This window comes from Ovis aries, chromosome 15, assembly GCF_016772045.2.
Source record: "Ovis aries strain OAR_USU_Benz2616 breed Rambouillet chromosome 15, ARS-UI_Ramb_v3.0, whole genome shotgun sequence".
NCBI lineage: Eukaryota > Metazoa > Chordata > Mammalia > Artiodactyla > Bovidae > Ovis > Ovis aries.
The window spans coordinates 53,097,174-53,167,712 of NC_056068.1; the positions used below are offsets into that span (position 1 = coordinate 53,097,174).

General features: G+C 50.3%; 1 protein-coding gene and 1 long non-coding RNA gene across 33 annotated transcripts; one reads left to right on the forward strand and one right to left on the reverse strand.

Moving 5' to 3' along the window:
- Positions 1-1,671: 1,671 nt before the first annotated feature.
- On the forward strand, positions 1,672-52,313 carry SLCO2B1 (solute carrier organic anion transporter family member 2B1). Of its 32 annotated transcripts, none has more exons than XM_060399427.1 (15): positions 9,665-9,854; positions 11,301-11,405; positions 14,745-14,875; positions 15,725-16,048; positions 18,419-18,581; positions 21,631-21,864; positions 22,098-22,196; positions 24,874-25,064; positions 35,956-36,058; positions 40,174-40,531; positions 42,736-42,901; positions 47,640-47,803; positions 48,951-49,015; positions 49,361-49,481; positions 50,489-52,313. In XM_060399427.1, the coding sequence occupies exons 2-15, from the start codon at positions 11,381-11,383 to the stop codon at positions 50,667-50,669; spliced, it is 2,325 nt and encodes a 774-aa protein (XP_060255410.1). In that variant the 5' UTR covers positions 9,665-9,854; positions 11,301-11,380; the 3' UTR covers positions 50,670-52,313. The 32 variants fall into 32 exon arrangements, with proteins under 32 accessions (XP_011951449.2, XP_060255412.1, XP_042089171.1 ...); XM_060399428.1 differs by having other exon boundaries at positions 21,634-21,864; XM_060399433.1 differs by having other exon boundaries at positions 15,911-16,048.
- On the reverse strand, positions 23,067-35,568 carry LOC121816701 (uncharacterized). Its single transcript, XR_006056378.2, has 2 exons — positions 28,025-35,568; positions 23,067-23,519 (listed from the first exon to the last, which is right to left on the reverse strand). It is a non-coding gene; the product is annotated as an uncharacterized LOC121816701 (long non-coding RNA).
- Positions 52,314-70,539: the final 18,226 nt, after the last annotated feature.

Sequence of the window (70,539 nt, forward strand, 5' to 3'; positions counted from 1 at the left end):
GAATGATGCTAAAGCTGAAACTCCAGTACTTTGGCCACCTCATGTGAAGAGTTGAATCATTGGAAAAAACTCTGATGCTGGGAGGGATTAGGGGCGGGAGGAGAAGGGGATGTCAGGGGATGAGATGGCTGGATGGCATCACCGACTCGATGGATATGAGTTTGAGTAAACTCTGGGAGTTGGTGATGGACAGGGAGGCCTGGCGTGCTGCGATTCATGGGGTCGCAAAGAGTCGGACACGACTGAGCGACTGAACTGAACTGAACTTCCTATCAACTGTGCCAGTTGTTGACCTCTCCCTGGGTGGTGGTCCTGCATTCCCATTTCTGATCTCTCAGAGACTCACTCACACTACGAGTATCTGTCAAGGGTCTACTGTGCGCCAGGCTGCTGTGATTGTTTCAGATACTCCCCACTTCCTTCTAGCATCCCTTATGCCACTAGGAACCAAGTGGGGCTCATGTGCATCTCTCTGTTGTTGCACTCCAAAAGCTGGACTCCAATCCACATCCTTGTAACATGCAAAGACTCTATTCTTGGAACTGGGTCGGGTTCACTTCTGTATCTTGTATTTGGGGGTCTCACAGAGTCAGACACGACTGAAGCGACTTAGCAGCAGCAGCAGCAGCAGCAGCAGAGGTCTTTCTCAGAAAATGCAGCTTGGGCGGAGGAAAAAGCCTGGTTCCTAGTATCAGAGGTTCAAGGCAAGACCCCACCACCTCCTAGCCAGGTGGTTACTGAGACTCAATGCCTCATCTGTAAAATGGGGGAATATGTTCCTGGCCCGAAAGGTCATTAGGAGGGGCCGGGGGGCCTCACATGTGAAAGTGCTGAGCAAGGCAGAAGAGGCCAACCAGGTTCACTTTCCCTTTCCCTGCCCTGTTCTGAGTCCCTCCTCTGCCACTCCCTTCTCTGAGCTCTGGGCCTCAGGCTTCGGTTCTTTCCTGCACTGACTTTGCACAGTGGCCCTGTGAGTGAGGACTATCAGCCCCTCTTTATAGAGGAGGCAGCTGACTCTCAGAGAGGTGCAGGGACTTGCCTAGAGTCACTTGACCATGGAATGACAAAGCTGAGATAGGACTCAGGTCTGTCTGGCTCCAAGGCCTCCATCTTCAGTCTTCAATGCAAAAAACTCTGGGGATCTCTTATATGCTCGTCTGCTCTCCAACCCCACCCTCCACTGAGAGGGCCATACTTTATGGAGCTGCTGCCATGATTCCCCATCTCCCAAGGGCTGGCCACTGTGATTCCCGGTGGATGGGGTTCCTCCTTGCTCTGGATCTGTGGAGCTCAGAGAAGAGATAGGGGTTCAGTGAGAGGGGAAGAGAGCTTGAGGGAGACAGAGGTTCAGTGAAGGAGGACGGTGGGAGAAACGGGCTTATATGGGGCTCACGAAGGGTGAAAAAAGTTCTGTAACTGAGACAAGAGTTTGATGAGGGAGGAGGCTCAGAGTGAGTGCTGAGAGCAAACTGGAAAATCAGGACTGAATGACCCCAAGGCTGGGAGGGGCCGTCCACATTCCCTCCACCCCCCAATCTCTCCACCACTAGTAGGAGAAAATATCCTAGGGAAATGCCACACCAAGAAGCTGGGAAGGAACAGGCTGAGGGAAGGCTGTCAGCAGCCTCCTCCCACCAGTGGGGCTGTATCTAAACAAACCCAGCCTCCTTCACAACTCTGGTCCTGGGCTGCCCCAGCCAGAAATCGCAGGGATTCAGAGAAAGAGACAGAGAGTAAGAACAAGTGACTAAAGGAGATAGGCCCTTGGGGGCAGGGTCAAGTCTGAGCAGGACTTCCTTACCCACCTGGAAGAGGGGGCTGCTGTCCAGTGTGGCCCGAGAAGCATCAGTCGACCCAGTGGCTGGAATCCGCACACTGGCGCGTCCCCACTGTGGCTCCCCAGCTGCTGTCTCCAGGAGCTCCCCTAAGCTCTCACTGCCTCTCTCCTGCTAAAATCCAGTCCTGTGATTGGAATAGGGGCTGACACTCACCGCCCCACTTCAGAAGTCATGGCACCCAGGATAGGTAAGTCTGGACAAAGCAAGAAAGGGGCACTGGTAGGGAGTCTGGGGGCCACGTTCCCGTGGTGAAGGGGGAGGCTGTAGAGCTAACATATGTGCTCTGGGGTCAGGGGAGTAGGGGCTCCCAGTTCCCTACATAGAGCCAGGCATATGGCCAGATCTAGTGAGGGTGTGTTGAATGAATGAGTGAAGGACCAGAGAGGTAAGAAGGGTTGCTGTTTACTCAGCTGGAGACCGGGCAGCCAGCTTAACCTCCCTGCTGAGACAGAGAGACCAAAAGAGCAATGGAAGGCAGGCCTCCTGTTCCTCTCCACGTCCTGTTCCCTCTCTGAAGCAGGCAAAGCTAGAGACAGACAAAGCAGACAAAAATAGAGGCAGAAGTATACAGTCAGAGAGCCGGCAAGTCCAGAGACACTCAGAGTCGGACAAAGGCAGAGACAGAGGCCAGAGATGGCAGAAGACAAAGATCAACAGGTGTCAGCTGCAGCGTATGGAAGACAGGGACTCCGGAGGAAACCGGAGAAGTAAAGAGAGGCAGAGACAGAGAGAGGGAAAACTGACAGCAGAGATCAGGGGAGAGCAGACTGCGTCGGAAAGCCGAGAAGTGGAATCAGAGAGAGACCTGCAGAGACCTTGAGCGTTGGGGTGTGGAGGAGGCAGGTGGGAAGGTGTCTTGAAACCTTGAGAAGAGAAGCTGAGACCAGAGGGTGACAGAAGCACTGTTTGGAGAGGGCAGTGGTTCTGGGAACAGGAGCGCCCAGTTTCTGGGGCAGGAAGAAGGAGGTGGAAGAAACAAAGGACCTTCAGACAGGGTTGCTCTTGGGCTGGACACCATGTGGTGATCACCTCTGGCCTCCCTGCAGCTGTCTGTGTGCCTCTCACCCGCTCAGACAAGGCCTGACTTGCGTCCAGAGGGAGGAGACGTGCGGACTTCCTGGGTCGAGCGGGCAGATGCGGCTGTGTTGCAGCCCCGACTTGGGGACTGTGGTGTGGAAGGAAGGGTGGGGATGGATGCTTCCTCTGAGGGCCTCACAGGAGAAATGACAACGAGGTCAGATTCAGGTGAGTTGGTTTGGAGATGGGCCACCAACAAACCAAATTCCCAGTCAGCCTTGGCAAGCTGTGGGATCCTGGTGATCCTATGGAAAAGGGAAAAAGCTAGAGACTTTGGTTGTACTGCACCTGTCCCTCAATTGTTATTCTGATGCCAGCAGGGCTTGGTTCTGGAATGTTCTCTAGCTGGTCCTCCACTTCCCACACATACAGCTGGAGGGAGGCTGACCCCAGCATCTGCCCACTGAGCCACCAGAAGCCATCTCTGGCCTCCCTTCCTGAGCCCTAATCTGAGCTGAGGCCAGGCTTCCCGCATGCCCTCTTTCTGGTCTGAGGGTTGCGGGCAGGACAAAAAGCCTGGGAAAAGACCCACACCCAGCTCGCCCGAGGGAGAGGGCCAGCAGTCCCTGCCAGGGGCAGACAGCAGAGAGAGGAACCGGGGTCAGAACTGGGCCTCAGTGAAGCCTCACCACCAACTCACCATGTGCTTTTAGATAACAGGCAGAGCGTCCCAGTCTGTGGGAGAGGTGCTTGAGAAAAATTATCTCCCCAGGCCATTCCTATTTTTGTGATTCAGAGAAGCCACTTTCCCTTCTCTGCACCTTTGCTCAGCTTTCCCTCTACCCAAAGGAAGGCACGTGCCCACATTCCATTCTGGTGAAATCTGCCTTGTTTTCTAATTCTTCCAAATGCCACCTCTTCCAGGAAGCTTCCCTGACTGATCCTCCCAGTTGAAAGTAACCTCTCTCCCATATGCTGTTTGACCTTCCCTTTGCAGGGAGGTTCCTGGTGGTGTTTCTGTTGTTCTCTTCAGTCCTAGGTTCACATGTGGGCCAGGGTAGGAGGTAGGGCAAGGGAAGGAACCAGGTTCACACGGCAGCTCTGCATTACTGATCTGATGAGAATGCACATTCTCACCCTTTTTTTAATATGTGAGGAAACACATGTTCACAGAGGGTAAGTGACATGGCCAAGGTCACCCAGCAAGCAAGCAGCAGAGAGGGGGCCCAGAACCAGATCAGCTGGACGCCAAAGCCCTTTCCCTTCTGCCTCCTTGCCTTTGGGGTTTCCTCTTCCCTCCACATACCCCACACTGCCGAGTCTCCACCCACCTTGGGCACTTCTCCACTGGCTCCAGACAAAGCAAGCTCTTGTCTGGGAGCTAGTGACTGCAGAGGGGGCAGGAGAGTTATTCCTCCCAGGCTGGGCTGTGTCTTCTGGGCCAGATCTCAGGCAGCTGGGAAACACATGGCGAGCTTGCTTAGACCCCACAATTGGGTGCCAGGTATCTACTCCCCAGTCTGTGTCTGTCTCTCTCTGGGATTCACTTTCTCCGTCTGTGCAGTTGATGGTAGGGGTTGGCTGAGGTGGTCACTTGGTCCCTTCCACTGCTGAGACGCTCAGCTTTCTGTCTCTGGAGGGAAGAGGCCTCTTATATGGGGCAGGGGCTTGGCTATCTCCAGGGTGCAAGTCTGGGCCCATCCATACCCTGGGGGTAGAGAGGAGATAAACTTGGCTCCTGCTACCCCTTCTGGGCTCCAGTCCAGAACCCTAAGTGCTAATGTTTGGAGTGATGGAGAACAAGGCCCACCTCCCCAGCCTGGGAGCTCCCTGGGAATGGGGTCTGACTTGATCCATTCCTGAGGCCCCAGAACTCTGCACAGGCTGGGCAGAGGTCAGGTATTGGGGAAGATGCAGCCTCCTGGAAGCTTCCTCATGCTTCCACCCCCACCTCCATGACATTCCTTCCCTCCTCCAACCTGCTTTGAAAGCCTACTCTTGTTGAGGACTGGAGATTCATGATAAGGAGTGAGATGGGGCTACAGTGAGGTGCTAGAGAGTAAATGTAAACACAGAGAGAGATGAACCAGAACTTGTGGTTGGTGGACAGGGTGTGGCCTGAGCCAATGCCCATGTGTCTCTGAGCCTCAGGCTCTGTATTTTAGGTCTAAGGAGGCCGGCCTGGATTCCCTGCAGGCTCAGGGCTCACCCTCCCTTCTCTGTGCCTTCATCTCTATTTTTTAGGGTCATCTTGGGTCTAGATGAGGTAGTCGGGGTCAGAATTGGGAATAGAAAGTCCCAGCGCAGGGTCTGTGACCCAGCTTGGAAACCACCAGAAAAAAGTAACAGCTGGAGGCCTGCAGCATGTTATTGTCTTTCCAACAGACCACCCAAGGGTCCTGCTAGGAGGAATTTCCCAAAGAGGAAAGCCAAGGCCAAAGCCTGAGACCTGACCCTGCTTCCTGTCTTTGATTATAACCTCCCCCCGCCCCCACTGTGCAGAAGCCCCATGGGGTCACATGGGGCACTGAAGCCCCTTGGAGCCCCAAGCTCCTCGACCCTAACCCCGGCCTGCCGCAGCCCCTGCTGCCCCAGACCCCCCACACTCCAGCTTTCTCTTCTTCCTCCTTCAGTTTGGCTCAATTCAACAATCATGTTTTTAAACTGAGCCCTTGCAAGATGAGAAGTGGTTTTCTGAGAAGGTAGGACACCTTGGGAAGCCAGGCTGAGGGTATAACATGTGCGAAGGCAGAAAGGTGGAAAAGAACAGGATGAATTTGGGGAATGGCCGGCATCTACTGGAGTTACAGAAGAATGTTCACTAGGGTGGCTTTGATCTTCTGGATGCTGAGGCGTCTGGACTCACGTGCTGCCGATGGGGTGGAAGGGTGGTTAACCATTGTTGAGGACCACAGTGTACCAGGCAGGATGGTCTTCTTTAATCCTACCAAAAATGCTGTGTGCCCAGAGAGGGTAGCTGAGGCTTAGAGAGGCTAAATAAACTGCCCAAGGTCATACAATGTAGCAAACAAATATTTGAACTCAAAGGTTCTGATCCAGAGGGTTTCAACAGGGCCCTGCTATACCCAGGAAAGGAGAGCCTGTGCCTGGGGGTAGTTCACTGGCATATCAGGCAGATAGGAGGGGCACGTAAATGATGCAAGTGGGTGACCAGCCTGGTATCCCAGAGAAAGGGCTGAGGGAACTGAACCAGGAGGGGGAGGGGAGGGGGAGGGAGAAGGAGCTGGCATGGGCTGCAGGAGCTAGGCGGTGGAGCCAGCAGGCTGAGGGAGCCCAGGGAAATCTAGGAGGTAGGAAGGGCTGGAGGTGGGGTTGTCCATGAGGCTGGCCTCCTCCTATCCCAACACTTCCGGAGGGAGGTACCTGCTGTCACTGTGACAGATGCATCACCCAGTGTCTGCTGCTGTGAATATTTGCCACCCCAGGCTCAGGCTATGGGTGTGTGAGTGCTGGAGGTTGGTAGGTTTTCCAGAAACATCCAGACTTCTTTGTGACACTGCTCTATCACCTTAACCTTGGCATCTGAACATGGTTCCAGGATGGGTTCCTCCTTTTGCTCTGTAGGGCATATATGCAATGGATCTTCTCACTTTACAAGCCAAGTTTGCCCACGTGTGGCTTTTCTTTCCTTCTCTCCACACGTGCCTTCCAGACGAAGAGCCAGAGGACTGGCTTTGGCCCATGTCTTCTCATGGGCTCTCCTGGAGCCCATGGCCCCCTAGGCCTCTTCCTCTGGGAGCTCCCCTACCAGCCCAGACTCACACATGGCTGAGCTCACCATTACCTTGCAATCCCACCTTCCATGGCAATACTCCCAGACCAAAAGCTGTATCTCTCCCCACTCCCCACTCCCCTGCCCCCAGGGTTCCTCGGCTTCCTGCACTCCCCACCCACCTGCTTTTCCAGCAAATCCTGTCCATTCCACCTCCCATCTGTGGTTCATCAGCTCATTACTCAGCATCCCTGCAGCCCCTACCTGGCCCAGGCCCCACGACCATCTGCTCCACTTCTCCTTACTCCTGCCTTCTCCCTGGTCCCAGCCCACAGCCTGACCTCTCCACTCTCATCCAAACGGCACAGAGGTCTTCATAGGAAACCAAATTAGACCTCATGCCTGAGCCCAGGATGAAGCCCAGCCCTCCAGCCTGGCATTCAAGGGCAGTCATAGACTGGCCACTCTAGCCTCACCTCCCCACCTTGACCCCAGAGCTCCTGTCTTCCTGGACTATTTGCTTCCTGAGCAGTCTTTGCACTTTCGTACTTCTTCCCTTTACTCTGATGTTTCTTCCCTGAGGAAGCCTTCCAGAACCTTCCAGCGTAGGTTAGAGCTTCTTCACTATGTTTCTAAAGCCTTGGAACTCCTTCTGTCACATAGTGAGCACTTGCTGTGGTTCTGTGTTAGATGTTTGCCCTGTCACCACACACACACATACACACACACACATAGCTCATAGCTCCCTGAGAGCAGGGACCTAGGTTGCTTGCTTCCAAAACCCCGGCCACCTGTCTTGTGGAGCTGTTAGCACGTGTGAAACCTTCATTCTTACTCCTAGAAGCAGCAAAGACCAGCTGTGTCCCCCACCGTGGTGACCCTGGGCAAGTCCTGGCCTTTTCTGGTCTTGTTGCCTCACCCTTCAAAGGGTTCACCGAGCCCTGGCTTCCTGTCCTGCAGCACTCTGCAGTTCCCAGGGGTGCTGTGGGTCACAGACAGGGAAACCCATAGGCAAGTGTAAAGGGTCCTGGAGCAAGCCAGATGAGCTCAAAGAGGCTCTCACAGGGCAAATTGCCACATGAAAGGCCAACATCTTAGACCAGCTGTTTCCATATGGGAAAGTAGGCCCAATGTGGCCAGATCTGCTAATCTTTCAAGAAAAAACAAAAAGTGGGAGTTTTGTGTGAAATTTCCTGACTTTTAAATGCTGGCAACTAGCTTAAAAACACTCAGTGAGCCAGCATTGTTGCATTGTTCAAGCCAAATGAAAATGGCTAGGAGTCAGATGCGGCTCCAGGCAGGACTGCCATCCACTGCACAACTCCAGAGGGCACCCTTCACCTCACGGCGCACAGCTCACGCAGCTGCACAGAGGGCCTTTGTCCAGGGCCTCCGTGTTGTGACCATTGCCCTGTATTATCTCTCTGCCAGTTCCTCTGACGGCCCAGGCAAAGTGTGTGTGGTGGCAGGTTTCCAGGAGAGGCCTTACCTTCTCTCTTTTTGGAATTTAAGATATTTATTTTCTTGGCTGTGCTGGATCTTAGTTGCGGCATGTGGGAAATCTCTGATCTTCATTGTAGCGTTCAAGATCTTTAGTTGCAGCATACAAACCTTTAGCTGGAGGCGTGCGGAATTTAGCTTCCCCGAGGTCATGGAATGGAATGCAGCAGGTGATTATGGAGCACTGCGGGAAGACCAGGAGACAGCAGAGGGAGGCTTCCTGAGGGGTCTGTGTCTCTTCAGGGGCCAGTGGGAGGTGAGAGAGTAATACCGAGGATGGGTGCCCCCCTGGAGGACAGTAAGTTCTGAGGCCTGGTGACCAGGCCTAGAGATAGCTCCCAGGTGAGAGCTCCCAGGTGAGAGCTCCCAGGTGAGTTTGGGGCAAACGCGGACAAAACTGACACTGTGTATCATCCTGCAGTTGACAAAGGGTGCTGCCTCTGGGGCCCTCATACAGGCTTAAGAGGCAAGGCTCGTTATTTCTATTTTGCAGAGGCTCACAGAGCTGCTGGCCCAAGGCCACACTGGGTCTGAGTGACCCTAGGTCGCGGTCTCTCTGCTGAGGGACAGGCTGGAATATTCTGGAGAGAAAGTGCCCTTTTCTTGTCCTTCCTTAGTCCAAGCCCTCCTGCTCCATCCTCAGGATGTGAGAACCCTCCCAGCTCTCTCGGCATTCCTCAGCTCGTCCCTCCTCAAAGTTCAAATCTGGGCCTTTTTGCAAGTCCCGAGCTTTCACCACACGCAGATCCCCTATACTAGGAGGTGTGTCCTTCTCACCACATTTCTCTGTCCAGCCTTGAACTGACCAATGAACTGACTAAGTGACTGATAAGCTAAAAAATCAGCTGGTAGAACTGTCCCCATTGCAACCACCTTTGGCAATTCACTGGAGGGAAGCCAGGCCAGAATCAGAAATGGCTACAGGGGGAGTATTTTTCATAGGTTCTAAGGCCATCATTGGTAGCCACCATTTCATGGCTGCTATTAGGGGCCCAAGAGTCAAACAGGTCTGAGCTCCAGTCTAGGCTTTGCTGTTTACCAGCCCCAGGACCTGGACAGGCCCCCTCCCCTCTCTGTGCTTCAGTTTCCTCATTCATGGAGTCACAGCATCTGCCTCAATGGTTTGCCAAGCAGATGGGTGAGTGTGCCCAGCGCAGCACATAGGGTAGCCTCAAGGGGAGACAGTGAGCCTCTTCCATCAGCGGGTGGCGGTGAGCCAGAGAGCTGGGTCTCCAGCCCCCATTTCCGTGGCCCTCCTGGGTGGACGTTTCTCCTGGTTCCCAGGTTCTAGAGGCAGCAATGCTCTTGCTGTCCCAAAGCAGTTATGGAGGCAGGCAGGGTGTTTGTACCTGACAGCGAAGAAAACAATGCTAACTGAGCATCTACTTTGTGTCGTGTCTGTGCTGGCTCTCCTACCTTAGTGACACAACCTGTTGATAAGACAAAGTCCGCTTTTTACCAAGATAAGGGCCAACGCACCTCTTGAAGTTTTGGCAGTGTCTCAGAATAGGGAGGAAAGATCAATAGCATTGAGCAAGAATCATGATACAACAGTCCAGGGTTTGTTGGCAGAAACATCAGGGTGAGGATTTCGTGGGTAGCGATTCAAAGAATCAGAGGTGCTGACAGTTTTTCTTGAACAGTTGCTCCGTCTTTCTGGAAGTTTCTGTAAAGAAAAATCAAGCAATTTGCTGGAAAAGTAAGAAAAGTAAGAAGAAAATTGCTAATGAAGACGGTAGAGTAGCAAAGTCAAGTTAATGTCATTGGTAAGGTGTGGTTTGGGGCTTTAAGGGTCCTCGCTGAATGTGGAGGGAAGGTTCAGGTTCTCAGTGGGCGCTCTTGGCAGTGGGAAGTAGGGGTTGCTGTCCCTGCGTTGAGGATGAGGATCCCAGCCGGAGGACTGAAACCTGTGCAACTGCCTGCGTGGCTATGAGTGTGCACAACAGGAAGGAACCTAGGTCCTCTGGTCTTGTGGTTGACTGGGGCTTGGACGGGAGGGAGAGAGAGAATCCAGAGATGGATGATGGCACTGTCAGAGGAAGAGGTTCACGTGGAGGAGCCAGCTGTGTATGGAAGGGTTCAGCTGGGCCTGTAGCCTCAGAGGTGCTTGAAGATTTCAGGGGAGGGGAAGATTGGCCCTAGGGGGCCTATGGTGTGCCAGGTCTGAGCCAGGTGCCCAAGATGCCTTACCTCCCTGAGTAGAGGCTATATCCTCACTTTACAGAGGAGACAAGCTAATCAAGGGCGCATCCATGCTCCACAGAGGACCAGTGGCTGGGCTGGGGTTCAGACCCCGTCTGGGGACTTTGCAACCTTTGTGTATGTGCGTGCTAGGTCACTTCATTCGAGTCCAGTGCTTTGTGACCCCCATGGACTGTAGCCCATCAGGTTCCTCTGTCCATGGGGTTCTCCAGGCAAGAATACTGGAGGGGATTTGCCATGCCCTTCTCCAGGGGATCTCCCCAACCCGGGGATGGAACAGGCGTCTCTTACATCTCCTGCACTGGCAGGCAGGTTCTTTACCACTAGCACCACTTGGGAAGCCCCTTGAAACATATACTCAGTCCCATATCTGCCTTAGATTTGCTGTTTATAGCTGGAAGGTGGCTGGAGGAGGCAGATCCTTGAGTCTTTAAGGAAAACAGAACAGGCAGAGAAAAGTGGCCCTTCCTGTCAGGCTGCTCTCTGAATCTCAGCCCTCATCTCCCAGACTCAAATTCCTGGCCCTGGAGGGGGTTTGGCCGTGGCCGGTACACTCTGCCTCGTAGACATCTGGAGTGTCTGAACTGAAGGTCTCTGGTTGACAGAATTTCAGGGCAACTGAAACTGCCCTGAACTTCTGAGGGCAATTTCTGAATCAATCTCTGAACTGACTGACTTTCTGAGCAATTGCAGAACAGTAGGTTCTGCAGTTGTAGGTTCTGTTTAAGAACTGACAAACCTGAACAGATGAGTCTCCTAAAGGACAGCGGACGGGTAGCCCAGTGACTCACCAGCCGACAGACGTGAGTGTGCCTGTGTGCATGGCCAGACATGTGACCCACCGACAGGCACACAGACCCCTTGCCTGCCAGCTCTGGGGCTATAGGAGCTAGGCCTTGGAACCACCTGGCCTACCTGGGGCCCCCAAACCTGGCTGCCCAACTGGGAGAGGAAGGGGCTGTCATTTTCTCCTGGGGCCTGGCTCCCTGCCTCTCCCCTCATTCCTACAGGGCCCCCGGGCTCAGCTCAGGGGCACTCCCTCGGCTGCTCTCTCTCCTGCAGAGCTGGCCCTTGAAAAAGCCTTCACAGGATGGTAAGGACCTCCGAGTCAGCAGGTGAGGTGGACCTACAGGTCTGGACTCAGGACTTTGCTTCCAGGGGAAGCTCTACCCCTTATCGGGGCCTCAGACTCTCTGCTGCCAGCCCCTCTATAGAGGACTCCAGCCCACAGGAAGGGCTCAAAGGGGACTGACAGCCAGTCTGACCAGCCGTGTTTAGAGACCAACTGGCCATCCACACACTGACTGGCAGCTGCTCTCAGAACCCAGTGGAACGGGGCCAGGGCTTCCCCTTCTCCCCCCAGAGGCTCATACTATAGGCTGAGTCACAGGAGGGTGGAAAGTTCTGATCGGGTCCATTGACCTTTAGTTCCCTCTCTCACCCATGCCCTGGGCTTCTCTCAGAGCTGGGGATCCACGTTAGTGACTTCTGCCCTCCCAATCTCAGCTCCCACTCCATCATCTGGTTGGCCTGCCCCTCGGGAGGCAGGCGCTGCTGCCTTTCAGGTGGCCTGGCTAGGACTGGCTGGGCCAAGACAGAGAAGAATGTTGTGCTTCTACCCCTCATTAAATCTGTGCAAGTAGTGCAGAGCAGCATGAGGTTAACACCTGGGCTTGAGTTCCTGTACTAGTGTGAGCTAGCAGGGCTAGTTACCTGTGAACCTCGGTGTCCTCATCAGAAGCACAAAGCTCATGACTGCACCGAAGGCATGGAGCTGTGGAGAGGCTTCACAAGCACTTACCGTTTGGCCAAAAAGTTCATTCGGACTTGTCCATAAGTGGATGGGCCCGAGCGAACTTTTTGGCCAACGCACAGATTGTGCACGCAAGCCCTTACATACATGGAAAGCACGTAGCACAGTATTTATGTTATTACGGGTGACTGGGCTCTGCTTGTGAGAGGAGCTGGAGTTCGGAAATTGTCCTGTCAATCTCCTTAATTGATGCTTTTGAACTGTGGTGTTGGAGAAGACTCTTGAGAGTCCCTTGGACTGCAAGGAGATCCAACCAGTCCATTCTGAAGGAGATCAGCCCTGGGATTTCTTTGGAAGGAATGATGTTAAAGCTGAAGCTCCAGTACTTTGGCCACCTCGTGCGAAGAGTTGACTCATTGGAAAAGACTCTGATGCTGGGAGGGATTGGGGGCAGGAGGAGAAGGGGACAACCGAGGGTGAGATGGCTGGATGGCATCACGGACTCGATGGACGTGAGTCGGAGTGAACTCCGGGAGATGGTGATGGACAGGGAGGCCTGGCATGCTGCGATTCATGGGGTCACAAAGAGTCGGACACGACTGAGCGACTGAACTGAACTGAACTGAGTTTGCTGGGAACCCCCTTACTTTCTCTTCTTCAAAGTGATGTCCGTGGAGCATTACCTCCACTACCCCCACCTAGGCCAATCCCTCACCTCCTCCCTGTCAGGTGTCACTTTTACTTCAGTATCTCCTTGTTTCCTCTGAGTGTTCGTACCCATTAAAGGGACTCCTCCCCAGCCACACACGCTTCCATTTCCTCAGCCAAATTACTCAAGCTATTTGAATAGATAGTTTTCCAAAGATATGGCCAATAAGCAATGAAAAGATGCTCAACAGCATTAGTCATTAGGGAAATGCAAATCAAAACCACATGAGATATCATTTCACACCCATGAGAATGGTTGTAATCAAAGAGACAGACAATAAATATTAGTGAAAATGTGGAGAAATTGGAACCATGACCCAATGCTAGCAAGAGCAGGTGTTACATGGTGTTAGAAAACAGTTTGACAGTTCCTCCAGAAGTGAAACAGAGTTACCCTATGGATCAGGAATTCAACTCCTGGCTGTATACTCAAGAGAACTGAGCATGTGTATCTACACGAAAGTTGGTATATGAATGTTCACCGGACCTGAAACAACCCAAATGTCCATCAGCAGATAAATGGATAAACTAAATGTATGTATTTGTGTGTATACACATACACTGGAGTAGAATTTCAGTCATTAAAAGGAATGGAGCACAGATACAAGCTACAACATGGACAAGCCTTGAAATATTAGGCTAAGTAAAAGAAGCCAGTCACAAAATACCACATGTATGATTTCCTTTATGTGAATGCATTTGAAATATCCACAATAAGCAAACTCAGAGAATCAGAAAATAGATCATTCGTTGCCAGGAGCTGGAGGGATAGAAGAATGGGAAATGACTGCTCATGGGTATGGGATTTCTTACTGGGGTGGTGAAAGTATTCTGGAATTAGAGAGTGGTGATACTATATTACTAATTAGATAATATGTAACTAATTAGATAGTTGTGACTTTTTGAATATACTAAAACCATTGAATTATATACTCTGAAAGGATAGATTTTATGGTATATGAATTATATCTCAATTTTTAAAGATTCCTTAGGCTCCCAGGTACTTTGTGTGAGGAGCAGAAAACCCTCGCTGGTGGCGGCTGCAGGCTTCCTTATCCCTCTGGCTGAGCTGGTCTTCTAGGTCCAGAGATGTCCTGAGAGGGCCCACACCCCTTCCCTCGGTCAGGAGTGTCCTCAGGGCATCTTTCAGGCTCCATGAGGAGCTTGTTGAATGAGGGGAAATTCCTGCCAGGTTGAGAGACATTTGAGACAATGGAGAGGCTTCCGCGGGAAGCAGGGCCCCAGGAGGGGAGGAAAGTCCTAGAAGCCTGGGCTGCCTGAGGTTTTCCTCTAATGGAGAGGTGGAGTCTCCCAAGCCTGGGCTTCCAGGCTCCTCACTGAGATTAAACCTCAGGAAACCCTGAAAGATGCCTCCGAAAGGGCTGCAGTGAGTGGGAGACTGACAAGGTTACCATGGTTGCCGTGGGTCATGAGACCATGATTTGGGCATTGGACTGGTGAGTTCTGTGATTATATGCTGTGTAGTGCCCTGTGGAAGTATTGCTATCTATTCCAAACTACCCCTAGGAAAAACCTTTATGCCCTGACTTTGGACCAAGCCTTGACCATACACGGGGCCCTAGACCTCTGATCTTAGAATAAGCCAGACAAACCCTGACCCAGAGTTAGCCTCCAGGAACACTGGACATCTCACAGATACAGGCCCCAGGAGGGTAGGGCTATGCATTTCTGCGCTAGCACCACAGCTCAAAGGATGTGTGGCGGCATCTGCAGCTTCTCACTGGAAGGAAGCTTTATGCTAGGAATGGAATGAAGAGGTGGATAGGTGGTCTCAGTGGGATCTGGCAGCTTAGGCACATGGAGCACACACATACCTTCTGAGGAAGGGCTCCTTCAGCTCCTGAGATGCAGGAAAGCTGTCAGTGCTTTGACTCAGATTCTCACCAACCCAAGAAACACCTCAGGTTGCCTGGTCAGGGTCATCCTCTGAGATTCCATCTCCGCTCTCACTTCCTGGCTTTCTGTCCCACAGGGCCGATGGGTGAGGAGCTCCAGATGCCAGACAAGGATGCCAAGGCCATGATGGGCACCGAAGACACACCTGGAGGCAAAGCCAGCCCAAATCCTCAAAATTTGCGGCCAAGTGTGTTCCACAGCATCAAGGTACCTCTCGGGACCTGGCAGGAGAAGGGTCATCTGAGCCTGACAGAGCAGGCTATGCCACTTACAGGCTGTTAAATGCCAAGCAAGGTGCTGCCTTTCCCTGAGCCTCAGTTTCCTCATCTGTAGGATGGGTGATCGTGATCTCTAGAAGCACTTAGCTTGATTTCAGGCACACGCTCTCTCCTCCCAGAGAGGCTCTTCTGTGGGCACTGGGGGACCAGTCTTCTTGGCGCCAGTTTTTCTAGGGGGAAAGAGAAGGATTCTGAACCTGTGTGAATCCTGGGAGCGCTGGCTCAACCAAGGGCAGCCCTAAACAGCCAAATCTGTACCACCACCTGCACGGTGCCAGGCCCTGTGCCAGGGGCCACTCCACGCAGTCTTATTTAGCTCTCACAGTAACCTGGCGAAGCAGGGGTGTCATCCTTGTTACACAGATGAGGAAACCAAAACTCAGAACAAACATTCTATTTTTTAAGCTCCAGCATAAACACCCTATTTTTAATTCTGTGAGACACGTTTTTCTCTTAGGAATTCGACCAGGTTTTCAGGAGGGCTGCAGGCAGGCAGGGTGTTTGCATGGGGCTGAGTGAGGTGAGAGTGTAGCTGGGGGTTCGCTGTGTGCAGGTGGTCGCCCAGGGAAGTTCAGGCGAGGACTGGGTGGGGTGGGGTGAGGTGAGATCTGGGGAGCTTCCTGGGGACAGGAGGGGGTTCTAGTCCAACCTGGGAGACCTCTGAGGACAGAGGGGCTCCCACCATCCTTGGCCCCATGAAGACCCTACTCTCAGTCCTGTGGATTTCAAGTCTCCCCCAGACCTGCGGGGTACCCAGGACAGCTTTCCTATTTTTCAGGCCTGTGAGAATCCATGCACTACCCCGATAACACTTTCTCTCCTCTTGCCCTGGACTCTCCCTCCCCTCCCCTCCTCCTTCTGCTCCTCCTGCATGTCTGTCCCCTCTGACTCTCTTCCTCCCTTTCTCTGTCTCTGTCTCTGCATCCTCCTCCACGACCGTCTCCACCTGCGGCCCCTCCACCAGTTCTTCGTCCTGTGCCACAGCCTGCTGCAGCTGGCACAGCTCATGATCTCCGGCTACCTCAAGAGCTCCATCTCCACGGTGGAGAAGCGCTTCGGCCTCTCCAGTCAGACCTCGGGGCTGCTGGCCGCCTTCAATGAGGTACTGACCCCGGCAGCATAGCCACTGGGCAGGGGAGGTGGTGGGGAATTGAGGGAGATTCTCACCTCCACTCCCCCTCCCTCATGGCCCTAATGTAAACCCTTCCCCCAGTGCCACGTGCAACCCCATCACAGCTCCTTCCAATCGCACCCTTGGGGAGGGCCTTCTGCTGGGGTTCACGGAGGATTTTAGAGCTAGGCAGGGTCCCCATTACCCGCACCTCCCCACCATTCTCCTTTTGGTTCCTTCACCTTTTCAGGCACCCGACAATTGTCTGGCCCAGGAAGGAATCAGAGGAAGCCAACTCAACAGTAGGGAGAGGCTTAAATGAGATCAAAGGCAAAACTTTCAGACCTTAGGGCAGAGAAGGGAGCGGATGATACTAGGGCGTGGAGTTGCCGCAGGATCCACAGGCCTCTGGGCCTCTTGTCTGCCTCTGGGCAGCTCCTCTGGGTGGATTTGGAAATCAGAGTCCAGCTGTGCCCAGTCCCTCCCCCACCAGATGTTTTCCGCCTGGGAGAAGGCTGTTGTCCAGAGAACACTCTCTCCCCAGCCCTCAAGATTTCTGTGAAATTGTCTCTCCCTTGGGTGATATGACACATTCCTCCCAACCCAAGGCCCATGGTCTCCACTCAGTCCCCAGACTCTCCTTATCACCCCACTCCCAGATGTCAGAGATGGGGAAAGAATGTCATTACCGTCATTATGCAGTTGTGGGACCTCGGACAAGTCACTCCCTGACTCTAGGTCTCAGTGTCCCGTCTAAAAAATGGAGAGTGGCTGTCCCTCCCAGGAAGAGTCCTCCCAAGGCCCCTCTGCTGAAACTGCCCCACTCCATCAGCAAAGAACTGGGGTTCACAGATGAGTACCCCACCCACAGTCACAACCAAGAAGCAGTGGAGTGCAGCACACACACCCCAGCTTCTGACAGCAGAGCCCGCCCTGCCCTGACAGCCCTCCAGGCCCCTCCAGCACCCACATCCAAGGATTTTAATTCTAAGGCTTGAAATACCAGCCTTAGTCCTGTGGCTTTAGACTTTTTTTGTGCTTAGCTGCTCAGTCGTGTCTGACTCTTTGTGACCACATGGACTATAGCCTGCCAGGCTCCTCTATCCATGGGGATTCTCCGGGCAAGAATACTGGAGTGGGTTGCCATGCCCACCTCCATGGGATCTTCCCAACCCAGGGATCAAACCCAGGTCTCCCGCACTGCAGGAGGATTCTTTACCTTCTGAGCCACCAGGGAAGCACTAAACAAGACGGAAGTTCTGATTCTGGGTTTAGACACACGGGCAGATCTACTCTGTGCTGTGCTCAGTCGTGTCCAGCTCTTTGGACTGTAGCCCGCCGGGCAACTCTGTCCATGGAACTTTCCAGGCAAGAATACTGGAGTGGGTTGCCATTTGCTATTTTAAGGGATCTTCTTGACCTTGGGAATCGAACCAGGGTCTCCCATGTCTCCTGCATTGGTAGGCAGATTCTCTTCCACAGTGCCACTTGGGAGACCCAGACTTTGTTTATTTCCCATTCATGACATCCCAGAAGCTCAAATCCCTGTCCTTGACTGTCCTACTACCCGTGTTTTAACATGGGACCCAACCCGCATTCTAGAATGAAATTGAACTTCTGGCCCTGTCCACGCTGCTCTTATTTCCCTCATCTATTGGAGCAGTAAATAGAACACATCCTAGGAGGACCCAGAATCTGTGTTTTTAACAGGGACCCGAATGATTCTAATTCAACCATTCTGCAGAAGGGCTCTTCTTTCATGGGTCCTCTTGAGAGAGTCAGTTCCTAGGTAGGTTGATAAGAAGTCTAGGGGTCCCCAAGGAGAGAGGGGTCTGGAATTCTCAAGGAGGAAGAAAGGACAAACTTTTTTCTTCTCTCCATTCCTTAGGATTATATAACTACAATGTATTCTGCCTAAGGACAGTCTCTGGATTAAACCTTCTGGCTAATTGTGTCAATTATGGGAGTAGACCTGCTCTTTACTAGGATTATATACCAACAGTGTATTGTGCCTTAGGACAGTCTCTGGATTAAACCTTCTGGCTAATTCCGTTATCTTAAAATGTAAATTATGGGAGTAGGTCTGATGAGGTCTTTACAACCTCCAGACATTCTTTTGATTTACTGGAGAGTATATAACTCCATTGTTAACACTAGCAAGGGGGTACTCTTTCTACCCCCTTCTGATGCCTATGTCAGAAGCTTTCTCTATCTCCTTTATACTTTAATAAAACTTTATTACACAAAAGCTCTGAGTGATCAAGCCTCGTCTCTGGCCCCGGATTGAATTCTTCTCCTCCGGGGGCCAAGAATCCCGGCGTCGTGATTCAACAACAACCTTTCACTCTCATGCCTTTGCAGGTGGGGAACACAGCCCTGATCGTGTTTGTGAGCTATTTCGGCAGCCGAGTACATCGGCCCCGCCTGATCGGGTGTGGAGCCATCCTTGCAGCCCTGGCAGGCATACTAATGACTGTCCCGCACTTCATCTCAGAGCCATACCGCTATGACCACACCAGCCCTGGTAAGAACAGGAGGGTCTGGGCTGAGGGTTGATATGAGTTGCCACACTCATACACAGGGTCCACCCCCAGGCTTCCAGCGGTCAGGATGGGCCCAGCTCCCCAGAACACCTACTAGTCCCCCACACCCCACCCCACTGCCTCCTTCAGCTTCAGCCCAGATGAGTCCTTCTGGCAGCCCTGGGCAGTGGTGATGGTGGGGGGTGGGGGGGTAGTCCTGAGGCAGAAAGCTGAGGCCCTCTGGGTTTCTCTTGGTGAGGGTCTGCTTGTATGGTGCTGCGCTTTTTTTTTTTTTTTTTTTTTGAGGTGGAGGTGGATTTAGGCAGGCCCTGGTCTATATGGGTCCTCAATAAATATCTGTGGAATAATAATACCAGTATCACACACCACCTACTAGGTACCACTGTTCTAAGCACTTAATGTGTACTGATGCATTTAATTTACACAGGAAGTCAAAGCATGATGAAAGAATGGATGAATGAAAGAACAAACACAAACATGAAAGAATTTTAGACAGAATAGTGAAGCCCCTGTTTAGCCCAGTGGGATTTTGTTGAGAGTCAACTTGACAGATGGATGCCTATCCCTTGGAGAAGGACTCAAGCAACCCTCCTTGTCCCATCCATCTCTCCACCCATTCACTCATCTACCCATCCATCCACCTACCCATCCTATCCATCTACCCATCCACGTACATACCTATCCATTCATCAATTCATCCATCTACCTACCCACCTACCCATCCATCTGCCTACCCATCCACCTACATATCTACCCATCTATTCATCCACCCATCTACCTATCCATCCACCTACTTATCCTCCCCTCCATTACCCCTCCTACCCTCTCCGCCCATCTGTCCATCTGGTGGTCCACCCCAGAAAATATTCATGCTTCCTACTTTGTGCTGGACCCTCTTGAGGGACTCAGTCCTTGCCCTCTGGGAGCTCCCAGTCTGGGAGAGAAAACAGAAACAAACAATACCTCCCCTGCCCCCACCCAGTGTATCAACTGTGTGAGGAAGAGCTGGGCAGAAGATGCCCAGGGAAGGAGCCCCCAGCCCAGCCAGGCATCATGGAAGGCTTCCCAGGGGAGGAGAGCTATCAGAAAGCATCCTTTCTCCCTTGTCTTCCCATCAGCTCGGACCCCAGAGCTCCTACTCTGTGCCAGGCTGAGTGATGGAAAGATGGAGCAGATACCACCAGCCCTAAGAAGCTCTGAGGGAGCCTGGGTTGGTGAGAGCATGGGCAGCTCTGCTGCAGACAGAGAGTCCAGCACAGGACAGCCAGGGAGCAGGTAGAGACCCGAGTAGAGGATGGACCCTGGAGGCTGGAGGGAGCTGGAGGAGGCGGCGTCTGACTGTGATGTAGAAAGAAGGTAGAGGAAGCTGCTCAGGCAGTGGCTGGAAAGGGGGGAAGTCCCAGAAGACAGCCGAGAAGGAAATGGCAACCCACTCCGGTATTCTTGCCTGGAGAATCCCATGGACAGAGGAGCCTGGCAGCCGACAGTCCAGGAATCACAAAGAGTTGGACACGACTAAGGGACTAACACACACACACAAAACCTTCAAAAGATATCCTTGGGCTTCCCAGGTGGCGCTAGTTGGTAAGAATCCACTTGCCAATACAGGAGACTTAAGAGACACGGGTATGATCCCTGGGTCGGGAAGATCCCCTGGAGGAGGAAATGGCAACCCACTCCAATATTCTTGCTTGGAGAATCCCCATGGACAGAGGAGCCTGGTGGGCTATAGTCCATGGGGTTGCAAAGAGTCAGACATGACTGAAGCAACTTAGCATCCAGCACATTAATATTTATGTGCCAGGCCCTCTGCTGGGGACTCAGGGGTGGAAAAAAAGACAGATCCCTATAATCACTTTCACATCTAGTAAGCACTGTCACAGGCATCACTCACCACTCCTAACGCTTACAACCCTTAGAGCAGGTGTTATCATTATCCTATTTTATGAATAAGGAAACTGACTCTCAGAGAGGGAGGTACTTCCTCAAGGCCCACAACTAGTAGACATCCCCTGCTAGCCTGGCCCTAGAGCCTCTGCTCTGACCACTGAATTCTTCTGCGTGTAAGTTCCATATTTCTGTAGAACTTTCATTCTACAAGGCTTGTTTGACAGATGAGGAAACCGAGGCCAGAGAGGCTGAGGTCCTCTGCCAAAGTCTCACCGTCTTCAACCCAGGCAATCTGGTTGAGGGTCCAAGTCCTTGAACTTGGTTCACATGGCTTTTTCCAGCTCTAGAGAGTGTCTCACTGGGCTGGGTGGACATGGCTCAGAGACCCAGCTCCCAGAAAGGATTCGGCCAGCCGCAGAGAGGAGGCCACTTCTCTACCCACATTTGGGGTAATAATAGTAGGAGGGTCTTCTTAAGTTTGCTCACCAAATATTGGTGAGCTACAGGAAACAAATGTCTGGCACTAAATTAAGAAATTTCCCTTTATTGCACTCTACCCCTGCGTCCCGAGCTGACAGGAGCCCTTCCCAGAATGAAGGCCTAAGGGAACCATTGCTTCCACAGCCCAGACGCAGCACCCCTCCCTTGTTGGGCCCTGCCTTCAGCCCTGGCCTTGACCCTTACACTCTGTGAGCCAGCCATGCTGAACTTCTCAAGACCTTGGTTTTACATGTGCTGCGGCCTCTTTCTGGACCCCACCCCTGACCACCACCTTCCCGTTCTGGAAAATCCTGTTCGTTCTTTTCCACCCAGTTCAAACCACGTCTTTCAGCTGTCCTACCCCACCCTCACTCAAGACCCGCCGTTGCCATGGCACTTCCACGTACCTCTGCTCAGAGATGTGGCATAGGGCGGGTTAAGAGCACGGACTTAGAACCGGACTGCCTGGGTTTCAGTCCTGGCTCCACCCCTTGTTAGTTGCTGCCTGAGCATCAATTTTCTCATCTGCAAAATGGGAGTAATGAGAGTACCCATCCCCTGGGTTTGTTGTGGGGATCAGAGGGATTCAGAAGAGTACCTCCCATCAGTAAGTGCTATAGGAGTCTTAGCTATTGTCCTAATACTTTTATCATCTCTCAGCAGACATGTCACAAGACTTTGAGGCTTCCCTGTGCCTGCCAAGCAACAAGGCCCTATCTTCAGCCTCATCCAACAGCAGCTGCTCTAGCTACACAGAGGCTCGGCACCTGGCTGTGGTGGGGATCATGTTCACAGCCCAGACCCTGCTCGGTGTGGGTGGGGTGCCCATTCAGCCCTTTGGCATCTCCTACATCGATGACTTTTCCCACAACAGCAACTCGCCCCTCTACCTTGGTGAGGATCTGTCCCACACTTTGGGCTCTGAGGGAGGGCCAGGCTCCGGTCGGGCTAAGTACGAATCCCTGACCTCTGCCCTCTGTGGCCACTAGAGGCCCAGAGGAGCCCTGGAGAGCGTCCCAGGCCTGAGTCGGGGAGATGGGCTGCTCCTGCCCAGTGGAGGCTGAGCAGGCGCTGACCTATGGAAGGACGCTGGGCCAGAGGGCACTAACGCAGGCTTCCTATCGCAGGCGTGCTGTTCGCAGTAACCATGATGGGGCCAGGCATGGCCTACGGGCTGGGCAGCCTCATGTTGCGCCTTTACGTGGACATTGATCGAATGCCAGAAGGTGAGCTTCAGAGCACGCAGTTGTCCCCAGGGGCACACAGACACAGTTGATCAACTGCTGGTCTCATAGAGGACGCTGAACCAGAGGACCCAGCAACCCCACTGACCTGGGACATGCCTCTTAACCTCTCTGAGCCTCAGCTTCCCCATCTTTGAGATACTCTCTGCCCTGTCCACCTCCCAAAGCTGCAATCAGAATGCAGTGAGAATGTGGAGATAAGCCAGAAGTTGCCATCAGATGGAGAGTTGCAATTGTTGCTACTGTTGTTATGAGCCTTCACTTAGTTCCACCCTGACTTCCCCCGACCCCAGGCCCTCAGCCCTCTGCTCAGATACACTACAGGACAGACAGGGCCATGTATTCTCTTGGTCTCTGGGGTGCTCCCACCTTTATGGGGGACAGACTTCAGGACCCAGAGAAGACACTGACATGATGGAGAGAATTTTGGAGCAGGACTCAGTAACTTGGGCCATTTCAGAGGGGAAATTCAGGGTGACCTCTAAGCACTCTTCAAGTTCTGACCACCTCAAAGCTTGGCCATCTATGCTGAGGGCACCATTTGGGGAAAAGGGGTCTCTGATCCAGGTGGTGGTCAGGGTGGGCCAAGGTGTAGAACTGAAGTTGGTTCAAAGACAGTCAGGAAGGGGGAGTGTTGGGGGTCTCAGAGCTCTGGCGTTCTGTGGGGAGTGGGAGGGGATTGTTTCTAGAACAGGTCACTGTGGCGTCCCAGCTGCCTGCTGGTCACACCAAGCAGCTCCAAGCCCCCAGCTCTGCCTGCCGCATCCTGCTGCTCAGATGTCCCATCCCTCACTTGGAGATTTTCCAGCAACCCTGGAAGCCTCAGGGGGCACATGCACAAGAATACGGACAGGCAGATTCTGCTTCTCGTTATCCAGCTTTTGCCCAAGAGTGCCTCTAGTCAGGATAGGTCTGGGCAGCTCTGAACAGGAGTCACTAGGGGTGGCCCTGCCCCAACCCCCTTCCTTCTAGAAATCTGGGCCCAGGAGCCCAGCATGGTCTCTGGTTGTAATTCCATTCTCCGTTGATGAAACAGTCCTAAAAGTCAGGGCTCAGTTTCCCAGACACACCCCAGTTCAGGAGAAGGGAGTATGTTTCTGGCTCTCTTGACATCATCCTGGTGGCGCTGACACCTTCAGAGGCAGACATGGCATTCCTGTGGACTGTGAACCAAGGCGCTGTCTCTCTACTCCGTCTTTCTCTCTGGGGGATTTCACTGGTTGGGTGGGTCACATCCACTGCAAGCCCAGACCAGCATGTGAGAAGCGGAAGATCTGAGATGGGTGTGCGTGAATTCCCACCAGCCTGGAACAGAAGATGGGGGAACAATAAGCGGAGGAGGAAACTGCACAAAGCCAACCCCACCCCCGCTTTTCCAGATGCTTTTGCTGAGCGCTGACTGTGTCCTCTGGGCCCGCTTCCAGAGGCGCTCAGGACAAAGAATCTGGGAGCCAGCCCCACTCAGGGGGTTGATGTCGACATGCATCCGTACTGTTAGAAAGTGTTTACAGGTGCTGTGGCAGTTGAAGAAGGAGGTACCTAACTCAGCCTTGGGGTCAAGAGGTCTGATGGCAGAGATGGGCACTCCAGTAGGGAGGCGCATCTGGGACTGTTGTTTACTCGTTAGGTTATGCCCAATTCTTTTTCAATCCCATGGATTGTTGCCCGCCAGGCTCGCCTGTCCATGGGATTTCCCAGGCAAGAATACTGGAGTTGGTTGCCATTTCCTTCTCCAAGGGGATCTTCCTGACCCAGGGATCGAGCCTGCATCTCCTGTGCCTCCTGCATTGGCAGGCAGATTCTTCACCCCTGAGCCACCAGGGAAGCCCATATCTGAGTTAATCTTGTCCTGATTATACCTAGATGGGGCTCAAAATCACCTAGGGAACTTGTTAAAGTTATAGATTCCTTGGCCACCTTTCCACCCCATCCGGTGGCAGTTCTAAGTTGATCTTGGAAAAGGCTGAGTAGTTTTGATACACACCCCTTGTGATTTTAACCATCATGCAGGTCTGAGAACCCCAAGGATCATTCTAGCCATCAGTTTAATAACAATCTCAAAAGTAACAGTAAGTAAAGAGCAAACGCTGTCGACATTCTATGTGCCAACACTATTCTAAGTGGTCTACACGTATTAGTTCCTATGATTCTCACATCAGCCTTATGATGTAGGTACTACTAGCATCTACGCTTTACAGGGGAAGAAACCAAGGCACAAAGAGGTTAAGTAACTTGCCCAAGGTCACGCCATTTCCAAAGTCCATGACCTTAACCATGACACACACTGCCATAAAGCTGAGAAAGTCAAGGCCCAGGAAGGATCAGGGACGTGCCCAAGGTCACACAAGACACACCTGGCAGAGCCACAGCTGATACCCAGATCTCCCGACCCCGGCCCAGGTCACGTCCTACCTCAGAGGCTGGTCCGAGAGTGGTGGCCAAGAAGCTACAGCCCATTCTGTAGATTAGTAGATTGTGAAATGCTACAGCAGTGCTGAGAACTGGAAGGAGGTGGAGAGCTTACAGGAGGGTCTAGGAAGACTTCTCTGAGGAGAGGGGTAGTCCACTGGACTTTGAAGCCTGTGTGGAAGCGTGGCAAGGACAGGGAGGGCCATTCTAGGTGGGAAACAGCCTCTCTTCCTAACACGCTCTCTTCCAGGTGGCATCAACCTGACCTCAAAGGACCCCCGATGGGTGGGTGCCTGGTGGCTGGGCTTCCTCATCTCGGCTGGCGCAGTGGCCCTGGCCGCCATCCCCTACTTCTTCTTCCCCAAGGAGATGCCCAAGGAGAAGCAAGAGCTTCGCTTCCGGCGAAAGGGCTTGGAAGTTTCAGACCTACCTGTCAGCAAGGTAAGCCCCCTCCCTGCCCCACCCTAACCGAAGCTCCAGCCCCCACATGCTTGTCCTCCAGTATAACCTTCAACTCCATTCTCCTGGGCACAGCACGCCACAGCTTCCAAAGCCATCTCCATGCTGTTGCATTCCCCAGCATTCCTGCATGGTGCATCTCCCCAGCCCCTTCCGCAGCTGAGGGGATCGAGGGCCAGAGCCACAAGTGACCCACCCAAGGAGATCTGGGTATCAGCTGTGGCTCTGCCAGGTGTGTCTTGTGTGACCTTGGGCACGTCCCTGAACCTTCCTGGGCCTTGACTTTCTCAACTTTATGGCAGTGTGTGTCATGGTTAAGTACCGCTGGGAGCAGAACCCAAAGCCTGTCTGAGCCCATGCCCTTCGCTCTAACCACTACCCTACTGCCTCTGCTTGTCGCTGAACGTGCTTAGTAGATTGTGAAATGCTACAGCAGTGCTGAGAACTGGAAGGAGGTGGAGAGCTTACAGGAGGGTCTAGGAAGACTTCTCTGAGGAGAGGGGTAGTCCACTGGACTTTGAAGCCTGTGTGGAAGCGTGGCAAGGACGGGGAGGGCCATTCTAGGTGGGAAACAGCCTGGACAAAGGACTTGGCTGTAGAAATGACCAGGGCCTTTTCAGGGACAGTGAGGGGACAAACAGTTATTGAGTGCCTCACTGGGGACCAGGCATCAGGCTGGACCCCGGGGCTCAGCATGTGAGCCCCACCCTTAAAACAGGCATAGCCTAGTGAGGACAGAGGCTCTTAGATAAGTAACAACTGGCTGGGTGCTGCAAGGGGATTCGCTGAACCATTCTGCTCAGCTCCTGGGGCAGGTTGTCTCTCCTCAGAGGACCATCCTAAGACCCAGAAGGTGCAGGGATGTGCTCAAGGTCACACGTGACAGGAGAAGGCAGGACTGTGTGAGGCCACTGGACAGGAGAGAGGATTCTGGCCTAGGGTTCTCTACGTTTCCCAGGGGCCCACAAAAACACGAGGCCCGAGAAATAATACATTGGCTCTAAAATACAAAAGAAAAATGACAAAATGGAAGAGCCTTATAAAAGCTCAATTATACGTCATTAGAGTCAGCTTCATTCATTTTTCGTTAATGCTCATACACATTTCATTATATTCACCACTTATTATATTCTGAAAATTTGTGCGTTAGATTTTCTCTTTTCCCAAGTCTGGGTGTATAAAGACAAATACTATTTCACCTTTACATCTCACCTCCCACGCCCCCCACACAAACACATAAACAATACTTCAGTGACCAGATGTGTGGGGCTGTTCCCACACTGATCAATTCTCTGCAACATCCACTGGGTGTCCTACAACCTAACTCCATCCTGCCTCTGTCTACAGTATCAGATGTCACAGGGTAAGGCTCACTTCCACAAGACTGCCCCTGTTGCAGACAAGTAGGAGGCCCCCAAGTCACCTTCAACTTCTGTCTGACTTGGCTACAAGTCAGAGTTTCCCACAATGCCCTCCTTGGATTTGGTTATTTGCTGGAACTGCTAACAGAGCTCAGAGAAACACTTGTTTACCAGTTTATTACATAATAAAGTGAAAAAGTGAAGTCCCTCAATTGTGTCCAACCCTTTGCGACCCCATGGACTGTAGCCTACCAGGCTCCTCCATCCATGGGATTTTCCAGGCAAGAGTACTGGAGTAGGTTGCCATTTCCTTCTCCAGGGAATCTTCCTGACCCAGGGATTGAACCCAGGTCTCCCGCATTGCAAGCAGATGCTTTACCCTCTGAGCCACCAGGGAAGGTCTCCATTACATAATAAAGGATATGATAAATGATACAGATAAACAGCCGGATAAAGAGATGCCTAGGGCGAGGTCTAGGAGGGTGCTGAGCACAGGAGCGCTGTCCCTGTGGAGTTTGGGTGCTTTGCCTACCTGGCACGTGGCTGTGTTCACCAACCTGGAAACTCCCTGAACCCTATACTATTGGGATTTTTATAGAGGCTTCATCATGTCGGCGTGATTGATTATTAAGTCTATTTTTAGCTTCTCTCCCTTCTCTGCAGAATTAGGTTGCAGTGGTGGGCTGAAAGTTCCAAGCTTCCAATCATGGCTTGGTCTTTCTGGTGACCAGCCCTAACCTGGAGCCCAGTGGAGTCACCTCATTAAAACAAACGATGTTCTTATCACCAGGAAATGCCAAGGGATTTAGGGGCTCAGTGTCAGATGCTCTTACCACTCAGGAAATTACAAAGCTCTTAGGAGCTCTGGGTCAGGAACCAGGATCAAAGGCTGAATATTAGAACAAAAGATTTTCTTAGCACCCTTGTTTACAGGAGTTTTAGGATCTCTGTGCCAGAATTTTGAGAAACCACAAACAATCATAAATTAAGGAAGTTAGTTGTTGCTAAGTAATTCTAATTTCAAAGGGACAATTTATAAAAAATCCTGTCAAATATTTTGCAGCAAGAATAATTCAATTTAATGTTGCAGGTTGGTGCATTTGAATACATTTGCCATAATGTGAGATAGTGTCTCCTTCTTAGAACAAGAAAGTCTGGGCTTAAGACGAAGGGCTGAAAATGCCTCTGCTGGAAAAGCTGAGATTCAACCCCCAAATCAGTCTGATACGGCACCCACACCACTCTGTTGCCCACTCCCTGCTGAAGCAAAGGGTGTATACATGGGGCTGGGGGACTAAAGAAAATTGATGTCAGGATAGCCAACAGGGGCCAGAACAGTTAAAGCCTTGCCTGCCAGCTTCAAGAGCAGCGGATAGCCCTGGAGGAAGTCCTGCGGCTTTATCACCAGGTGCTAGCACAGAAAGGATTGGAAGGCAAGGGAAGATGTGCAGAGAGCAGCTGGGGACAGGAAGACTGATGTGACAGCTATGGCGTCGGTCCAGGCAGGAACTGGTGCATTTGCAGTAAGGCAGGGTGTGGGGATGAGTTCAAAGCACCACGCAGGAAGGGAAACACACAGACCTGTATCCTGCTCTGCTATGGGTCAGTCATCCCAGAGACAGCGAAGGGCTGATGCTGGCTCAGAGGCAGGGGGAGGCAGGCGTTGGAGAGAGATCAGTTTCAGGGAAAGGAAGAAGACAGCTTGGAACCACAGATGGTCCTTCCCGCTTCTGCCTAGCTCAGGCCAAAATATGAATGAGATGAAATTCCTGGAACTTGCAGAAGAGTTCTTAGAAGCAGGGATGATCACAGAAGAAGGGAAGAGACTGGTTACCAGTTATGGGTAATCTCCAAGTTGGGTATTAAATCTGAACACAGAAGTGCTACTTGGGCCATGGGGTGGAATAGGTGGAAGAAACAAGGGTGAGACTAGGCTAGGCTGGGCTCAGTCATATGTCCTTGTTCGGTCATGTGACCTTGAGCAAGTCACTTCCCCATTCTGTTCTATTGTGTAAGACACTGGGTTTAGATTCCTGAAGCAATGTCTTGTGTGCCTTGGATTCTGAGAACACACGATTTCTTGAGTCAAAGCTGCTGTGATGCAGAGATCCTCATTTTGAGAGCTGTGTCTCTGTGATGCCTTGAAACCCTGGCTCCTAGGCTGTGAACCTGTCTGACTGTCTAGATTCATTCGTCAGCACATGGGGGATGGGGAGTGGGGAGGGAAGGAGGTGAGAGGTTCTGAAAAAAGAACCGAAGGCCGAGAACATGATGATCTGCTTCCAGCAGCTCTCAGGTAATAAATATTGAAGTGGGAGGAACTGTTCCCCCCCCCTGCTGAGGCTGCCTCGGCTTGCAGTTGCGTGGGCTTGCCCAGTGTGCTCAGGCCACTGATGAGGTGGATGGACCAGGAGGAAGGGCCCAATTAGGTGAAAGTCCAAGTGTTTCGACATGGTCGTGTATCTTTTGCAGAGAGTAGAAACAGGCACGAGAAAATGAAGGGTCAAGGGGGAGGCTATTTCTGAAGCCCCTTCAAGCACTCCCTCACAGGGGTTCTCTAAATACCTTTCTAGAAGTAAGTGCAGCTTTTACTGGTGTCCAGGAGATGGTGGTATGTAATAGAAAGGATTGTATGACCCAGAGGTCTCTGGCCTCAGTCTGTCTGTCCACGCAATAGGCAGAAGACTGAACAAAGTTTGCTAGCTCTGGGAGGTTTGATAGTAACATGACCACTTTCACAGGGGGACAGTGGGGTGCATCCCACAGCCCCTGCCCCAGGGAGCTCTCAGGTCATGAAAGAAGGCCAGGTGCAGAGAGATGGAACATGACTGAAACACAGCTGAGGTTTGAATGACAGAGTTCTCTGCCAGGGGGCAGGGGATTAACAGTCTCCACAGAGAAAACTATGAGGTGGGGGGTGGGGGAGGCCATGGCAGTACAGAAACGTCAGGAGCTCAGCTTCCCTCCCTTTGACTCTGCCCATGTGTCTGTGACCTCGAGCTCGGGTGGCTACGCAGACATCTTTCTAGAAGGGAACCAGGGTAGGCCTCACCTCTCTTAGACCTCTGTTTCCCTGTCTTCAATTAGCCAGTTTCTAAGGTCCTGTCAAAGGCTCAGGGCTCCTGGCAGACGGCTCTGCAGGGCCCATGTGGTAAAGAGGTCTCCTAAGTGCACCTAGCAGGTCATCTGGCCCCATATGGGCAGTGGCTATAGGACCCATTCAGCTAGCAGCCCTCTTTGCTCTCCAGGCCCTTTGGCCCTTTGGCCCTTCTGAGCTGCCCTTGGTCCTGGGCCCGGGACTGAAATCAGATCCCCTGGGGACTGCAGGTCCACACCGACCCTCTGAGCACCACTGGCCTCTGTTATATTTCCCAGGAGCCTCCATGTCTATTATTTTAGGGTATCTCCCAGAGTCTGGGATTCTAATATTATCTGGTTTTAAAGTTCTAAGTTTATGCTAGTTGTAGGTTCTCAAGTATTTGTGTTCCATTACTTTAAGATTCTGTGCCTCAAATGCTATGTGACTCCCAAAATTCACTTTTCCAAGTAGTTATGGTTTTGGCCTAAGACTCTGTGCTCCGTCTTGCAGCGCCTGCTGGGTGCCGGGTGACATGGTCTTCTCTGTGCCCAATGTCTCTCCTTAGCTGGCACTGCCTCCAGATCCCTCCCAGTTGGTTTAGGAGTCCTTCTCCTTCCCAAGTGACCCCACTCTTGTGATCCTCACCCCACCTCATCCAGCTCAACCGTCACTGCATCTTACAGACAGAGGGACTGGGTCAAGATTGTGTCCAGAGCTTGGCCAGCGGCACTTCCTGCTGCACCAGTCTGTAAAAGGGCAGGGCTTGGCCCCAAAGGGCTGAAGAGAGGCTTCTTCTGCCCGTCCTGATACAGATCCAAGCTTCCTCAGTCACTGGGTATGGAAAGTCTTTTGGGGTGATCTGCTCTGTGGCTTTTCAACTGCACCCCATAGGACCCCAAGGCTGCCACCACAGGGAGACTGAGAGAGGGGCTCCCCAGCAGGGCCAGGGACCTTCCTCCCTTATGCTCACACATACACACACACTTTAATCAGACAAGTTCTACTTCACACACTTTAATCACACAAGTTATACTTTTTGATGTTTTTATACCAGTCTTTTGGGTGAGATATAAATTGAGAAGGGGGTTCTATTGCAAAAACCAGTTTTAAAAACACTGGTGTAGTCCAACACTGCCAAATGATAGAGGAGGAGATTGAGGCTAGAGAAGAGAGCTGACTCCAGCTGATCTGGCCCAGGATGCACCATGTAAGCATTTCCTTGGTGTCTGAGTCTAAGACCTCCCTCTGTGGCAGGGAGGAAGGCCAGCAGCAGCTTTGTCTGCACCATCCCAGCCTGCATGCGAAGTCTAACTCTGTCACTTACTAATCTGAAATCTGTAAAATGGGAATAACCAGACCATCTACATCCGTGTGGCGGGGGTTGTAAAAGGAAATGAGGCGAGGTTGTGAGGTGGGTTGTTCAATACCTAGCCTGCAGTCTCAGTAACCAGGAGTGCTTGTTCTTGGCATGGATCAGGCCAGCTCTTAAAAGGAAAAATGACTTTTTTTCTGATATTCTTCTTAGATGCTTTTCTATATCCTACTTCCACTATATTCCATAAAAGGTTTAAAGGCGACTCACACCAAATACATGTACAGTACTAGTAAGAGAGTGGAAAATAGGCCAACTTGTATTGCCTACTCTGTTCTACGCCCTTTGTATTAATCAGCCCATTTATTTCCTGTAACTTACCTATGAAATAGGTTCAGTTTTTACCCCTGTTTTGCACCCGAGGGTCTGAATTACAGAGAGATAAAATAACCTAGTAGAATTGCTAGTAAAAGGTGGAGCTGGGATTCAGGCTCAGAAAAGCTGTCGCAGGGCCTGTGCTGAGTCACTCAATCAAGACCAAGACACAGAAAGATCGAAATAACAGCAAAAGGTTATCAGAATGAAAGAGAAAGAGAGACGAATTTAGATGCTATTATGGAAACACTCACTTAGTCCTGAGCTTTCTGGTAGCCACAAGGAAAAGAGACACGGTCAATTGCAAAAAACCCATGGATGTAAGAGAGCTGGGAGCACACCACCCTCCTCCCCCACCCCCCGCCCCATAGAATCTCAGATGCCCAGGAACTCTGCTAGAAAACACCATCTCCCTCCTGTGGGAGATAAGTTGAATAGAAAACCCTGGAGGAGCCTCAGTATCCTCCTCTAAAACTTGGTGGTATTGGACTGTACCAGTGTTTTTAAATACTGTTTTTTTTTTGCAGTAGAACCCCTTTCTCAATTTATATCTCACTCAAAAGACTGGTATAAAAACATGGAAAAGTAGAATTTGTCTGATTAAAGCATGTGTGTATGTGCGTGTATGTGTGCATGCATGTGTGTGTGTTTGTATGTGTGTACAAGTTGAGCAGCCATCCTGTGGCTGCTTCCTATGACCACGTGTGATGGAAGCTGAGGGCTGGCAGAGAGTTCCACATCACCCACTAGGGTCAGCACTGGCTCCATGGGGCTGGGGTCCCAGTCCTGCCCCAGCGCCTTCGAGGAACCCAGCTTCCTCCAAGGACAGCTCCTGGCCTTTGCAGGCCCTGCAGGCAGTGAGCTCTCCCATGGGCTGGACCACACACAGCTCCCCGACTCCTGCGGGCTGCAGCAGTCAGCACACAGCCCAAGAGGGGAAGTTCAGACCAGATCCCAGACCTGCTGACCTGGGCAAACCACAGCCCAGATGTGTCATTCTCTGAAGCCCACTCTGGAGTCCTCAGAAACAGATGTGGGGAGGGAGAAGGAACTTCTGAATTCCTCAGAGACAGGGACTGGAGGTCAGTGTTCCCAGTACCCACAGAAGAAAGCCCAAATCCCTCAGCCTGGCCCTCTGAACCACCCCACTCTTGCCCTGAGAGGTTCATTTCCCCCCACCAAAGTTAACAGTGACTGTTTATTCATAAGCTTGACAAGTGAACCCATCTGCTGTTACATTCTTTTCTTGAGAGGAGCAAGGTGTTAGAAAGAAAAGTGAGTTTTAAAGAGTATAAAGAATACTGAGACAATTTCTGATTGGCAAGCATTCTATTAAAATTGTTTCTTTGGAAGTGGGGGAGAATCTCTAATTGGTTTCCAGATATATTTGACAACCTATGGAGGGGAAAAGAGAGTAGTTTGTGAGTATTTCAAAGGAGAAATGGTTGTTCAGTGTTAACCCCGGCAGGTTTTGGGGTCTGGCCATTTCTTGTAACAAGTAGAGGTTGATGGGGTGCTTTTCTGCGGTGGCTCTCTTGCCATGGTCCTGAGAGGCTCTTAGCCGCCGTCAGGGTGGTTCCCCCCGCCTCCCACACCCCACTCTTCCCGCCACCACCCTTCTGCTGGTACTAGGCCTCTGCTTCAAATAACCTCTCCCTTCCTGTGGATCCAATCTCAGACTCACCTTTCCCTGGATGCCCTCCGGACCCCCCCAGCCCCTGAAGGACTGTCCCTCCCCTCCTGTCTCCAAACCCCAGAGGGCAAGATGGTGCTGGGGGTGGTAACGGAGACTGCTCTGCCAATTGCTCCCCGATGACACGTGCCCTTTTGGGGGAGGCCCTCTGTTTCCTCTTCTGTGAAGCAGGTGCAGTAACAATCCCTCCATCAGACTGTTGTGGGAATTAAATGACAGGGTGGATGTGAAAGTGCAGTGTAGACCACAGAGGGTTTGCACATGTCGCAGCAGATGACACTGTGGCTTTTACTGTTTACTCGGGGACAAGGAACCCCAGGCAAGGAACTCACAAGATGCTGCGTGTCTGAAGGATGGGCCTGTCCCACCCCCAATAGGAAGATGGGGAAGAAATCAATCTATCCCCACCCTTCTTACTCCCATTCCTGGGGCGGCACCCTCTCCCTCTGGGACCCAGGAGCTTCCCATATGCTCTTCTACAGCTAGGCGAGGCCTGAGAATGGAGTAAGGAGAGTTTCTAATTCTCCTTAAGACAGCATGTCCAAAAGAAATATCAACATGAGTCACAAACATCGTTCTAAATGGTCTAGTTGTTATTTATTTGCTGAGTCATGTCCCACTCTTTGTGGCTCTATGGACTGTCACTTGCCAGGCTCCTATGTCCATGGGATTTCCCAGGCAAGAATACTGGAGTGGGTTGCCTTTTCCTTCTCCAAGGGATCTTCCTGACCCAGAGATCAAACCCTGCGTTGGCAGGTAGATTCTTTACTGCTGGGCCATCTGGGAAGCCCAAATGGCATTCAAACATAAAAGAAATTAATTTTAATAAAATATTTTCTTTAATCTCCCATATTTAAAATATTTCCATTTTACCGTATCATAAGTATAAAAGACTAATTGTGAGATATTTTCCATTCCTTTTCTTCATACTGAGTCTTTGAAATGCAGTGTGTACTTTGCACTCTGGCCCATCTCTGTTTGGACTAGTCACAGTTCCAGCGGTGCGTCAGACAGCACAGCTCTGAGACAGAAATGCATAACAGATCCACAGTGCCTCATCCAGAAAAATAAGACTCAGATTTCAGGCCCCTTCACACCCTCCCACGATGGTGCTTCCTAATTTTGCCAGCCCTGCACCAGATCTCTGATTCACAGGCTTGGTGGATCAGATGTGTGTTTTTAAATCAGGCAGGCTTAAGCTAAATCTTAGTTCTGTCCCGTGCTAGTTGGGTGATGTTGTGCAAGGAAGTACTCACTTCCTCCCAGGACAGCCTTGTCCAAACTGCTTGTCACACTGGGCTTCAGTCTTCTTCCATGGAACTTGTTGCTTCTAATCCTCGTCTCGGACTGCACATAAAAACGTAGTAAAATCAGGACTTCCCTGGTGGTACAGTGGATAAGAATCCACCCGCCAATGAAGGGACACGGGTTCGATCCAAGGTCCGGGAAGATTCCACGTGCCACGGAGCAGCTAAGCCTGTGTGCCACAACTACTCGGCCCGTGAGCTGCAACTACTGAAGTTCATGCTTCTAGAGCCTGTGCTCTACAACAAGAGAAGCCGCTGCAATGAAAAACCCAGGCACTGCAATGAAGAGTGGCCCCTGTTCTCCACAACTCAGGAAAGCTGGAGCACAACAACGAAGACTCAGTGCAACCAAAAAAATAAATTAAAAAAATTTTTTTTAATATAGTAAAATCAGACTTCACTAGATCACTTATATTTGAGTGACCCAGTAGCAACTTCTCTAAGACTTAGTTACTCATATAAAAATGTGCACAGTGATAGTAGCTGTATGAAAGCATTGTCGTATTGGAGCAGGGCGGGTAGACTACGCAGCACTCCGTGCTGGGTCACTCAGAGCATTGGTTCCCTCCTGCTTTTAGGGTAAACTGACCAAATGCACACAGGCCCTGGAGTCAAGCCATCTGGATTCAGGTTCTAGCCAGACCACTTACTAGTTGTGTGACCAGGCAAATTACTTCATCTCTCTGTGTCCCAGTTTTATTCCCCTGAAAAACAGGGATTATACTGTTCTTAAGAAAGTTGCTGTGGGGTTTCAATGAGTTAACGGACTTGTCATTGGAACAGCACTGGGGTGATAGTAAGTGCTTAATAACCATGAACTGTTATTTATCATTTTATCCTTCCCTCCTTGGTGCAGTCAGAAGACTGTAATTGTATCACCTCTGATCTCTTTTCTGGGATTGAAGACCTTTTTCTCAGGAGTTGCACAGAAGCCATCCTCTCCCACGTGGAAGAGCACACCCCAGGGTAGCTGTGAGGTTCCTTGCAATGTGGTCCAGGGGCTGAGCAATCCCCTCTGACTGTGGTCTGACTCCTCCAAGAGGAGAAGGGGGCTGTTGCCTCTTGCCTCCCCCAACCCAGACCCCTTCCTGTTGCTGCAGACAGGATGGAACAGGACAGGCCCTGGAGGTACCTGCTCGTGGTGACTCTCCATGTGATGACAGCCGTGAGTGATATAAAACTGAAGGTAGCGTGGTGATAACCTTGTATAGAAGCTGGTGATGCTGCTGGTTGTGGTGAAGACAGTGGTAGGGATAACAATGACGGGAGAGACAGCGATGATGACAGTGATTCTGATCATGATGTTGTTGCTGGTGACGTAAAGGGTCAAGTGACCGTGATGATGACAATGATTGTGAGACTGTGAAGGTGGTTGGTGACCTTCCCAGAGACAACAACAATAGTAAGGCCAACCTTGGTTGTTTATTGGTGGTGAAATTGGTGATATGAACGGGGTGATATTTAAGATGATGAGAATAATGATGATGGTGGTTGTGGGAATTTTCATGGTCATGTTGGTTATTATGATGTTAATGATGGTGGTGACAAAGTTCAACCATTGGAATTTCATCCACTTTTCAAAAACCACTTGCTAAGTATCTGCGGGGCCAAGAACAAATGGGACTCTGCTGGCAGTGACAGACCCCTTGTCCTCTCCTCCCCCAGAGCTCCCTTCCCTCGCCCACAGCACTTCTGAGCAGAATGTTGGGCATCTAACTGACTGCCCTCGGCCGTGTGTCTTCCCAGGGTGAGGATTCCTCTTCTGAGCAGAGCCCTGCAGACTCCCCAGAGAAGAAAGACAACCTAGCTCAGATTGCCCCAGACCTGACTGTGATCCAGTTTATCAAAGGTAAGTGAGCTGAGGCCAGAGGTGGGGCCAGAGAGGCAGGTGAATCCAGCCCCCCGTCTGCCTTTCTTGATTCATCTTCCATACCTACAGGCCCCTCATAAGCACCATACATTTTTTGTAAGACTTTGCTCATAGGATCCCTTTTGCCTAGAACATCATTTTTTATCACTATCTATTAAAAGCTTCATTTTACCTCTAAGTCAAGCCATTCTCTCCTTCCCCCAGCCTGGTTCTCCCTGCTGTCAGCTCTGAACTCTCAGGGCTCCTGAATCAGCTCAGATCTGTGCTGTCCAACCCTTCCACCAAGCAGTGAGCTCCTGAGCGTCTGGCTTGTGATGGCTCATCTGTGACCCTTTTTCTCCTCCCACTATAAAGCCTGCAAATGGGAGGCTCTCAGTAAATTTTTTTTTAAATAAAATTCTTTGGCTGTAGCATTGGTGAAAGGAACTCTGGGCTGAAGTCTAGAAATCTAGACTTTCGTCTTGGGTCCTTGCTCCTCCTCTCTGGGCCTCACTTTCTCCATCTGTACAGTGAGGGGTAAAATCCATTTCACTCTGACCCTGAGACTTTGAGCTAAATTGATCAGTAACCAGGGTCCATGCTGTGGCCCTGTCATCCTATCTAAAGAGTCTGATCCTGCAAACACAGTGCCTGCTGTGCATCGGGATCTTGTAGGGCACAGGATGGCAAGTCAGAAGAAGGGGTGGTTTAGAGGCCCACCCCTGGCACTCCCCAGTGTACAATCTTTTAGAAGTTGCTTTCATCCCCTAACCAGAGTTTCCTCATCTAAAAGACTGGGTCAGTAATCTTTGCTCTGCCTCTCTCAAGGACTGTTAGGAGACTCAAATGGGATGATGAATGAAAGGTCCTTTACATACTATTAAAAAACTATGCTTATATAAGGTACAATTATTTTTTTCAATTATCATTTCTGCCCTGCTGTTATTATTCTGACTATATCTCAGGACAGTAAATTGAGTTGCCTATGGTTTAAGAGGGTGATAACCACAGGGTTTGCTTAAACCACCCCCCAATCCCCAAGGACTTTTGCATTAGGAAGTTAATTAGCAGAGAGTTTCTTAGGGAAAGTTTCCTAGGATTTGATGTTGGGGCACTAGTAATCTAGCCCCTGGTGTCCTCAGATTTGATATTAGGATATCAGCCACTTATCCCCTGGTGTCCTAGGATTTGATGTTAGGGTACCAGTAGCCTGGTTGTCCTCTATTACTAGGGAAAGAAAGGCCTGGAACCTATGAGGCTGGACCTAGAGGCAGGGGCTTAGACTCCCTAACCTGAGGTCACCCCCAGCTGCTGGAAGGCCCCAGTGCCCTGCTCCATGGAAGAGCTTATTAATCACTGCTTTGGCTTTAGCCCAGAAGAAAGCTGGGGCCAGTCGCAGAAATTGGATCCTAGAGTGGGTGTCCTGGGCCAGATTATCTCTGATGGTTTCAAGCTCCTACATGATCCTAGGAGAGACCAAGACAGGGCTGGCACAGGCCAGCTTCTCGGCTTCCTGCTGAGCTCCAGGGAGGCCAGTCTAATCCTAAGGTTTGGCCTTGACAACCTGGGACTGGGAGAGGGAGCAGCAGAGAGAAGAAGCAACACAGTCCTTCAGCTTCTGGAATCCTTAATTCTTAGAAGAAGATAGTCTCTGAGCTAATCTGATGGGGGAGACATAGTCCCTGAGCTGGGAGAGGCACTGTTTGGTGGGGAGACATAAGTCCCTGTCTGATAGAGGATCCCTAGTCCCTGAATGGGGGGAGAACTTGCCTTGGCTAATGGAGGAGACCTGGCTTCTGTGCTGGAGGAGATAAGGGAGACAGTCTCTAAGCGGTGAGAGGCCCTGGCTTGTCCAAGGGGAGGAGACATTGTGATGAGCCAAGGGAAGCACCTGTCTAGCTAAAGTCTCTGAGCTAGAGACAGCCTTGGAATTCCCCTTCAGGTATCCCTTATCTAAGCTATAGGCATAGCCCTGCCCTCCAGGAATTTTCCATCTGCCCTAGGGACAATTGAAGATGATGAAGGGGTTTAGAGAATAGGAACTGAGCTTCACAGTAGTGATCAGCCCAGGAGAACGGGGTGAAAGCAGGGATGGAAGCAGGGATGGAGCCCTCCCTCTGAAGCCAGGCAGCCAGAGGCCTAGGAATGTAGGCTGGGGTGGGGGTTGGGGCACAGAAGGGGAAATGACCTGACACCAGGAGTCAGGAAACCCCCAGCAACTCCTGGCCTGAATCAGACCTTCCTAGATGAACTTGGGCCAGTCCCCGCCCCGCTCCTGGCCCTACCTGTACCATGAGGTCACCTGTATGGCTTGGACCAAGCCCAGGCTACTCCTGGTCAGAGCAGTTCAAGGAGGGAGGAAAGTGGAGCAGCTGGCTGGGGTGAAGGCCCGGTGTCACGCCTTCCCCACCCCAAGTGCCGGCTGGATGTGCCGCGTGTGTGGCCAGGGACTCGGACAGGAGGAGGCCTGGGACACGAAGGAAGGGGAATTCCACAGCCCCAGCTCTCCCCGCTACACCCTGCCTAGACTCTGTTTTGATTCTCTGGCGCCCAAGGAGAAGTGTTCTTGGCCAGGCCAGGGTGCTAGGGAACCGGCTGGCTTGACTCTCGCCAAGCTCTGAGGACAAACAGAAACTTCCCATGACAGGGACGCTGGCCCTGCTGCTGCAGGAACAGAAGGGACCCCCCAGACTCAGCCCAGAGGAGCCCATGTCCATCTCTCCCCCCAGCCCAGCCTGGCAAGTAGTTTGCTCCTCTGATGCCTCTTTTCTTTTTTGATAAATACTGTTTATTGTTTTAGATATAATCCTATAGAATGACCTGTTGGTGTGAATCAGGATTTTTTTTCCCTTTTTTTGGCCACTATGCGGCATGCAGGATCTTAGTTCCCTGACCAGGGATTAAATACATGCCCCCTGCAATGGAAACATGATGTCTTAACCACTGAACCTCCAGGGAAGTCCCCGATACCTAAATGCCTCTTCTTAGAAAGGCCTTTTCTCCTGTCTCCTTCATGCCTTATGTCTCTAACTTCATCTTGCCTTCTGAGGGCAGAAACATGTATTTCTCATCTGTTGTCAGTGGAAAGAGGTCACACAAAGCCTTCTTGGGCATCACCTTGGGTGGCCCTGCTGATGAAGGCCCCGAAGCCCAGACCACGGGACGACTCAATGTGTCAGCTTGCAGCGAGGAGACCTGTACATAGGCATTGGTTTAGGAGGTGGCAGGAGAGGGGAGAGCCATCCCTTCTATTCTTGTCTACGGGCTTTTGCCCTGGCTTCTCCCCTGTAGGACTGCCCCACTCCAAATCCTCCCCTTCTTCAGGCCCTGCCTCTGTCCTACCTCCAGGAAGCTGCCTAGCACCAGGCCTACTCAGTTTAAACCTTCTCTGAAGATTTTAGTTTCCACCCTAACATTTTGCTGTTTGATCACCTTGAGTCTGTATGTGCATTCACTCATTTTCTCATTCATTCCATAAATATTTATTGAGTGGTTACTATACCCTGGGCTCTGGAGATTCAGCAATTGACATAATAGATAAAAATCCCTGCTCTGGTGATGCTTACATTCTGATTGGGTGACAGTAAAATGGCTAAATGAGTGAAATGTGTAGTATGTTAGGTAAAGTGCTATGGAGAAACATAAACTAAGAATGGGGAAATCAAGGCAGTGGGTGCTGTCCCATGTTGGAGACACAGAAGGGAAGACAGAGGCCTGAGTTACCTTGGAAAGAGCTATTGCAGGACAGGTTGGAAAGGACTGAGTGGGGGGAATGAGATGGATAATAGAACAGAAGAAATGAGATGGGATGAGCTGAATGAGAATCAAACAGGATAATATAGAAGCAAACTACATGGAATTGCATCTTGAGTAGAATTGAGTTGGAAAGAAATGTAGTTGATTAAAATGCAGTCTAACTCAATGGAATGAAATGCAACCGAACTTCAAAGATGAAACAGAAGTAAATGGAATGTCATGGGATGAAACTCAATGCAATAGAATTAAATGGAATGAGACAGGATGGAAGACACAGAACAAGCTGAACAGGGCAGGATGGGACGGAAACGTGTGGCACGGCCAGCCCACCCTGACCGTCCCCCCACTCACCCCAACAGTCTTCCCCAGGGTGCTGCTGAGGACCCTGCGCCACCCCATCTTTCTGCTGGTGGTCCTGTCCCAGGTGTGCATGTCGTCCATGGCGGCGGGCATGGCCACCTTCCTGCCCAAGTTTCTGGAACGCCAGTTCTCCATCACAGCATCCTACGCCAACCTGCTCATAGGCTGCCTCACCATCCCGCTGGCCATCGTGGGCATCGTGGTGGGGGGCATTCTGGTCAAGCGCCTCCGCCTGGGCCCCCTGCACTGTGGCACCCTTTGCCTGCTGGGGGCGCTGTGCTGCCTGATCCTCAGCACGCCCCTCTTCTTCATGGGCTGCTCTTCCCATCAGGTTGCAGGCATCAGCCACCAGCCTGGGTGAGTATGTTTCAGAGCCGGTGAGCATAAGCTGGAGGAGGGTGCCAGGGGCATAGGAGGGGTGGCCCAGAAAAGGCCAGGTCAGTGGAGTAGCCCCCACCTCACATCTCCCCACCTCTCCCCACTTAGCTCGCTGTGAGCAGTGGGACTTCTCCCTCGAAGGCTCAGTGAAGGTGTCAGTTACCACCAGGGAGGGGTGGAACTTGTGTGCAGGACAGCTCAGGTCTGGGATGGGCTGGAGACTGAGGCAGGGCAAGGCCACTTGTGTGGATGGCACGTGTAAGAAGGCCCTTCTCAGGAACGCTGCCCAGGGGACATATGCCCTGGGAGGGAGTTGGACTGGAGACCTTGGAGAGTCTTGGTCCTTAGAGGCTGGGAGCTAAAATCCTGTTGTCCTGTGACCCTAAAGTACCAGTCTTTTTCCCCAGATGTGAGGGGCAGGACCTCTACCCTCCAGGAGGAAAGCCTCTCTCCCTTCCCCTTCTGCCCCCTAAACCCTCATAGACACAGACTCTTTCCCCTAGGGAACCATCTTGGAGAGGATGTTGGAAGTTCCATTGATGCTTCTTCTCCAGAATGATTGCATTTTTCCTGGGAAGCCACTCCAGGCTCAGGCTGGCACAACACCCAGCTAACATCCCCCAACGTGCTCTGTTCACTCCTCTCCCTTGGCATCTCCTCCCTCCATCCACGTGCCAACTTTCCACACCAGGGGCTCCTTCTGTGTAACTGTTGGGGAGGCTCAGTCCAGATATACTCAGCTCTTGCCCACCCTGTCCCAGGTCCCACCTCGTTGACCTCTCCCCTCTTTCCTTGTCTATTCTCTTCTCGAAAGTCTGCAGAGGTTCCTTCTGGGCATGAAGGAGGGGCTTCAAGCAGGCCTTCAGGAAGCCTCTGGTCAGAGGAGGGAGCCAGGGCCTTTTAATCATTTTTAGACTAAAAAGTAAATGAATATTTTACTACAGTTTTTTTTTTTTAAAGCAAATGGGGAAAAGTCAGCCTACCTCACATGCCCCATTTGTCTCTTCTTCTGACGTCTCTCACCTTGACCCGACATTTCATCTCACCCAGATTCTCATCTATATTCTTGCCATTTACTCACTGAGCTTTGGGTTCTAATTCATTGAAGAAGCTTTTGGGGACCAACTTAACAAATTGAGAATATCTCATACTCCATCATGGGCTTCCCTTGTGGCTCAGCTGGTAAAGAATCAGCCTGCAATGCAGGAGCCGTGGGTTAGGAACATCCCCTGGAGAAGGAAAAGTCTATCCACTCCAGTATTCTGGCCTGGAGAATTCCTTGGACTGTATTGTCCATGGGATCACAAAAAGTCAGACACGACTGAGTGACTTTCACTTTCACTTTCATACTCCGTCATAACTAATGGTATCTGCAGCTGCCAAGAACTGAGGGTCTTCCATGCGCTCAGACGCTCCCATATTCCATCTCACTGAACCCTGGTGGGGTCTCTAGGAGAGGTCCTACCATTATCCCCATTTCACAGATGAGGATAGCAAGGCCCCTCCCTTCTGATCTCCTGTCCCCGTGTGCCAAGCCTGGCCAGACTAGGGCAGGGGATCTCCTGAGACTTGGGAACAGACCCTCAAAGGAGTCAGATGGGACTGATACATGCCCTGGGCAGTGAACAGGGGAGTGACAGTGAGAGGGAGGTCGTGAGACTGCAGGATGGCAATAGGGAGAGGGAATCCGCAGAGGTGGCAGAGAAACTGAGGCCAGAGAGAGGCAGGAACAGGTCGGAGACCTCACAGCTACTCAGGTACCCTGACCGGACCCCACACGTATAGTTCTAACTATCAGAAAAGGAAGCAATGCAGCTCATCGAGATAAAGGTACTTTTCATCTGAGACTAAATTCTGGGAAGAATTTATCATATGTCCCCTAAAAAGAGGGTCACTGAAGAACAGAGATGGTCACAGAAGCAGCTCAAAGACTTGTAGGATCTTGGGGCTGGAAGGGGTCTCGGACCCTTTGGCCCATACCCTGCTTCCCACTTCTCCCATTGGAGGCCTCTTGCAGTTTCCTTGGTGAGGGGCTCACCACTGCGTGTCATGGAACAGCTCTGATGGTAAAAAAAAAAACTCTGTGCAGAGCTGAGATCTGACCGTGGCTCTCAGGGGAGGTTGCAGGGCTGGCCTGAGGGAGGGAGAACCAGACCAACCATGCCGGCCTTCTCTCCCACCAGCGCCCAGCCTGGCCTGGAGCTATTTCCAGGCTGCATGGAGTCCTGTTCCTGCCCCTCAGACGACTTTAACCCTGTCTGCGACTCCAGCACTCGTGTGGAGTACATCACGCCTTGCCACGCAGGCTGCACAAGCCGGGTAGTCCAGGAGGTGCCAGACAAAAGCCAGGTGGGTCAGGCCTCCGGCTGCCCCTCTGCCTCTCACGGACTCTGCTCTCTCTGTCTCTGTGTGCCTGTCACACCCTCCACCTCTGAATGTCCTCATTCTCTGGCTCTTCTTTCTGTTTATCACCTGTCTTCTCCTTCTGTTGGCAGATACAGAATGTTATTCTTTCAATAAGACTTCATTGCCAGTCTTGGGCCAGGGCCCCGAGTGCAGATGTGAATCCGATCTGGTCCCAGCTGTCCAGGCAGGGGAGGTGCAGAAGGAAGTAACCCAGGAATTCCAGGGGTCGTGACAGACAGAGTGGCCCCACAAGGACAATCAATGATGGAAGGAGATGGAGCCCACCTGGGAGGGTCCCAGAAGGCTTCACGGGACATGGCATTTGTGCTGGATCTTCAAGGGTGAGCAGGCAAGCTAGGGAAGGGCTTTCCCGGCAGGGAGGGCCCGGCACATGGCATGCAGGCACACATCCACACACTTGCACATACAACTGGGGCAGAAGCCTGAGAGTTCATGGAGGGAAAGCAAGGCCCAGACAAGGAAGGGCCTCGAATAAGGAAGGGCCATGAGTAGAGACTTTATCTGGAGAGCTGTGGGGAGACTTGGATGGGTTTTGAGCTGGGGAGGTCAGACCTGTGTTTGATCACATTTGAGGCCATAGTATGGAGGAAGGTGAGTAGAATGCAGACCAGGAGGCAGGGAGGTGAGGGGGAGGCTGGAGCAATGAGCCCATTCAGTTAGTCAATCACTCAGTCAACAAACCTTTGTGGAGCCCCACCTTTATGCCAGGTCCTGTGCCGGGGGCTAAGGACAGACCCAGAGCCAAGGGGCCCTGCTCTCAAGGAGCTCCCAGGGGTGGGGTGTTGGGGAGAGAAGGGGAGGAGTGGACAGCATAACTAACTGCAGTGCATTCTATGGGAGCCTTAGAAAGACCACCCGGACCACCTGGCTCCTCCCCTTCTCTCTCCTCATTGCCCCTGAAGGGCAAATGGGGACGATACTCACCTTCCTCAGGTCCCCAGGCTGGAATATAGTGTGTGTCTGTGTGTGTGTGTGTGTGTGTGTGTGTGTGTGTGTGTGTGTGTGTGGTTGGGTGGGTAGTGTCAGGCTGGTTGTTATGACAATACCTCCCTTTCTCCAGAGCCCCACCCACATCATGCAGAACCCCTGCCTTTGTGTCCTGCTGGGCAGCAGCCTCTAAGCCCAAGACCCCTTTGGGGAGGGACCTGGGCCGCACAGGCTGGCATGGAGGGAAGCACCTGGTTGATGGTGCTTCAGAAGCCAGCCAGGCGCCTCCCGAGCTATGTATACTGTTTGCATTTGGAATCATCGCAATCAAAGCCTTTTCAAGTGTCCTAGCACTCACTGTCCTGACCTTGTTTGATCTCCGCGAGACTCTTCCTAGAGGTCTCCAGCCCTGAGGGCTGGGGCAGGATCCTCCACGTGACTGTGAACTCCTGCAGATATGGGGCTATGAGCATGGAGGCCAGGCTATCTGGTTCAGACCCCTGTTCTGCTTCCAGCTGGCTCTGTTACCTTCAGCAAATGGTTTAATCTGTGCCTCAGTTTCCTGCTCTGCAAAGTGGGGGTGAGAGTATTGAGTGCCTGCTAAACACCAGGCACTGTGCAGAATTTTTCATCTAGATACATTTATTAAGTGAAGAGCCACATGACATGATCCATGAAAAGCACTCAGCCTGAGAAATTTTAAGGATGCAGTGATACACACTTCTGTTATGCCCATTATACAGATGGGAAATGGAGGCCCAGGAAAGGACAAGGCATTGCCCAAGGTTTTAATGCTAGAGCTGGGACTAGACCCAAGGGCTCTGGCCTCTGAGCCCAGCTCCCTCTCCAGAGCACCCTCAGAGGTAATGTAAGGTATGGCATTTGGGGGAGGGTACAGCTGAGTCCTGGTTGACACTCAGAAACTGTCACGCTGGCCTGGAATTGTTTCTCTTTTTAAAATTAATTGATTTATTTTTGGTTGTGCCGGGTCTTCGGTGCTGCGCACGGGCTTTCTCTAGTTGCAGCGTGCAGCTTTCTCATTACAGTGGCTTCTCTTGTTGCAAAGCACAGGCTCTAGAGTGCATGGGGCTCCGTAGCTGTGGCACACAGGTCCAGCCACACCGTGGCATGTGGAATCCTCCTGGACCAGGGATCACTCTGGACTGCCAGGGCAGTCCTGGAATTGTCTCTTGATGACCTGCCTCCTCAGGCCGACTTGAGCTCCTCCGCCCAGGGATGAGTCAGTCAGTGTCCATCACAGCTGCACTCAGTAACCATTTATGAATGAGTGAAGGGCCAGAGGAAAAAAAGGGAGATGTGGCTGGCTGGCAGCATCTAGGGCTTAGGGGGTGGGGCCCTAGGGAGTGAGACTCAGAAGCAGCTGGAGAGATTGAAGCCATTCACAAGAACAACTTCCTGCCGTGGAATTAGATGAATATGAAAAAAGGGCTGGGAAACCCCCAAGAGAAAGGCCTGTAGCTTTTTCACCCCTCCCAGCAATGTTCTGCCTCTCAGAACAGGATGCACGTTCACGTCCAGTAACCTGGCCTTGGTATATTTCTCCACTTACCTGTCCCTCTATTGTATCTCCAACCCAGTGGGTTGCTCAGTGTAGTGAAGGTCCAAATGGTGTGTGCTCAGGGGGGACCCATATATGGCCAGCATAGCCTTGTCATGCAATGGATGGAACACCCAGTCACCCAAGCTGGAATCCTAGGTCTCCAATATCAATATCTCCTCTGTTTCTGTGTGTGTGTGTCTCATCTTGCCCTAATTCCACCTCCTAAATATAGGGTTGGCCAAAAGGTTCGTTCAGGTTTTCCCATATGATGTATGTTTGGAAAAAACCCGAATAAACATTCTGGCCAAAGCAGTATCTCTCAAATCAAAACCCTTTTCTCCATCCCACTCTCCCTCCCTCCCGCCTCTTCAACTCCTGGATCAGGTCCACCCTCTTGAATCAGCAGAGCAGCTTGTGTGCTATCAGGTCTTGTCTCTCCCATGCTTAAAATCTCCCTGTGGTTCTGGGCATCCACGTCAGGGCTTCCCAGCCCTTTCCACACTAGGAAGAGTCTACAGCTGCCACAGCTGGAGGTGAAAGGCCCAGAGGGTTCTCTCTGCCCGGAGCTCACCAGGTCATCCTGAGGGCCGCTGGCATCCCTGCTCACCTGTCTCTTGGCTGAGGCTGAGGGCCTCTGGACACACTAGTTGGGAAACTCTGATCTACAGGGAAGAGGAGCAAAGCCAGGTCTTATTGGGTCAGCTTTGCTCCCTTCAGGCGCCTGAGGTGGTATAGACCAATTCTGAAAGAACTGGGGGTCTTCCAGGCCACCTGGGGGTGGGGATGAAGGATGGAATCAAATGCACCCCACACCAGCCTAAGGACACTTCCTTGCACTTTAGAAAGTGGTCTGCTTTTTCTCATTCTTCAGCCTTTGGCGGGATCCCCGGTTTCCGGGCGTCTCCTATTAGGCTTTTCACCTGGCTAGAGGGAGGGCCAGGGCTCGTCCTCTGGCCCTGCAGCCCCCAAACCCCGGAAAGCTGTGTTCCATAGTACAGGGTTCTGCAAACACCCTGGCAGCCAAAACCTGCGTCAGGACTCTGCTCGGCTCCTTGGGTTCGCCTCCCTTAGTTCTGAACCTGAGGACTTTTTCCTTTTCTCCAGCCTATGGATGCTTTCAGAACATTGCTTTCATGTTTCATCCAGTGTTTTAAATCGCTGTCAGCAGGGTGGCTGACAGGGCACCTGGCCCACCCTCTTCTGGAGACAGCAGTCGGTTCCCTTTTGTGTCCAAGGCTCTTCACAGTGTGGCCCAGCACGCAGCGTCCCACACCCCGGGGCCTCCCCTCTGCCCTCGCATACACGCAAGGAAAGGCTTTCTGGCTTCTTTCCCGCCGCTGTAATTTTACACTTGGCACTCCTTCTACGCACTCCAGTTTTCCTCTTGGCGAACTCCTATTCATTCCTCAAGACCCCAACCCAACACCTCTCTTTGGTGAAGCCTTCCTTGGTCCTCCCTTGCCTGCTGATCCAAGACTCCCCCTGTGATGTCTGTCTCTCCATCCTATACTTGAATCTCTCCTTGAGAATCCACTCGAGCCTCCAGTGTCCAGGAAGACCTCAGGAAGGCAGAAAGGGGGACACTGAACTGGAAAATCTGAGTTCCTTCCCCCCAGATACTCTTTGCTGCTTTAGTATTTGCACAGACCGTCAGGAATTTCAAACATTCTGACATTGCCAGGTGAAAAAAATGAGCGAGCATATGTGGTGTGTGTGTGTGTGTGTAAGTGCACGAGCATGTATGTGGGGTGTGAGTTGTCAGCATGTGTCAAGGTATGTGTGTGTACAGGTAGTGTGTGATTAAATGTATGTGTGTGGGAGTGTGTGAGCACATACACGAGCATGTGTAGCGAACGTGCATGAGTGTGTCTGTGCTGTGTTGGGGGTGACTCTCTTCCGGTTCTTTTTCCCTTTTCTCTTCTCCCTGGCCCCCTCTCCCCACAGCTTCAGCCCACCTGTGTGCAGACAGCCTGTGTCCAGATACTGTCTGGAGCTCAAGCAATCCTGACTCAGCCAGTGGGTCAGAAGTCCCAGCATCCAGCCAGCTCTGCCCCAGTTCGCTGCCGCTGGTGTCCGTGGCTCTCTCACACGCCTCCTGGAGCCTCGTGCCCTTGGCCAGCTGCTTGTCCTTAGAGGTTCCTGAAGGCTCTTCTTCCCCCCTCCCCACCCTAGGTCCTCTACAACAACTGCAGCTGCGTGGCGGGGGGCGGCCCCGTGTCAGCCGGCTCCTGCGACTCGGCCTGCAGCCACCTGGTGCTTCCCTTCATGATCCTGGTCAGCCTGGGTGCCGCGCTGGCGAGTGTCACCCACACACCCTCCTTCATGCTCATCCTAAGGTGAAAGCAGGGGCATGCCAGAACAGGGGGAGACCAAGAGGTCCTTAACCACAGGCAGGACAGGGAATCCAGAGGGAGGGGTTTGAAGAAGCCGGTGTCCTGGGCCCCTGCAGCAGATCAGGCTGTCGTATCATCATCCTCATGGCAACTGCTGAGATGAAGTTTTATCCCCATCTTATAGATAGGAGAACTGAGGCTCAGAGAAAGTCAGGAGCAAGTGTTGAGGGGATTAAGTGCCCGCTGTGGACCTAGCCTGTGCTGTGCACTCCCTCTTGGTCCAAGATCTTCCTAGCCATTGTCCTGAGGATACCTGCTGGGACCGACAAATTGTCACTTGAGGCCAGAGTCAGCACCTCCTGAGGTAGAGGCTGGAATAAGAGGACCTCAGAGCAGGATATTTCCAAATTTTCCTTATGCTGGGATTATGTTATTCCCTATTTCTTTTCTAGAAAATTAGAAGAGGCATCCTTACAATATTAGAAGGCATGGAGATCCATAAGTCAGGCTGGCTGCAAGAGCGAAAGTAGAGGAATCAGATGCCCCAGCAGGCAGCCTAAGAGGAGTTAATATAGTCAGTCTGCTGCACAAATTCTGACTCCTGACACCCATCAGCTGTGGGATCTTGGCCAAGTCACTCAACCTGTCTAAATATCTTTCAGTCTCTTTATCTGTAAAATGGGCATAATGCTATACCTACTATATGGCGGTGACACGGTGGGGGCGCACACTAGAGAACAACTGAACCATAGCGAGCACTCTGGGGTTACTAAGAAGAGGAGCCAGTGGTCACCAGGGCCACCCAGGCTGAGGGATCAGAGTGATCGGGGAAGTTAAACCATGTGTCTGACTGCCCAGCTCCAAGTTTTGCCAAGTGTAGAAGGAAGGGGAGAATTTGGTGGGACCAGGGGGTGGGAAGAGAGGGGTGCTCTGATGCACAGGTAGGTCAGCATAGGGCCCTGATGGTCAATGGATATACCTAGGAACAGGCTCTGTAGGTTGAAGGGAGTGTGGAGCCTGTGCCCTACCCACCAAGGACCTCAGACTGGGGGCAGGCTGATGTTGGGTAGTAGGGGAGAGGGGGATGGTGAGAACCCCTTGAAGGCTGGAGCCCTCTCAATCCTCATGTCATTCTTTCCCTGCTTGTTAGGGGAGTGAAGAAAGAAGACAAGACTCTCGCTGTGGGGATCCAGTTCATGCTCATGAGAGTTTTGGGTAAAGAACGTGCTGGGGACCACCGGTCCAGATACCTGCTGTGTGCCAGGCCTGGGGGGACACAGGGATGAGTGGGAACCAGTCCCCAACCTTAGGCTTCACCAGTCCACGGGGCTGCAAATCTGACCTAGTTACCCTGGACGTGGGTGCGCAAGCAGCTAAACAGCCCATCAGGGAAACAGCATCCAATACGAGGGTGAGGGGTAGGCTTGAAGGCTGAGGACTTAATGGGCTAAGAGGCTCCCAGTGGCTCAGAGCCCCAGTGGTTCAGTGCCAGGGACGGGGCGGGGCAAGGGGTACAGGGATGCCAAGGTTCCACTGTCCCCTGAGCACCTCCTCCTTCAGCCTGGATGCCCAGCCCCGTGATCCACGGCAGTGCCATCGACACCACCTGTGTGTACTGGGCCCAGAGCTGCGGGCGTCGGGCCGTCTGCCGCTACTATGACCATGACCTCCTTCGAAACCGGTGAGACCTGGGAGTCAATTGCCAGGGGGCTATAGGGAAACTGCTGAAAATATTCTTGGGGTCCCATCAGGGAGGGGAGGTCCACTGACACCCACCTGCAAGGTGACAGGCTCTCTCCAGTGCTAATCCCCAGGCCTGTTAGCTAGATATTGTCTCCCCTTTGGATGGATGAAGATAGTGAGATTCAATTAAGTGGCCCAAAGTCACACAGCTGATAACTAGCAAAGCTGGGCTGAGTGAGGGGAGACTAAGGGAAGCCAAGCAGTGGTGAGAAAGACAGGAAGTTGGCATGGGGTAGGAAGATGGCTCTATCTAGGATACAGGAGACCTAGGATCCAGGCCCAGCTCTGTCTCCCTCATTGTGAGACCTACCTTTTTGGGGACTTAGTCTTCCCATCTGTATAATGGGGAGCCCAAAGGACCCTGAAGGCAGAGAGGCTACTGGCCCTGGGATCAATGGACAGTTGAGGAGAGGGACTTACTAGTAGATCTGGAAGCAGGGAGCTGTTTACTTCCAGCTCAGGAGTGCATGGTTCCAGGAGGGCTTCCTAGAGGAGGAAAACTCAAAGAAGAGGGGTGAATTAGAGGAGCAGGAATCCTTCTCTTGTGGCAGGGGAGGTGATCCAGAGTTGCAACTAACAGGCCCCTTGGGCCCTTAGAAAGACCTAGAGAGAGGCAGGGCCAGCCCAGGCCATGAGGCAGTCAGGACAGGGCAGGGGAGATGCCCAGGCTTCTCCCCCAACCCAGGGCTCCCTTTTCAGAGCCTTTCCCACCTTCCAAGGAAGGACTCCCAGGGGGGTCAACTTCAGGGGCTCCCCTGCCTCCCCAGCCAAAGCCATGGTGACAGGGTTCACTGCCCTGGGGCTGGAGGCCTCTCCCTGACAAGGCCTCAGTGTCTCCACTGCATAATGGGTGATGACTGCTGACCTGCCTCTGCTCCCAGCCCCAGCACATCCAGGCTTTGAATGGGGAGGTCCTGAGTTCAAGGGTTCCTTACTCTTTCCCAGGTTCATCGGCCTCCAGTTCTTCTTCAAGACAGGCTCCCTGGCCTGCTTTGCCTTGATTTTGGCCATCTTAAGGCAGCAGGACAAAGAGGAGAGGACCAAGGCGACCAAACCCAACCCTGGCCTGCAGCAGCAGCTGTTAGCATCAGAAGCAAAGAAGGAGCCTGAGGAATCCAGAGTGTGAGCTGTCCCAGGGCCCCAGCCTAGCCAAGAGTGGCAGCCACAGCGAGTACCTCCTCAGGGCCCTTTGCCTGAAATTGGGTGTTGGGAACCCTGTTTTCCAATCGTGAGTCTTCCACTAACTTGTTGTGTGGCTTCGAGCAAGCCACTGACCCTCTCTGGGCCTGTGTTTGTTCATCTGAACCAAAGAGTTCCTTGGGGGTTTGTTGTGTTGACCCCTCCTGGAGCATGAGGGTCTTCCGCCTTTCTCCCTCAGCCACACAGGCTGGCCTGAAAACAGGCTTTCCTGGGTGGAAGGACCACATATCTTCCCCCCAGGGCCCTAGGATGGAGAAGTGGACAATGGTAAGCCAGGCTCCTCCACACCCTGGGTCCTGGCCCCTCTCTGCTGCTCACCTGGAGCCTCAGCCTCCATCTGAGCCTCAGCCTCCATCTCGGTCAGGTGGAAATGAACTTGTCAGCTTTCAGGCCTCTTCCATCTGGGACCATCTATGTGGCCTGGACATCCAACTCAGGTCTCCTCCCCAGCCCCACTCAGCCTGAATGTGGGGCCAGCACAGCCTCTATTGAGATGTGTCTATTTGGCGCCCCCTGGAGGCAGAGTCCTGAGCAGTGGGAGACAGGATGTCCAGGTATGCAGGGCCTTCAAGAAACCAGGTGAAGGCCCCAGGGGCCTTGGCTGAGCAGGGAGCCGCCTCTCTGGACTCAGGAAACCCCAGCCCTCGCCCTCAAGGTGTCAGAGTCTGGGAGAGGCCTATTCTCTGCCTGGTGGTGAGGGGGATCCAGGCCCCACTCTTGGGCATTTTCTAATTTCAAAGACCAAACCCACTCATCACAGACTCACTGGCATCCATGTATTGCCAAGATTTCATACGTTTAACGTGGGCCCACCACTGTGACTTCTGTGACGAGAATCGTAATTTCACCATTTCCTCCCCAGTGCCTGATCCTGTGTCAGCTGGGATTGTGTAGACAATGTCTCCTGTGACACCCACATATTGGGGTAACGTCTGGTTCTCTGTGACGCCTGGGTTGGCATGAGAACCTGTTCTTTGTGATGCCCAGCCCTGTGACCCAGGAGCAGTAATGCCTGATTCTGTGTAATAAGTGGGTCTGTGGGCTGCTTGGGCCTGAACAGACAGGCGCTTGTCTGTGTCAGACCTTGTCTGGTTTTCGGCCAGGTCTTATCTGGCTGGATTATCTTCCTGGGAAGCGGAGAGAGTTTCCCAACCTGCTCCCAGCCCATTCTGTCGCCACCCATACCCATCCTTGGGAGACAGGAGACAGGGAGTCATCAGCAGGAGCTTCCCCAGCCCAGGCGCAGCCCTGTGCTGGGGGCCAGGGGAGAAGCTGGGGGTTTAGCCAGAAGTCTGGCCTTCTGTGCAGCTCTCAGTGCTATTCTGTATGAAAGAAGAGGGAGATACAAACGTTCTTATCCCCATTTTTATTCTACTGGTTGATACCTTTAGACGTTTAACAAATATCTGAGCCTGTACTTATCAATGCCAGAAATTTCAGAGTCTCATCCAACAAGATGAGGCTGTTTCTATGTGCGTATTCCTCCTCCTTCCCTCTTGTTTCCCATGTTTTGCAGAAATAATCTGGAATCATAAATATAGCTTATCAATAAATTTGTTCTTGCACAGTGTCTCTTCTATTACAGAAATCTTTCTCACAAACTGCATTACAGTTTGCAGCCACATTATTTCCAGTCATTTAGATTTAAGTTTTACTGGATTCATTGCTTACCATTATTTCTTGTATATTACATCTTCCCCTCTCTGTATAGTCTGGTCTCATTTTCCTTTGGCTGGGCTACTTCCTCTAGTAACATTTTCAGAAGTGGAATAAGGTCACAAGGCTTTCCAAGTCCTTACCTGCCCAAATTGTCATTCACGTTTTACAGAAGAGGAAATGGTTCAGAAAGGATAAGCAACTTGACCAAGATTACACAAAGTAAATGCTGGAGCCAGGATTAGACTTCAATTTTGTGAGAACTGGAGCTTATACAACTTGGGAAGTTCTCTTTAAGCAAAAGAATACAAAATTAGGTAAGAAGGTGAATATTTACTTAGAATTAAAAAGAAGTCAAAACAATGTATCTCACAATTCAGAAAAATAGCCTAAGATTTTTTTACTATCTGCTGTGCACACTCCCAAAAACTTCCCCCTAATGATTGGAAATATTTCCTACAGACTAGCTTCTGGTTCTGTAGATTTCAAAACTGTTTCTCCTCTATTGTCCATATACTTCAGGGCAAGGCAGCAGAAAACACATTCATGTCACCAGATGACCTCTGAATATGACAGTTTGATGTCACAATGCCAAATGAGTTGGACTGTGGATAGGAAGATTCCTAGAAGCCATTCTTTATACAGAGGTAGCTAGCAATGATTTATCTCTTCATGGAGGTGATTGATAACCACATAAAGATATTCCAATAAGCCCAAATTAAATTGATCTCCAACTCCACTCCCCCTTAGCCATATTCCAGAAATGCCCATGCCAACGACCTTACATAAAGGGAAGCTGGGATACAAGGGAAATTGGAGTGGAAAGAACTAGCAATCTTGACCCATTGTGGTAAAAGTGTCAACCTTTGCAAATTTCCTGAGAACTTGACAACGTGGATGTATTGCAGAGGCCTCTCCCTGGGCCTGGGTAGAGGCCCTGATGCTCAAGCAGCCTTAGCTTCATGCTGAGTCCACCTCTGGGTTGAGCTGAGATTCAAAGAAGTTGAGGTGCTTAAAATCATCCAGGCTGGTCAGTATGAGGAGATTCTAGGAGTAAATCGCAAGAGACACGTGCGGCTGAGAGCCAGGGGTGGAACGGCTAAGGGCCAGCAGACTTCCCAGATACAGGGAGCAGCCCTCTTCCCTGACAAGGCTTCTGGCCAATGAGAAGCCATGAGCAGTTGCACTGGTTAGCTCCCTTTCTTCTCACCCTGTCCCTGGGAGTTGGAGGAGAAGGTATATAGTCTCCTGCTAGATTCTGTGGTGGTAAAACCAGCTGAGAACAGAACTGGAACCAGACTGGACATCCTGATTTCTGGCCGAGAGCTCCTTTGGGTCGCAGACCCATCCTGAGAAACTGCAGGGCAGGCAGATCGCCCTCAGAAGCCACGACTGGAGCACAAATAAACAAGGACAAGAAGCTACGGCACTCTTACCATTCTTTGGATGTGCTGAATTCTTTTCCCCTCGAACCCCTACATGTGCTCTTCCCTCTATCCATCTGGCCTTGTTCACATCCCACTCCATTGTTAGTCTCTCAGTCTCGCTTCATGAAGTCCTGCCCAAACTTCCAGCTCAAAGGCCACTACCTCCAGGGACAGAGCATCATATAAGCAATGGGAGGGGGTGACTACCACCTTAGGGAATCAGATAAAAGATATAGATGCCCCATTAAAGATGCTCAGAGACTTCTACACAATTGTGCATCTGATTTCAGAGGTTGGGGATCATCTAAAGCCTGGTTGTAGACCTCCAGCAGAGTGGAGAAAAAAGAACAGAATTTTAAAGTCAGTTCAAATCTGGACTCTGCCACTGACTTATGGTGTGACCCTGAGCAAGATTTAACTTCTCTGCCTGAGTTTCTTCACCTGTAAAGTGAGGTTGATCATTCCTACTTCCTGTACCCTAAAAAAGTATGAAGACAAAATAATGATAATATACCCATTCACAGACAGTACACCTGATGATCAGTGTTTGCAAGTTTCCCCCCGCTTCTCCTGTCCCTGAAAGAATTTAGGGAGCACACGGGGGTGCAAGAGGACAGTGAAGACAGAGGGAGGAGGCACCAATGGGGGGAGACACGTTTCCTCTGCCCTGCCCTGGCTGCCGCTCTGCCTGTCCCCTAATCTCTCTTCCCCTGTCAGCCAGGGCTCAGCCAGCCCAGTCTTATCTCTCCCCACAGCCAGCCTGGGACAGCTTTTCTCAACTAGATTTACATTTTTATTGATTTTCTTTCTCCCTTCCAGCAGTCCCAGCAGCCCCTTCCTTCTGCTCCCCCTTTTGCTATAAAATGGGCTAATGCTGGAAACAGTTCTGGCGCTGGCCAAGAAGTGATGGTTCGGGAATGGATCCATTGACCATTCATTCATTCATTTATTCGACCACCCAACCAACCAGCAATTTATATGGCTGCTCTACACCCCTGTCCTGGCCCTGCTGGGGATGCTGCCTTGGGGCCAGGATGGGAAACTCCCAGTACAAGCAGATAAGTTGACAAATAGTAACAAAAGCATGAGTAGTCATTTTGGAGAGAGGAGAAGGGCATGCTATGGATTCTCCCTGGAGCCACCATGGAAGGCTTCCCAGAAAAGGTTAAGTCAGAGCTGGCCTTGAAGATTAGGCAGGAAATCCCCAGGTAGAGGATCTGTGAATGGGCATGAGAAACAGTGGGAAGAGCAAAGATAGGAAGGAACAAAAGAGCAAGGTGTGGGCTTCCCTGGTGGCTCAGGGGTAAAGAAAAAACTGCAGGCGGCACAGGTTCCACCCCTGGTCTGGGAAGATCCCACGTGTCTCAGAGCAACTAAGCCCGGGAGCCACCTCGACTGAGCTTGTGCTCTAGCGTAGGTGAGCCACAACCGAGTCCATGCACCACAACCACTGAACCCGTGAGCCTAGAGCCTGTGCTGTGCAACAAGAGGATCCCACGGACTGAAACGAAGAGTAGCCCCTGCTCCCAACGACTAGAGAAAAGGCCACGTAGCAATGAAGACCCGGCACAACAGCAATAAATAAAAATCACATTTTTATAAAAAAAAAAAAAGAGAAAGAGCAAAGTGTGTCTGAGATACGGTACAAGAGTGATGTGGTTGGGATGTACTACATGTGCAGGGCCACCAGGAGAGAGAGGAGAGCCGAAACTGGAGATACCTGTGGGGACCAAGCCTTGATTTCCAGCTGAAGGCTTTGGATGTCTTCCTGAGGGCACAGAGGAGCCCTTGAAGCACTGATTGATGGATCAGTCAATTGACTGGTTATTTTAAGCAGGGAGTGACATGACAAGATTTGTGCTTTAGAAAGACTGCAGGCTGCATCATGGGGGCTTTGAAAGGAAACAAGAAGCTGGATGCCAAGAGCTCAGGCAGGAGACTGGTGTTCTAGTGAAGAGGAGATGTAGGAAGCCTTGAGCGAGGTCAGCAGCAGCATCCTATAAGTTTGGACATCTAAGATGAATCTTAAAAGATGAGTAGGAACATACTCATCAACCAGGTGGAGAAGTTGGGGGACAGTGTCCAGGGACAAGAAACTACACAGATAAAAGCTCAAAATACAGAAAGTTCCTATCAAGCTTGGGAAATTTCCACTCGTTCAGCAGGACTACAGTAGTCTAAGAGAGATCATAGTGAGGGATGATGCTGGAGCAGTTGGTTGGGACCCTCAATTGCTCTCAGTATTCTCTGTCTCCTGAACCTAGAGTCAGGTGGAAGAAGAGAGGGCACGCTGGCCTTGTGTACAGAGGTGACCTTGTGGGGCTGTCTCCCCTGCAGACTGTGAGAGCCTCTCCACAGTCTGGGAGAGCCTCTCACAGCGCTACACAGCATTGCACTTTACAAAGTCCCTTCACACTGATTCTCAGAGCTGCCTGGGAGGAATGTAGAATAAAAACTATTATCTCCACACAATGACTAGAGAAACCAAGGCAGGAACTTGTCCAAGATCGCTCAGGTATCCCCCTCTTAAACCCCAGTGTTTTTTCTAATAAATGTACTTGTCCCCGACTCACACACACACAACAGATGTAGTAGCTGCTAACTGATGTGACTGGAACCTTCACCTTGAAGCTGGAGACATTCCAGCTGGGAAAACAGAACCAAGTTCCCTCTGCTTTGGAATCCAGTAGACATGAGGACAAATCCCAGCTCCTCACTTTCCAGGTGTGGGAAGTCAGCTGCATTCATCTCATCCTTGGTTTTCTCATCAGAAAATTGGGAGAAGAAAGTCCTATGTTTCAAAGACTTTGATGAGGGTTTAATGCGATAATGTAGCCCTGTAGCAGTTAACTATTGCTGAGTAACAATTTATCCCTGAAGTTAGCAGCTTAAAGCAACAAATATTTATTATCTCACAAAATTTCTGAAAGAGGAAATGGCAACCCACTTCAGTGTTCTTGCCTAGAAAATTCCATGGGCAGAGGAGCCTAGCGGGCTACAGTTCATGGGGCTACAAAGAGTCAGACAGGACTGAGTGACTGAGCAGAGTGCAACATACAATTTCTGAGGATCAAGAACTCAGAGTTGAGAGATTCTGGCTCAGAATGTCTCATGGGGTTGCAGTCAAGTGTCAGCCAGGGGTGCTGTCATCAGAAAGCTCAACCAGGATTGGAAGATCCACTTCCAAGCTCCCTCTGTGATTGTTGTCCGGTCTCCATCCTTTGCTGGCAGTTGGTCAAAAGTTTCAGTTCCATTTTACACAAGAGGATCCATGAGACTGCTCATGACCGGGGCTTACTTTCACTAAATGAATGAGCCAAGAAAGAGAATCTACTAAGATGGAAGCCACAGTATCCTTTACAATCTAATCTTGGAAGTGACATACCATTACTTTTATCATACTCTTTTGGTCACACAGACTAAACTTGGCACAGCGTGGGACAGGAACACACACAGGTGTGGATACCAGGAGGTGTGGATCTTTGGGAGCTGTTGGAAACAAGCTACCACAAGTGTCAAAACAGGGCCTGGCACCCAATAGGTACTTATTCATTAGCAGCTGCTATTATTCTCCCAATGCTCACAGGCTAGCCAAAGAGACAAGATTTGGACATGAAAAGATGAAAAGCTTGGCAGAGTAGACTGTGAATTGAACTGGGCAATGTTCAATTACATGATGGAAGAGGATCCGCAGGACAAAGGGGTGGAAATAAAGAAAAGCCACCTGGAGGAGGTGGAGCTGAGAAGGGAGGCTTCAGAGAGGAGACAGAGGGTGAGTGTGGCGTGCACTGTTGGTTGCCTTCCAACAGCCAATCCCCCTTTCCTCTTTCCAATAGCAAGGTGCCCAGCCACAGGATGATCCAAGTCATTCATGGAGATGCCTTCCTCTTTGCCAGTGAGTAGTCTAAGAATGAACATGTGACTTTATTTTGGTCAGTGAGATTTGAGGGGATGGTCTTCTTGGAAAGCGCCCCTCTTGGATAAGAGAGAGGCATGAGAGAAGATCCTTTTCATTTCCATGCCCTTTCTTCCTGCTTGGGAGGTCAGGATACTTGGTGCCACATCAGCCACTTTGTGATCACAAGGAGAACCTCTCTCTCAAGGCTTAGAATGGAAAAAGCGTGGGTCGTCAGAGACATGGTTGAATAGCCAGACCAACCCTGGCTCCACATCCCTCTGGCTTCCTTGTTAAGGAAATAAAAAGTTTAAGCCATCAGTTGGGGTTTTTTTGGGGGGCGGGGGCAGTTCTGGGTTTTTGCTGCTTTGCACGTGGCCTTCCTCTAGTCGCGGTGAGTGGGGGCTACTCTTTGTCATGGTGCTTGGGCTTCTCATTGAGGTGGCTTCTCTTGTGGAGCACAGGCTCAGTAGCCGTGGCACATGAGCTTAGTTGCTCTGTGGCATGTGGGATCGTCACAGCCCAGGGATCAAAGTGGTGTCCCCTGCATTGGCAGGCAGATTCTTATCCACTGCACCACCAGGGAAGTCCCCACACCAGTCGTTTTTAGTTTGTTTTTGAGGTCATGTGCTCTGTGTGCTCAGCTGTGTCCAACTCTCTTTGGCCCGCCAGGCTCCTCTTTCCATGGAATTTTCCAGGCAAGAATACTGGAGCAAGTTGCCATTTCCTACTCCAGGAGATCTTCCCATCCTAGGGACTGAACCCACGTCTCTTGCATCTCCTTCATTGGCAGGGGGATTCTTTACCACTAGCGCCACCTGAGAAGCCCTTTTGAGGTTGGAGGAAAATATATTTAAATTGTGAAAAATGTGTAAGAACTAAAAGAGAATTTTAAACTAACTGGAGTCCCTACTGTGTGGAGACAGGGGTGTGATAGGAGATTGGAATGGGTGTCACAAGAAAACCTAAGACATCCTCTTATCTGGGAAAGGAATTTTGAGAGATATGAGAAAGAAAGGAATAAATACATCAGAGGGGGAGGGTGGCTGGTTACATGATACCTGAGTGAAATTTTTGACAAAGCAATACAATGAAAATATTTAAATTTCCAGTTGGGCTGATGTGCTGTCCAGTAGAGTGGGGAATGCATGTTTTGAACTCTTCAGCTAAGACTCATGTGATCAATAATGTGGGGATTGAGATGTGTTATTGTGATGGCCTCTGTTACCTGGAGGAGTGCACACAGGCTTAGAAGGTATGGTCAAGTGAGGATGGACAGAAAGTTAGAGGAGCTTGATAATAAAACAGTACAGAGAATACTTTAAGGAGACACAATACCTTGCCCTGACTTCCATGCTCATTTATGGATTTGATAGTTACCCCAACAGAGAAGGTTTCAAATATACATTCATTTCAATATATGTCTCAGTATTTCCAAAAGTATAGTAAGCCTAGTCATGGGAGCATTCAGAATAATTTATGTGGTGTGCCATAGACATTTGGCTTTTTGGTGTTGTTTTTAGATTTTATTTATTTCTTTATTTTTGGCTGTGCTAGGCCTTCATGGCTGCAAGTGGGCTTTTTCCTAGTTGCAATGAGAGGGGGCTGGTCCTAGTTGTGGTGTGTGGGCTTGTTTTGCAGTGGCTTCTCTTGTTGCAGAGCATGGGCTCCAGGGCACACAGGCTTCAGTAGTTGTGGCCCTCATAAGCCACCAGGCTTTCTCTTACTTGCATTCTAACTGAGAGCAAAGAATTCCAGTCCCCTCTGAGTTTCCTTTTCCCCAGGAAGGTAGAGTGAAACTGTAGTACATGTAAGGGTCCTTGGCTGGGAGGCAGGAGTCCTTGGTCCAACCCCAGTTCTGTCTCTGAGTTGCTCTGTGATCTTGAGCAAATCCCTGCTCCTAGGGGCCTCCAATAATCATAGCTAATATTTATTGACTGCTTGCTGTGTGCCAAGCATTCTGCTAAGAGCTTCCCTTGCATTATCTCATTCAATCCTCCCATCAACTATGCTATGTCAATATTATTATTGTCTTTATTTTTTAGATAAGGAGACTGAGGCTCAGGGATTTTAGGTAACTTGCCCAAGGTTACAGAGCAAGTTAGTGCTGGATCTTTGGATTCTGAATTCAGGCTCATCTCTCTTCTCAAAAGACCTGGCTCCTAAACATAATGCTATATTGCTTTGCGGTAAAAGGAAGTCTCTGGACAAGATGACCTCTAAGGGCCTTTCTAGCTCAAATATTCTTTGACTTGCTGTCCCATTTCTAGCTACATGATGAACAAACCAGCTTATCCGAGAGAAGAAAGAAATAAGGACTGTCTTTAGCCATCTGAAAAGCTGTCATGTGAGTGGAAGATTAGACCTAGTGTATCTCAGAGGACATGAACTGGACTGATGTGTGGACACTACAGGGAGGCAGCTTATATAATGGAGAGCTTCTTAGCTTCCATTCAGCTGGGGGGTGGGGTATGCAGAGAGGCAATGACGCCCCTGTCACGAAATTGACCCAAGGCTGTGCTTGATAAACATTTGCCAAAAGTACTGCATTGGGTAGGAATGGAGTAGAATGGCTTAAAACCTGGGGTAGGAATTAAATGGGATCAAATACTCTAGTATATTCTAATACTCCCAGCACCATAACTGATACAAATAGAGTCAATAAATTACAGTTTCTTTTCCTTTTTGACACTGAGATTCTTGGATTTTAAGATGCTCTAATATGGATAGTTGGCCATTTGGCTTTAATATGCCACAATTCTATCATTTTAACACACTGTAATTCTGCCCGGCTAACATGCTATGATTTTAATATTCTAACTTGCCATGATTGTGTGACTCTAGAAGCTGCACAGTCTATGATTTTGTAATTTAATAGTCTCTAGCTTTAACAATCCCAGATTCAATAAAATGTCTCTTACCAGCTCCAAAAGCGTGAAGGAGTTGCTCTGTATGTAGTGCTTCCCTGGCTTGGACACACATTGGGCTACCTCTCTGCTCATGCTATCATCCCACTGCCGCCCCCCACCCAGCCTTGGGCTCTCTGTTCCAACTGACCCTCCTCCCTGATTCCTACCTCAGCCTCACTCTGCAGTCTCCACACCCACAAAGCAGGTATATTCACTCTCTATCTTCTGGTGATTGTTCATTAAATAAGAACCTTCTCTGTGCCCAGGCTTATTCTTATTCCAAGAGGAATATAAGAGAATGAAAAGGCATGATTGTAATACTAAGGGCTCAAGTTCCTTGCTTTTAGTTTCAACTCAAACTCACCTCTACCAGAAAGCCTTATTTGATTGATATTGAATATCTAGCACCAAAAACCTTAATCACAAATGTGAAGATCTGACATCTTTGGTTGATTATAGAGCATATTTTAATTTATCTGTTATCTTATCTCTCTGATTATAATTCAGGCTCCTCCATAAATGAAGAGTGTCTCTTCAACCAAACAGAGTTTTCTAGAGGAAGACAATGTCTTCCCTATCAGACTGGAGGCTCCATATAGGCATGGTCTATGCTTCTCTTATATCATACTTGAGCTTGAGTTAAAGGCAGAATCTGGTTTCTCCACCAGATTAATAAATTCCCAAAGATAAGTTCATTTCTCTGCCATAGACTGAGGACTTTATAAAAGCAGAAGATACATCTCCCCTTAATATGGGGAATCTGCAAAGATCAAGGACTGGGCTTTTGCCCTCACACTGGGGGCAACTTCCTGAAATCAAGGGGTTCAGGGTGCTCCCTTCTCTATTTCTTTAACCCCAGTTCAGGGCTCTAGTCTTAAGAAGAGATATTTTCTCTAAATCAGATAGACAAATGAAGAAGAGAAGATTAGAAACTCAAACCTTTCCCCCAACATGTTCAGACCTTTTCTTGCTCTATCCTGGGCCATCTCCTAAGAGCTGCCGTCCCTCTGCCCAGATTGGGCCCCTCCCAGCAACTCAGAACAGTAAGTGAAGATGTCAGCACCTTGGACAGCGCCCAACCCATTACAGGACTCGGAGCCAGCGGAAGCCAAGCTCTTCAACTTCCCCTAGCCTCTGGGTGATGGATTTCCTCGTTTCTCAATTTGATTAAAGCCCAGTAGATAACCAGAGCGCCTTGTTCCTTTCTCTTCTCTCTTCCTGATGAACATAATTAACTCCGTCAGGCTGGGAATACTTGCTCTTAAATACTGCCTGCCCAGCCCCCACCTAGACATGAATCAGGAACACATAGCCAGAACAACTGAAAGACTCACATTTTTTTCTTAGAGAATGGAGGTGGGAGAGGAAGCTCTCCCTGAAATGTATAGGGGGCTGTGGCTGGAGATGAAATGTTGTGGTTGGGTAAAGAAAATCCCAAACTGAAAGTCAGGAAATCTGAAGCTTAGTTCTGACTTTGCTACTAATCTAGATAGGATCTACAGCAAGTGGCATGCCCTTTATGAGACTGGTTTTTTTTTTTTTTTCATTTTTAAGATGAGGATGTTGGATTAGGCAATCTCAAACGTTGTGTTCAGTGCTAAAATTATTTAAAACAGACAGGGGAAGAGATTTGCCCAAGGCCATATAGCAAGCTGATGGCAAAGGTGGTTCTGAATTCATGGCTCCTGGTTTCTACTTCAGTGATATTTCCCTTGCATAGAACTCCCCACTTTGTCCACATCACAGACTTTTTGCCTGGAAACAGGGCTGAAGAAGTCAAGGACAGGAGGGATTGAGTTCATTTGTACCAACATAAGAAAATAAAATTCAAGATATGTGGAAAGGCTAATCTCTCTTCAGAAAGCATGATAAAAATAACTAAGATTGGGGGAAAGGAACACCTGACAGACAGAAATTCAGCCCTAAACTTAGAGAAATCCAGAGACGTTTTGTGTTTTGCCCAAGGCCATCAGCAAGGCAACTGTAGAATCCTCTTAAACAGAAAGAGCAAACTCTTATCCTGATCAAGTGTTGGTGGTGTCCCCATCAGAGAAGAAAAAAATATCAATCAGGAAGTATGTATTAGGTTATTAAAATGTGCCCAGATCTGCACTAGCATCTTTGGCAGGAACATACAAAATGAGACATGAATTCTGCTTTCTATACCTTTGATGTGCTGCTTCTACTTGGAATTACTTTCAATACATCTGTGTATGCTCTAATAATACTGTCCCATCAAGGCTCAAACCAAAGTTTTCCCTGTTGGGAAAGCATCCATAATCTTATCCAGATGCCACTTCTCTCTCCTCTGAACCTCCAACACATTTCCTTTCTTCCTGTTTTATCATACTCAGCATCATCTGTCTTATCTGCTCCCATCCCCTCCCCTAAGACGACAGAGAGCTTGCATTTTATTCAGCTTTGAAGCACTCAGAATACTCAACACAAGATCTGAGATGTGATAGAATCTCAGAAAGTATTGAATGGATGGATAGATGGATGGATGATGAATATTGATGTATGGGTGACTGGGAAAGAGAGTAGATGAAGGGATGGATGTGTGGATAGGTAAGTGGGTGTATGGGTGGATGGTGGGTAAATTTATGGATGTACAGATAAGTACAAAATATAGGTGGGGAAAAGGTAATCAGGTTGGTAGGTAGGTGGGAAGATGGACAGGTGAATAAGTACACGAGTGATTCTATGCACAGCTAAACGAAGGGTATGTAAGTGGACAGTGTGGTTGGTGAGTGGATAGATTAATACATAGTTAGTTGTGTGGGCGAATGATGTATAATTACATGATTATATGGTAAGATAAATATCAGGTTATATGGAAAGAATAATTATGGGAAACATGGAGACATTCTTAAATATCATAAAGATCATCATCAGTTCAGTTCAGTTCATTTCAGTTGCTCAGTCGTGTCTGACTCTCTGCAGCCCCATGAATCGCAGCACGCCAGGCCTCCCTGTCCATCACCATCTCTCGGAGTTCACTCAGACTCATGTCCATCGAGTCCGTGATGCCATCCAGCCATCTCATCCTGGGTCGTCCCCTTCTCCTCCTGCCCCCAATCCCTCCCAGCATCAGAGTCTTTTCCAATGAGTCAACTCTTCGCATGAGCTGGCCAAAGTACTGGAGCTTCAGCTTTAACATCATTCCTTCCAAAGAAATCCCAGGGCTGATCTCCTTCAGAATGGACTGGGTGGATCTCCCTGCAGTCCAAGGGACTCTCAAGAGTCTTCTCCAACACCACAGTTCAAACACATCAATTCTTCGGCGCTCAGCCTTCTTCACAGTCCAACTCTCACATCCATACATGACCACAGGAAAAACCATAGCCTTGACTAGACGGACCTTTGTCGGCAAAGTAATGTCTCTGCTTTTGAATATGCTATCTAGGTTGATCATAACTTTCCTTCCAAGGAGTAAGAGTCTTTTAATTTCATGGCTGCAATCACCATCTGCAGTGATTTTGGAGCTCAAAAAAATAAAGTCTGACACTGTTTCTACTGTTTCCCCATCTATTTCCCATGAAGTGATGGGACCAGATGCCATGATCTTTGTTTTCTGAATGTTGAGCTTTAAGCCAACTTTTTCACTCTCCTCTTTCACTTTCATCAAGAGGCTTTTTAGCTCCTCTTCACTTTCTGCCATAAGGGTGGTGTCATCTGCATATCTGAGGTTATTGATATTTTTCATGGCAATCTTGATTCCAGCTTGTGTTTCTTCCAGTCCAGTGTTTCTCATGATGTACTCTGCATATAAGTTAAATAAGCAGGGTGACAATATACAGCCTTGACGTACTCCTTTTCCTATTTGGAACCAGTCTGTTGTTCCATGTCCAGTTCTAACTGTTGCTTCCTGACCTGCATACAGATTTCTCAAGAGGAAGGTTAGGTGGTCTGGTATTCCCATCTCTTGAAGAATTTTCCACAGTTTATTGTGACCCCCACAGTCAAAGGCTTTGGCATAGTCAATAAAGCAGAAATAGATGTTTTTCTGGAACTCTCTTGCTTTTTCCGTGATCCAGCAGATGTTGGCAATCATGGAGACTTTCTATTGCTAACATCAGAAAAATGACCATGGGGGTGAGCTGACTCTATCCTTAAATTGAGTCAAAAGTGTGCTAAGACCCCAAAAGATCTCAGGCTGATATCAGTGAAAGTCTAATAACATGATCAAAAAAGGTAGTGGTCTTTTTCCAGGGCTTGTGTTCTGCTCTGTTCATCAGGAGGGATGATGACATCCATGTCTTATCCACAGTAGATACAGTGAGGAGTAATCTGTCAAGTCTACCAAATGAGGAACTGGTGAAAGAACCAGGAGTATTCAGCCTGGAGAAAAATCAGGGTTGATAATCCGTGAGCTGGCTCGCAGCCGCCTGCGCTTAGTGAGCCGGCTAGCAGCCACCTGCGCTGCGACACCCCGTGTCTGAGGTCAGGGCAGCGGCCAGGAGGAGCTACCCCGAGTCCGAGGCCAGTGGCGGCCTGGAGGAGACACTCCCTGTCCGAGATCAGGGGCGGCCAGGAGAAGCCACCTCGTGCCCGAGGCCAGGGGCTGCAGCTGGAAGGACTACCCACGTCCGAGGCCAGGGACGGCGGCCGGGAGGAGCAACCCGAGGAGTGGTGGCTGCGCAGGCCTAGAGGAGCTATCCCACGTTGAAGGTTAGGAACAGTGGCGATAAGGAGATACCCCTCCTCCAAGGTAAGGAACAGCGGCTGTGCCTTGCTGGAGCAGCTGTGAAGAGATACCCCACGCCAAGGTAAGAGAAATCCAAGTAAGATGTTAAGTGTTGCAAGAGGGCATCAGAGGGCAGACACACTGAAAGGATACTCACAGGAAACTAGTCAATCTAATCACACTAGGACCACAGCCTTGTCTAACTCAATGAAACCAAGCCATGCCTGTGGGGCAACCCAAGACGGGCGGGTCATGGTGGAGAGGCCTGACAGAATGTGGTCCACTGGAGAAAGGAATGGCAAGCCACTTCAGTATTCTTGCCTTGAGAACCCCATGAACAGTAGGAAAAGGCAAAATGATAGGACACCAAAAGAGGAACTCCCCAGGTCATTAGGTGCCCAATATGCTACTGGAGATCAATGGAGAAATAACTCCAGAAAGAATGAAGGGATGGAGCCAAAGCAAAAACAATACCCAGCTGTGGATGTGACTGGTGATAGAAGCAAGATCCGATGCTGTAAAAAGCAATATTGCATAGGAACCTGGAATGTCAGGTCCATGAATCAAGGTAAATTGGAAGTGGTCAAACAAGAGATAGCAAGGGTGAACGTCGACATTCTAGGAATCAGCGAACTAAAATGGACTGGAATGGGTGAATTTAACTCAGATGGCCATTACATCTACTACTGCGGGCAGGAATCCCTCAGAAGAAATGGAGTAGCTATCAAGGTCAACAAAAGAGTCCAAAATGCAGTACTTGGATGCAGTCTCAAAAACGACAGAATGATTTCTGTTCGTCTCCAAGCAAACCATTCAATATCACAGTTATCCAAGTCTATGCCCCAACCAGTAATGCTGAAGAAACTGAAGTTGAACAGTTTTATGAAGACCTACAGGATCTTTTAGAACTAACACCCATAAAAGATGTCCTTTTCATTATAGGGGACTGGAATGCAAAACAGGAAGTCAAGAAACACCTGGAGTAACAGGCAAATTTGGCCTTGGAATGTGGAATGAAGCAGGGCAAAGACTAATAGAGTTTTGCCAAGAAAATGCACTGGTCATAGCAAACACCCTCTTCCAACAACACAAGAGAAGACTCTACACATGGACATCACCAGATGGTCAACACCAAAATCAGATTGATTATATTCTTTGCAGCCAAAGATGGAAAAACTCTATACAGTCAACAAAAACAAGACTGGGAGCTGACTGTGGCTCAGATCATGAACTCCTTATTGCCAAATTCAGACTTAAATTGAAGAAAGTAGGGAAAACCGCTAGACCATTCAGGTATGACCTAAATCAAATCCCTTATGATTATACAGTAGAAGTGAGAAATAGATTTAAAGGTCTAGATCTGATAGATAGAGTGCCTGAGGAACTATGGACTGAGGTTCGTGACATTATACAGGAGACAGGGATCAAGACCATCCCCATGGAAAAGAAATGCAAAAAAGCAAAATGGCTGTCTGGGGAGGCCTCGCAAATAGCTGTGAAAAGAAGAGAGGCGAAAAGCAAAGGAGAAAAGTAAAGATATAAGCATCTGAATGCAGAGCTCCAGAGAATAGCAAGAAGAGATAAGAAAGCTTTCTTCAGCGATCAATGCAAAGAAATAGAGGAAAACAACAGAATGGGGAAGACTAGAGATCTCTTCAAGAAAATTAGAGATAACAAGGGAACATTTCATGCAAAGATGGGCTCGATAAAGGACAGAAATGGTCTGGACCTAACAGAAGCAGAAGATATTAAGAAGAGGTGGCAAGAATACACAGAAGAACTGTACAAAAAACATCTTCACGACCAGGATAATCATGATGATGTGATCACTAATCTAGAGCCAGACATCCTGGAATGTGAAGTCAAGTGGGCCTTAGAAAGCATCACTACAAACAAAGCTAGTGGAGGTGATGGAATTCCAGTTGAGCTGTTTCAAATCCTGAAAGATGATGCTGGGAAAGTGCTGCACTCAATATGCCAGCAAATTTGGAAAACTCAGCAGTGGCCACAGGACTGGAAAAGGTCAGTTTTCATTCCAATCCCAAAGAAAGGCAATGCCAAAGAATGCTCAAACTACCGCACAATTGCACTCATCTCACACGCTAGTAAAGTAATGCTCAAAATTCTCCAAGCCAGACTTCAGCAATATGTGAACCGTGAACTCCCTGATTTTCAAGCTGGTTTTAGAAAAGGCAGAGGAACCAGAGATCAAATTGCCAACATCCGCTGGATCATGGAAAAAGCAAAAGAGTTCCAGAAAAACATCTATTTCTGCTTTATTGACTATGCCAAAGCCTTTGACTGTGGGGGTCACAATAAACTGTGGAAAATTCTTCAAGAGATGGGAATACCAGACCACCTAACCTTCCTCTTGAGAAATCTGTATGCAGGTCAGGAAGCAACAGTTAGAACTGGACATGGAACAACAGACTGGTTCCAAATAGGAAAAGGAGTACGTCAAGGCTGTATATTGTCACCCTGCTTATTTAACTTATATGCAGAGTACATCATGAGAAACACTGGACTGGAAGAAACACAAGCTGGAATCAAGATTGCCATGAAAAATATCAATAACCTCAGATATGCAGATGACACCACCCTTATGGCAGAAAGTGAAGAGGAGCTAAAAAGCCTCTTGATGAAAGTGAAAGAGGAGAGTGAAAAAGTTGGCTTAAAGCTCAACATTCAGAAAACAAAGATCATGGCATCTGGTCCCATCACTTCATGGGAAATAGATGGGGAAACAGTAGAAACAGTGTCAGACTTTATTTTTTTGAGCTCCAAAATCACTGCAGATGGTGATTGCAGCCATGAAATTAAAAGACTCTTACTCCTTGGAAGGAAAGTTATGATCAACCTAGATAGCATATTCAAAAGCAGAGACATTACTTTGCCGACAAAGGTCCGTCTAGTCAAGGCTATGGTTTTTCCTGTGGTCATGTATGGATGTGAGAGTTGGACTGTGAAGAAGGCTGAGCGCCGAAGAATTGATGTGTTTGAACTGTGGTGTTGGAGAAGACTCTTGAGAGTCCCTTGGACTGCAGGGAGATCCACCCAGTCCATTCTGAAGGAGATCAGCCCTGGGATTTCTTTGGAAGGAATGATGTTAAAGCTGAAGCTCCAGTACTTTGGCCAGCTCATGCGAAGAGTTGACTCATTGGAAAAGACTCTGATGCTGGGAGGGATTGGGGGCAGGAGGAGAAGGGGACGACCCAGGATGAGATGGCTGGATGGCATCACGGACTCAATGGACGTGAGTCTGAGTGAACTCTGGGGATGGTGATGGACAGGGAGGCCTGGCGTGCTGCAATTCATGGGGTCACAAAGAGTCGGACACAACTGAGCGACTGAACTGAACTGAACTAAACTGATGGCTCAGGAACTGGCTGGCTGTTCTGGGGCATGCCCTATGGCCCCAGAGGCAAAGCTAACTCCCAGAGGAAGTCACAAGACTGAGGTCTCGGCCTCATGGGAGAAAGGACATTATACAATGAGAGGAACTTTCTTGGGAGAGTGAGACTTCCATCTCTAGGGCTGCACAAGAAGGACATCCTCTAGCAGAGAAGCTACAAACTGGAGACTTGCTTCGTGTGGAAAGCAAATAAAGGCAACTCTACAGTCTCTTCCCACCCCCAAATTAAATCATCTGCTCATCTCTTCAATCCTCAACAATTAGGTTTAGCTGTGTCCTGTGTTCACATTAAAATGTGGGGAATTTCCATCTAGCACTGAGGGTTTGGGGAGATATGAGAGACAGAAATAGGATCTAATGGAACCCTCATACATTCTGTTTGGGTCTGGGGTATGAGGAATGAGGAGAAACTGAAAATGTCCTTTCAGAGGCCCAGATGACAAGGGAGGGGGAGAATCAGAGCCACCCAGAGCCAATCCATGACCTAGATTCTCTGTAATTAATGAGCCTACGTCACGGACGTGTTGGCTTCTGATCAACACTGTCTCCCCAACCCCGCCCAGCTCTCCGGTATGAGAAGATTAAATCAATTAGGAGGAGGAGGAGATCTGGCTGGCGCTGGTTAGGAACAGTGGATAATTCACTTACATAACAGGGGATTGAGGTTTAGACTTGGCCCCTGAGTAGTGGGCGTGGATACCAGACCCCAAGCTTTTGGGAAAAGACCTCAGGGGTCTGCGAGTAAAAGCAGAGGGGGAAAAGAGGGGCTGCAGGGGAAAGGGCAGCCATGAGCCCAGATGGAGGCCCATATTCCATCTTCCTGCTGAGAACTAACTCCCTGTTCTCTGGTCTGGGAGAGGGACAAGTTGAAAAAATGACCCCCAAATGAGGGTGTCCCAGCCACCAGGATTTTTCAAAAATGAAAATCTGACCAAGCCTCTCTCCTTAGCCTGGCATTCAAAGCCCTGCAAATTTGCCAGCTGCATCTACTGTCTCCAAGGGGTGGGGGTGGGTAGAGAGGCAAAAAATACCTCCTAGTTTTTCCCTCTCTGCCTGGTCCTAGCTAGGCACTGGAGGTACAGAGAGAAACAGACCAAGAAATATGGCCTAGGGGAGGGGACGTAGACCTACAACGTTCTATGCCAAGTGGTACAACACAGGCCCGCATGGGCAGGACCCAGAGAGGTCACGATGTGGAAGACTTCCTGGGGCCAGTTCCAGAAGGCTCCCCAGGGAAGGCAGTAATTGCACTCACTGAGCCTTAAAGGAAGGATGGATTAGTGGGAGTTCACTGCGCTGACCTGGTTGAGGGAGGGCCTTGGGTGGAGGGAACGGCATGTACAAAGGCATGGCAGTGAAACAGCTTGGCACACATTCAGGGAACTAGTTGGTCGTCTGGAGCCTAGAGCAGGACGTAGGAATGGGGGAGATGAGCCAGAAGAGGTAGCTGGTCCCAGTCTTGCTTCTGATGGCATGCCAAGAAGGGACAGAGGCAAAGACCCCAGAGTCTCTCTGATCAACCCTCGCTTCCTGAGCACTGACAGTGTACCAGGCCCAGTGCTGGGACTGGGAGCAGATGGGAGTGGGGATAAAGAGATGAATGAGAACCAGGTCTTGTCCTCCAGGAGTTCTAGAAGTGCACACAAATATTTCCCCTTACCAACCTCATAGTCCCAGCTTGGCTCTAGGTAGGACTCAGACCTGGCTGATGTCTCTGGAGCTCTGCTTGTTGGCTGGATCTGCCTACAACCCCTTGCCCAAGGACTGAGATACCCAGGCAAGCAGTCTTGCTGGTCAAAAGTGACCTGGC

Coding starts and splice junctions, on each gene's coding strand:
- SLCO2B1 (XM_042233232.1), top strand. CDS start 4,041: ATGGCCAAGGTCACCCAGCAAGCAAGCAGCAGAGAGGGGGCCCAGAAC. Junction 22,197..24,873: donor CATTGATCGAATGCCAGAAG/GTGAGCTTCAGA, acceptor GCTCTCTTCCAG/GTGGCATCAACCTGACCTCA. Junction 49,482..50,488: donor CATGACCTCCTTCGAAACCG/GTGAGACCTGGG, acceptor ACTCTTTCCCAG/GTTCATCGGCCTCCAGTTCT.